At 46.5% G+C, this 56,450-nt stretch overlaps 1 protein-coding gene across 2 annotated transcripts; it reads left to right on the top strand.

Annotated features, from left to right (window-relative positions):
- Positions 1-12,212: 12,212 nt before the first annotated feature.
- IREB2 (iron responsive element binding protein 2) lies at positions 12,213-54,718 on the top strand. Of its 2 annotated transcripts, XM_027570045.2 has the most exons (22): positions 12,213-12,344; positions 13,789-13,878; positions 26,685-26,850; positions 28,045-28,182; positions 29,049-29,267; positions 31,963-32,032; positions 32,705-32,888; positions 33,662-33,801; positions 35,799-35,970; positions 37,735-37,835; positions 39,720-39,836; positions 41,125-41,284; positions 41,964-42,099; positions 43,157-43,241; positions 43,563-43,719; positions 44,196-44,320; positions 46,260-46,364; positions 46,460-46,602; positions 48,672-48,819; positions 48,905-49,027; positions 50,816-51,001; positions 51,810-54,718. In XM_027570045.2, exons 1-22 carry the CDS (start codon positions 12,326-12,328, stop codon positions 51,918-51,920), a joined length of 2,895 nt encoding a protein of 964 aa, XP_027425846.1. In that variant the 5' UTR covers positions 12,213-12,325; the 3' UTR covers positions 51,921-54,718. The 2 variants fall into 2 exon arrangements, with proteins under 2 accessions (XP_027425846.1, XP_027425847.1); XM_027570046.2 differs by lacking the exons at positions 12,213-12,344; positions 13,789-13,878 and adding an exon at positions 16,515-16,674 and having other exon boundaries at positions 51,810-52,242.
- Positions 54,719-56,450: the final 1,732 nt, after the last annotated feature.

A 56,450-nucleotide genomic window follows, 5' to 3' on the forward strand; every position in this document is an offset into this window, starting at 1 on the left:
TGTCTCTTCTCTCTGTTTTCCTCTGTCTCTTCTCTCTGTTTTCCTCTGTCTCTTCTTTCTGTTTTCCCCTGTCACTTCTCTCTGTTTTCCTTTGTCTCTTCTCTCTGTTTTCCTGTCTCTTCTCTCTGTTTTCCTGTCTCTTCTCTCTGTTTTCCTGTCTCTTCTCTCTGTTTTCCTCTGTCTCTTCTCTCTGTTTTCTTCTGTCTCTTCTCCTTGTTTTCCTCTGTCTCTTCTCTCTGTGTTCCACTGTCTCTTCTCTCTGTTTTCCTCTGTCTCTTCTCTCTGTTTTCCTGTCTCTTCTCTGTTTTCCTCTGTCTCTTCTCTCTGTTTTCCACTGTCTCTTCTCTCTGTTTTCCTGTCTCTTCTCTCTGTTTTCCACTGTCTCTTCTCTCTGTTTTCCTCTGTCTCCTCTCTCTGTTTTCCTCTGTCTCTTCTCTCTGTTTTCCTGTCTCTTCTCTCTGTTTTCCTGTCTCTTCTCTCTGTGTTCCACTGTCTCTTCTCTCTGTTTTCCTCTGTCTCTTCTCTCTGTTTTCCACTGTCTCTTCTCTCTGTTTTCCTCTGTCTCTTCTCTCTGTTTTCCTCTGTCTCTTCTCTCTGTTTTCCTCTGTCTCTTCTCTCTGTTTTCCTGTCTCTTCTCTCTGTTTTCCTCTGTCTCTTCTCTCTGTTTTCCTGTCTCTTCTTTCTGTTTTCCTGTCTCTTCTCTCTGTTTTCCTCTGTCTCTTCTCTCTGTTTTCCTCTGTCTCTTCTCTCTGTTTTCCTGTCTCTTCTCTCTGTTTTCCTCTGTCTCTTCTCTCTGTTTTCCACTGTCTCTTCTCTCTGTTTTCCTGTCTCTTCTCTCTGTTTTCCTGTCTCTTCTCTCTGTTTTCCTGTCTCTTCTCTCTGTTTTCCTGTCTCTTCTCTCTGTTTTCCTCTGTCTCTTCTCTCTGTTTTCCTCTGTCTTTTCTCCTTGTTTTCCTCTGTCTCTTCTCTCTGTTTTCCTGTCTCTTCTCTCTGTTTTCCTCTGTCTCTTCTCTCTGTTTTCCACTGTCTCTTCTCTCTGTTTTCCTCTGTCTCTTCTCTCTGTTTTCCTGTCTCTTCTCTCTGTTTTCCTCTGTCTCTTCTCTCTGTTTTCCTCTGTCTCTTCTCTCTGTTTTCCACTGTCTCTTCTCTCTGTTTTCCTCTGTCTCTTCTCTCTGTTTTCCTGTCTCTTCTCTCTGTTTTCCTGTCTCTTCTCTCTGTTTTCCTCTGTCTCTTCTCTCTATTTTCCTGTCTCTTCTCTCTGTTTTCCTGTCTCTTCTCTCTGCTTTCCTCTGTCTCTTCTCTCTGTTTTCCTGTCTCTTCTCTCTGTTTTCCTGTCTCTTCTCTCTGTTTTCCTCTGTCTCTTCTCTCTGTTTTCCACTGTCTCTTCTCTCTGTTTTCCTCTGTCTCTTCTCTCTGTTTTCCTCTGTCTCTTCTCTATGTTTTCCTGTCTCTTCTCTCTGCTTTCCTCTGTCTCTTCTCTCTGTTTTCCACTGTCTCTTCTCTCTGTTTTCCCGTCTCTTCTCTCTGTTTTCCTGTCTCTTCCCTCTGTTTTCCTCTGTCTCTTCCCTCTGTTTTCCACTGTCTCTTCTCTCTGTTTTCCTCTGTCTCTTCTCTCTGTTTTCCTCTGTCTCTTCTCTCTGTTTTCCACTGTCTCTTCTCTCTGTTTTCCTCTGTCTCTTCTCTCTGTTTTCCTGTCTCTTCTCTCTGTTTTCCTCTGTCTCTTCTCTCTGTTTTCCACTGTCTCTTCTCTCTGTTTTCCTGTCTCTTCTCTCTGTTTTCCTCTGTCTCTTCTCTCTGTTTTCCTCTGTCTCTTCTCTCTGTTTTCCACTGTCTCTTCTCTCTGTTTTCCTCTGTCTCTTCTCTCTGTTTTCCTCTGTCTCTTCTCTCTGTTTTCCTCTGTCTCTTCTCTCTGTTTTCCTGTCTCTTCTCTCTGTTTTCCTCTGTCTCTTCTCTCTATTTTCCTGTCTCTTCTCTCTGTTTTCCTGTCTCTTCTCTCTGTTTTCCTCTGTCTCTTCTCTCTGTTTTCCTGTCTCTTCTCTCTGTTTTCCTGTCTCTTCTCTCTGTTTTCCTCTGTCTCTTCTCTCTGTTTTCCACTGTCTCTTCTCTCTGTTTTCCTCTGTCTCTTCTCTCTGTTTTCCTCTGTCTCTTCTCTCTGTTTTCCACTGTCTCTTCTCTCTGTTTTCCTCTGTCTCTTCTCTCTGTTTTCCTCTGTCTCTTCTCTCTGTTTTCCTCTGTCTCTTCTCTCTGTTTTCCTGTCTCTTCTCTCTGCTTTCCTCTGTCTCTTCTCTCTGTTTTCCACTGTCTCTTCTCTCTGTTTTCCACTGTCTCTTCCCTCTGTTTTCCTCTGTCTCTTCTCGCTGTTTTCCTCTGTCTCTTCTCTCTGTTTTCCTGTCTCTTCTCTCTGTTTTCCTCTGTCTCTTCTCTCTGTTTTCCTGTCTCTTCTCTCTGTTTTCCTGTCGCTTCTCTCTGTTTTCCTGTCTCTTCTCTCTGTTTTCCTCTGTCTCTTCTCTCTGTTTTCCACTGTCTCTTCTCTCTGTTTTCCACTGTCTCTTCTCTCTGTTTTCCTCTGTCTCTTCTCTCTGTTTTCCCTTGTCTCTTCCCTCTGTTTTCTTCTCTCTCTTCCCTCTGTTTTCCTGTCTCTTCTCTCTGTTTTCCTCTGTCTCTTCTCTCTGTTTTCCTGTCTCTTCTCTCTGTTTTCCACTGTCTCTTCTCTCTGTTTTCCTCTGTCTCTTCTCTCTGTTTTCCTCTGTCTCTTCTCTCTGTTTTCCTGTCTCTTCTCTCTGTTTTCCTGTCTCTTCTCTCTGTTTTCCTGTCTCTTCTCTCTGTTTTCCTCTGTCTCTTCATTCTGTTTTCCTCTGTCTCTTCTTTCTGTTTTCCCCTGTCACTTCTCTCTGTTTTCCTTTGTCTCTTCTCTCTGTTTTCCTGTCTCTTCTCTCTGTTTTCCTGTCTCTTCTCTCTGTTTTCCTGTCTCTTCTCTCTGTTTTCCTCTGTCTCTTCTCTCTGTTTTCCTCTGTCTCTTCTCCTTGTTTTCCTCTGTCTCTTCTCTCTGTTTTCCTGTCTCTTCTCTCTGTTTTCCTCTGTCTCTTCTCTCTGTTTTCCACTGTCTCTTCTCTCTGTTTTCCTCTGTCTCTTCTCTCTGTTTTCCTGTCTCTTCTCTCTGTTTTCCTCTGTCTCTTCTCTCTGTTTTCCTCTGTCTCTTCTCTCTGTTTTCCACTGTCTCTTCTCTCTGTTTTCCTCTGTCTCTTCTCTCTGTTTTCCTGTCTCTTCTCTCTGTTTTCCTGTCTCTTCTCTCTGTTTTCCTCTGTCTCTTCTCTCTATTTTCCTGTCTCTTCTCTCTGTTTTCCTGTCTCTTCTCTCTGCTTTCCTCTGTCTCTTCTCTCTGTTTTCCTGTCTCTTCTCTCTGTTTTCCTGTCTCTTCTCTCTGTTTTCCTCTGTCTCTTCTCTCTGTTTTCCACTGTCTCTTCTCTCTGTTTTCCTCTGTCTCTTCTCTCTGTTTTCCTCTGTCTCTTCTCTATGTTTTCCTGTCTCTTCTCTCTGCTTTCCTCTGTCTCTTCTCTCTGTTTTCCACTGTCTCTTCTCTCTGTTTTCCCGTCTCTTCTCTCTGTTTTCCTGTCTCTTCCCTCTGTTTTCCTCTGTCTCTTCTCTCTGTTTTCCACTGTCTCTTCTCTCTGTTTTCCTCTGTCTCTTCTCTCTGTTTTCCTCTGTCTCTTCTCTCTGTTTTCCACTGTCTCTTCTCTCTGTTTTCCTCTGTCTCTTCTCTCTGTTTTCCTGTCTCTTCTCTCTGTTTTCCTCTGTCTCTTCTCTCTGTTTTCCACTGTCTCTTCTCTCTGTTTTCCTGTCTCTTCTCTCTGTTTTCCTCTGTCTCTTCTCTCTGTTTTCCTCTGTCTCTTCTCTCTGTTTTCCACTGTCTCTTCTCTCTGTTTTCCTCTGTCTCTTCTCTCTGTTTTCCTCTGTCTCTTCTCTCTGTTTTCCTCTGTCTCTTCTCTCTGTTTTCCTGTCTCTTCTCTCTGTTTTCCTGTCTCTTCTCTCTGTTTTCCTCTGTCTCTTCTCTCTATTTTCCTGTCTCTTCTCTCTGTTTTCCTGTCTCTTCTCTCTGTTTTCCTCTGTCTCTTCTCTCTGTTTTCCTGTCTCTTCTCTCTGTTTTCCTGTCTCTTCTCTCTGTTTTCCTCTGTCTCTTCTCTCTGTTTTCCACTGTCTCTTCTCTCTGTTTTCCTCTGTCTCTTCTCTCTGTTTTCCTCTGTCTCTTCTCTCTGTTTTCCACTGTCTCTTCTCTCTGTTTTCCTCTGTCTCTTCTCTCTGTTTTCCTCTGTCTCTTCTCTCTGTTTTCCTCTGTCTCTTCTCTCTGTTTTCCTGTCTCTTCTCTCTGCTTTCCTCTGTCTCTTCTCTCTGTTTTCCACTGTCTCTTCTCTCTGTTTTCCTGTCTCTTCTCTCTGTTTTCCACTGTCTCTTCCCTCTGTTTTCCTCTGTCTCTTCTCGCTGTTTTCCTCTGTCTCTTCTCTCTGTTTTCCCCTGTCTCTTCTCTCTGTTTTCCTGTCTCTTCTCTCTGTTTTCCTCTGTCTCTTCTCTCTGTTTTCCTGTCTCTTCTCTCTGTTTTCCTGTCGCTTCTCTCTGTTTTCCTGTCTCTTCTCTCTGTTTTCCTCTGTCTCTTCTCTCTGTTTTCCACTGTCTCTTCTCTCTGTTTTCCACTGTCTCTTCTCTCTGTTTTCCTCTGTCTCTTCTCTCTGTTTTCCCTTGTCTCTTCCCTCTGTTTTCTTCTCTCTCTTCCCTCTGTTTTCCTGTCTCTTCTCTCTGCTTTCCTCTGTCTCTTCTCTCTGTTTTCCTGTCTCTTCTCTCTGTTTTCCACTGTCTCTTCTCTCTGTTTTCCTCTGTCTCTTCTCTCTGTTTTCCTCTGTCTCTTCTCTCTGTTTTCCTGTCTCTTCTCTCTGTTTTCCTGTCTCTTCTCTCTGTTTTCCTGTCTCTTCTCTCTGTTTTCCTCTGTCTCTTCATTCTGTTTTCCTCTGTCTCTTCTTTCTGTTTTCCCCTGTCACTTCTCTCTGTTTTCCTTTGTCTCTTCTCTCTGTTTTCCTGTCTCTTCTCTCTGTTTTCCTGTCTCTTCTCTCTGTTTTCCTGTCTCTTCTCTCTGTTTTCCTCTTTCTCTTCTCTCTGTTTTCTTCTGTCTCTTCTCCTTGTTTTCCTCTGTCTCTTCTCTCTGTTTTCCACTGTCTTTTCTCTCTGTTTTCCTCTGTCTCTTCTCTCTGTTTTCCTGTCTCTTCTCTGTTTTCCTCTGTCTCTTCTCTCTGTTTTCCTGTCTCTTCTCTCTGTTTTCCTGTCTCTTCTCTCTGTTTTCCACTGTCTCTTCTCTCTGTTTTCCTCTGTCTCTTCTCTCTGTTTTCCTCTGTCTCTTCTCTCTGTTTTCCTGTCTCTTCTCTCTGTTTTCCTGTCTCTTCTCTCTGTTTTCCTGTCTCTTCTCTCTGTTTTCCTCTGTCTCTTCTCTCTGTTTTCCTCTGTCTCTTCTCTCTGTTTTCCCCTGTCTCTTCTCTCTGTTTTCCTTTGTCTCTTCTCTCTGTTTTTCTGTCTCTTCTCTCTGTTTTCCTGTCTCTTCTCTCTGTTTTCCTGTCTCTTCTCTCTGTTTTCCTCTGTCTCTTCTCTCTGTTTTCTTCTGTCTCTTCTCCTTGTTTTCCTCTGTCTCTTCTCTCTGTTTTCCTGTCTCTTCTCTCTGTTTTCCACTGTCTCTTCTCTCTGTTTTCCTCTGTCTCTTCTCTCTGTTTTCCACTGTCTCTTCTCTCTGTTTTCCTGTCTCTTCTCTCTGTGTTCCACTGTCTCTTCTCTCTGTTTTCCTCTGTCTCTTCTCTCTGTTTTCCACTGTCTCTTCTCTCTGTTTTCCTCTGTCTCTTCTCTCTTTTTTCCTCTGTCTCTTCTCTCTGTTTTCCTCTGTCTCTTCTCTCTGTTTTCCTGTCTCTTCTCTCTGTTTTCCTCTGTCTCTTCTCTCTGTTTTCCTGTCTCTTCTTTCTGTTTTCCTGTCTCTTCTCTCTGTTTTCCTCTGTCTCTTCTCTCTGTTTTCCTCTGTCTCTTCTCTCTGTTTTCCTGTCTCTTCTCTCTGTTTTCCTCTGTCTCTTCTCTCTGTTTTCCACTGTCTCTTCTCTCTGTTTTCCTGTCTCTTCTCTCTGTTTTCCACTGTCTCTTCTCTCTGTTTTCCTCTGTCTCTTCTCTCTGTTTTCCTCTGTCTCTTCTCTCTGTTTTCCCTTGTCTCTTCCCTTTGTTTTCTTCTCTCTCTTCCCTCTGTTTTCCTGTCTCTTCTCTCTGTTTTCCTCTGTCTCTTCTCTCTGTTTTCCTGTCTCTTCTCTCTGTTTTCCACTGTCTCTTCTCTCTGTTTTCCTCTGTCTCTTCTCTCTGTTTTCCTCTGTCTCTTCTCTCTGTTTTCCTCTGTCTCTTCTCTCTGTTTTCCTCTGTCTCTTCTCTCTGTTTTCCTGTCTCTTCTCTCTGTTTTCCTGTCTCTTCTCTCTGTTTTCCTCTGTCTCTTCTCTCTGTTTTCCTCTGTCTCTTCTCTCTGTTTTCCTGTCTCTTCTCTCTGTTTTCCTCTGTCTCTTCTCTCTGTTTTCCTCTGTCTCTTCTCTCTGTTTTCCTCTGTCTCTTCTCTCTGTTTTCCTGTCTCTTCTCTCTGTTTTCCTGTCTCTTCTCTCTGTTTTCCTCTGTCTCTTCTCTCTGTTTTCCTCTGTCTCTTCTCTCTGTTTTCCACTGTCTCCTCTCTCTGTTTTCCACTCTCTCTTCTGTTTTCCACTCTCTCTTCCCTCTGTTTTCCACTCTCTCTTCTGTTTTCCACACTCCTGGTTCTCTTCTCTGTCCCCTCAGCGGACCCCACAGCTCCAAGCCCTCCATGCTGGTGTTGGAATCGCTATGGTAGCCCGGACCTCACCACCTCACTGCCCACAACTCCTGGAGGAGAAAGGGAAGCTTCCTTTTCTCAGCAAGAGTGTTGTGCCTTGTTGCTTCTAATGATGTTAATTTCCAATTCCTGAGCCAAATTCTGAGTCCAGTGGTGGACCCCTGTGTGGGGGGAGTGGGGAAGGGTCAAACTACCCAAAGGAAAATCTTAGTCGTTTGGGCAGAAGAAACAGAAAACGGATATCAAATGTCCACAGCGCTGGCTGAGAAAGATCCTGAGCACAGAGTTTCTGAGCTCAAACGCTACTGCCTCCCAGGAACATTGTTTTCTGGCTCTTTGGACACAGGGTCAGAGAGCCTGTGTCCTGCCTGGACGGAGAGATAAGCCTGGAGCAGTCAGGCAAGCCCAAACTAAAGCGCATGCTGCAAACAATAGGCCGGTATTCTTCAAGAATGTCAGTGCCGTAAAGGAAAACGAAAAGCAGAGGAATGGTTCGAGATTATGGGAGACAAAAGAGGGGTGATATCTAAATGCAATGCTTGATCCTGGATTGGGTTCTGGATTATTGAAAGAAGTTTCTAGGAAGGACAATATTGGGACAGTTGGCAAAATTTGAATATACATTATAAGTTAGATGATAGTATTGTAGCAAAATGTTAGCTTCCCTGAACTTGATCACATCACTGTGGTTGTGTATGAGACTTTCCTTGTTCTCGGGATACGTGATGTAGTATTTGGGCCTGAGGTGTTGTGATCTCTGTAATTTACTCTCAAATGGTTCAGGAAGAACTAGACTAAGAAATAATGAAGATGGGTGACTATACTTAGCAATACTGTGTTGCTACTTGAAAATTGCTAAGCCAGTAGATTTTAAAAGTTTTCACACAAAAAACATAACTATGTGAAGTGACAGACGTATTAACGAACTTTATTGTAATTCCCAAATATTTATGTTTCTCAAATCATCACGTTGTACACCTTAAACCTCTACAGTCAATTACACCTCAAGCTGGAAAATAAACAAATAAGTAAATAAATGCCCCCAAATATTGAGGATCTTATGCAATATATAAATAGAGAGAGAGAGATAAAGCAAATGTGGCAAAATGTTAACACTAAATAACGTGTGTGACGCGTGTGAGAAAGTTTATCATAATCTTCTCACAATTTCTGTATCCTTGAACTTTTTTTCCAAAATCAAAAGTTTAATTAAAGGAAAAGAGATGGACCTGTGCAGGTGGTTGATCTAAGAGCCACTAAGATATCACCAGAGTGCTAAAAATCGTAGCAGAGAGGTAACTTGAAAAAAAATGTATTATTCAAACTTCTCTTTGGAGAATGCTGATGCGGCTGGGACTTCGGTGGAGAGATGAGTTTCCCAAGGGCAACCTGCAGGGCCCACAGGGGGTCACGGTCAGGGTGTGGCCTCTTCGGGAAGGTCCTCCTCTGCTCTTCACCTGGGAACTTCTTCATCTCTCTTCTAAATAAAAACTAAACACATATTTTCTCAATGTTGAAAGGAGAACCAAATGACTGGCCTTTCTTTTTAATCTGGTGTTACCAGCTGTACAGCCTTGAACAGGTCATTTCATTCATTAGGCAGACATTTATTTGGTACCTACTCTGTGCCAGGCACTGTTTTAGATTCCGGGGATAGCACGGGCCCTCCCAGAGGGTATAGTCTAGTGGTATGTGGCAGACACTGGGGGTTGCCAACCCCACCGGTAAGCCTCGTCTTCCTTGCTAATAAAAACTCCAATTTTGGAGGCACCTGGGTGGCTCAGCTGGTGAAGTGTCTGCCTTCGGCTCGGGTCATGATGCCGGGGTCCTGGGATCGGGCTCCCTGCTCAGCCAGAAGCCTGCTTCTCCCTCTGCCTGTCACTTCCCCGCTTGTGCTCTCTCTCTCTGACAAGTAAATAAGTAAATCTTTAAAAAACTAAATAAACAAGTTCATTGAGGTCTTGAAATTCACCCATTTTAAAACCTTTGTATTTTGTGATCATTGTAGATTTAAATGCAGCTGTAAGAAGTAACAGAAACGCTGCATACTCTTCACCCAGTCTTCCCCAATGTAACATAGCACAAGAGCAAGATCAGGATGTAGACACTGATACAATCCTTTGACCTCATTCAGATTTCCGCTCCTTTGCCAGGTGTGGGCGTGTGTGTGTGATTCTATGTGATTTTATCGCTCACGTGACCATGGCACAGTGAAGATACAAACCATTTCCAAGGATCCCTCTCGTTGCCCTTTTATAATCAGACCCACTTTCCTTCTCGGTTGCACTCTGTCATCCCTGAGCCCCCGGCCAACCACGAATCTGTTCTCCATTTCTATAATTTCCACATTTTCAAGAATGTTATGCTAGTAGAACTGTGCTGTATAGAACCTTTTCGGATTTTTTTAGGCTTTAGGCTTTTTTTCATTCAAACTCGTTCCCTAGAGGTCCACCAGGTTGTTGTATCATTACTTCCTTCCCTTTTATTGCTGAGTAGTACTCCAATGTACTACAATTTGCTTAACCATATGCTTGTGCCACCATTTGCCGCTTAACCAACAGCCACCCAGGAGCCTAAACTTTGTTTGTTTGTTTGTTTATTTGTTTTTAAAGGCAATAATGAGTCCAGCCATAGGACACACGGTGATTGATCTTAGTTAGTGCTTCTCATTGGAATCAAGACATTCAGAAAACGGGAGGGTGTTTTTGGTTGTTACCGTGGAGGGGGAGCACTTTTGGCAGTTAACGGACGTCAGGCTGCCTGAACTCCACAAGACACAGCTGCACAAAAAGAATCAGACAACCGCCCCCACCGAACATGCTGCCAAATGTTTCGGTGGGTAACACACCCACACAAACAGGAAAACAATAACAACAGATTTGTTTACAATTAGCTGAGCCTAAAACTTAACACCATTTACAAATAAAAGTAATTTGGCTATGGTTTTAATGTACACTGAATTTTCCAGGTATGCAAATGTTGTGTATTAAAGAGGAGAGGTTGTAATTTACTTTGTTTGGCACTTTGCCAAGAATTGTTCACTGTTTCAGAAAATCGACAGTGACAATGCTTCCAATATTTGAGTCATCGATATATTTTTATTAGTCTCCACCCACAGCACATATATCATATTATGTATGTGCATTTATCATTTATGCCTTCATGATATATATTTATGCACAATATATTTAGTCCTTATTTTGAAATGTCAAATGCAAATAGAAAACGTTTAATATTATATTCTGTAAAACCATTATAAGTAGATGCAAGCATCTGATGACATCATTATGTCATGTAGTAATGACATGCCTGCGTCCTATATATTGTAATAATGTTTTCTAATAAGTTCCTTCCCTTTTATTTTTCCTTTATATTACAGTTAGGGCATCATGCAGTTTATTTTATTGTTTTGTGTAAGTCATATTACGTGTGAATTTCATGCCAGGATAGCAAAGGAGACATTACAAAATCATATGCCTTGAAAGCGAGTGTTGGGCTTGATGGGGTGGAGAAGAACTCATCTAATTTCTGGTCAAAGAGAGGTCTGCAGAGGATCTTCAGGAAGATATGTTCTTTGGTAAAAAGAGAGAGATGCTCTGGGGTGCCTGGCTGGCTCAGTCAGGAGAGCATGTGACTCTTCATCTTGAGGTTGTGAGTTCAAGCCCCATGTTGGGTGTGGAGACATTAAAAAATAGTAATAAAAAGAGAGAGATGATCTGCACCAGTTCCCGTTCTGCTTTGGGACATTGTAGGACATCATGTTTCTGTATGATGTGGTCATCTTATAACCACGAGGTGATGGGGTCTCTGATGATGTGACTGATTTGCTGCAGCGGCCCCGGAACAGTCTACTATGGATTTTGCCATGGGAGATAATTACAGGTCTGTATTGTTTAAGCCACTGTCCGTTGGGTATTCTTGCATGCAGCTAAAAGCACCTAACTGGAATGTGGGGAATATCGTAAATCAGCAATTACAATCAAGTGTAATAAAAGTGCATTATCTACAATATAGGCTAGGGAAGCATTTCTTTTTTTTAAGATTTTATTTATTTATTTGAGAGAGAGCATGAGCAGGGTAGGAGACAGAGGAAGAAGCTGGGGACTTTGTGGGACTCAATCCCAGGATCCTGGGATCATGACCTGAGCAGAAGGTCAGACGCTTAAGCGACTGAGCCACCCAGGCGCCCTGAGAGGGAAGCATTTCATCAGGTTCCCAAACCAGACTCAGGGTTGGGGAAGGTCAGCGAATATTTCCTGTAGGAAATAATATCTGGACTAAGGACTGAGGACGAGTAGGGTTTAGCCAGAAAGGGCATGACGTTATCACAGTGAGAGAGGTGATTCTGCCTAAAGAGGTTCCCTGGAAAAGGGGAGGAACCGTAGGTGTGAGATAGCAGTCCATGGAGGACTAAGTTGAACCTGTGGGCTTGTTCATCCATTTGAACCGAGTTCAAGTCCTGAGTGAGTCACTTGGTGGCGGTGTACCGCTGGCTAAGTTCCTGAACTGTGTGTGTTCATCATCGCGAAGATGAAGATTACAAGAGGACTCACGTCCTGGGTCCTTTGTGAGAAGACTGTCGTTCAGACAGGGAGGGTTCAAATCTAGAACGGGGTGGGAACCGGCGGTACGGCTAGGGAGGTGAATAAGGGGGAAACAGATTGGGGTTTGCACGGACAGGTCCTGGGTCAAGGACGATGCGCGGGTTCCTGGCTTGGACAGCCGCCGAGGCACGCACGACGACAGGACTCGTGGGCCTGGTGGGGAGACGCGTGCCCTAAAGCACACACATATCCGGGCTCGGGAGCTGGAGCCCGGGAAGCAGCAGCTAACCCCGAACGAGGCCAGAGGACCAGGTGGGACGGGCCGGGGCTCGGGGAGCAGGGGCGCAGGGCACAGCCCTGGGGTCTACGGACACCCCGACGCCGAGCGGCGGGCACAGCCTGAGCAGCCTTCGGGACACGCAGGAAAAAACCAGGCCAACAGTCAGGTCGCGGAAGCCGATGGGAGGGGAAGGCCTGGGGACCCGGCTCGGCCCGCGCAGCCACGCGTCCCGGACCCGAGGCGGCTTGGCGCCGGGGGGCCCGCGGGGGCCGGGGGCTGAGGCGCAGCGACGCGGGGAACCCTCACTCCGCGGCTGGCCGAGCCGAGCGTGCGAGGGGGCCGGCGCGGGGGCCCCCGGGACTCGTCCCCGCAGCCAGCGCCGGGCGCCCGCGAGCACCGCCTCCCGGGAGCACCGCCCCGCGTCTTTCTTTGTTTCCACGTCCGAAGATCTCGCGACAGTCGGGCGGCAAATCTCGCGAGCGCAGGCCGGCCTGGCGCTGCGGCTCTCGCGGTGTTTGCGCGAGACTGCCCCTAGCCTGCTCCCCCGCCGCCCGCCTGCCTTCCTGCCCTCTCCCCGCCCGGCCTCCCCCGCCTTCCCCCGCGGGCCCCCTCCGCGCAGGGATACTATGGTCTCCGGCGATGGACGCCCCAGGTGCAGGTCAGTGCCCGCCCCGCGCCGCGCCGCTCGCGCCGCTCGCTCCCCTCGCCGGGGGTAGCTGGGCCGAGGCCCTCGGGCTCGGGCCGCGCTCCCTGGGGCCCCCCGCCGCCCTCGCCCCGGCCCGGGCCTGCGCGGGGCCCGCCGCTGCCCGCGGCCGCTGCTCGGCAGCCCTGGCCGGCCGGGGTCGGGAGGGGCCGCCCGCCGCCCCGCCGCCCCGCCGCCCCCGTCCGCGGGGTCGGGCAGCGTCTCCTTGCTGGGGTCCCGCGGGCCGCTGCTGGGCCCCGCCGCCCGGCCCCAGCCCCTCTCTCTGCTGCGGTCCCCGGGCCGGGGTCGGGGGCGGTCAAGGCCGGGCTCGAGTCAGCCGGCTCCGGACTGTGCGCTGCGGCGCTGGCTCTCCCCGCCCCCCCCTGCCCCCTGCCTCTCCTGCTCCCCTGCCCCCCTGCCCCCCGTCCCCTGCCCTTCCTCTCCCCCCTCTGCTCCCCTGCCCCCTGCCTCTCCTGCCCCTGCTGCCCTCCCCCGTGCCCTTCCGCCCCCTGCTCCTCTGTCCGCCTATCCCCCCTTTCCCCCACCCGCAACAAGAGAGGGAACACTCATGCTCTCTGAGGCGGCCGTGCTGCCTTCTCCCCTGGGCTCAGGGGGCTGCCCTCACGGAGGGTCCTGCCCACGCACAGCGATGAGTCTGCACAAAAGACCTGACCTGAAGACTCTTCTCCCCCCCCCCCCCCCCCCGCCCCGGACGTTGGGAGCTGGGGAGCGCTCCAGTGAGACCCCCAGGTTCATGTGCAAAACCAGAAAGACTTGTTCCCTTGGCAAGAATCTGCTAATTTACCCAGATAATTTTGTTCATTTCTACCTTCAGTCTAAGACCTAGTAGTCTTCCTGCTAAGTTTTGTGTTTTGGTGTGATTTTGCTTTTGTCCATGTTGTTGAATGCTCTGTAAAAATTTGTCTTTCGATTATTTTTTAAAAAATCAATCCTTCTGACAGTTGTCAGGTTCTCAGATTGTTCTGTCTGTACTTAGCATTTTTCAGTACTTCAGTACTTCCTAAAAGGCCTGTACATCATTTAAATCGTTCTTGTTTCTCCTTCCCGGGTATTCTTTGTTACCACATTTCAGGAGTTAATTATCTTACCTGTTTTTATTTGACAAGAGTCATGATTTGAGCTGTGTTGGTCCAATACAGTGGACCCTGGCCATGTGTGATTATTTAATTTTAAATTAATAAAAGTTAAATTTTAAAATTCAGTTCCTCCCTGGCTATAGCCACATTTCAAGTGCTCAGTAGCCACATGTGGCCAATGGCGGTCTTACTAGACCTCACAAATAGAGAACATTTGCACCATGGCAGAAAATTCTCTTGGACAAAGTGGATTTCCAGTTATTTTCATTTTAAATTAAGGTACTTTGTAGCTGTGTTTAATGAAAGTATAATTTTTTTTTCAGGATACGCCTTTGAGTACCTTATTGAAACATTGAATGACAGTTCGCATAAGAAGTTCTTCAATGTACCTAGACTTGGAGGCACCAAGTATGGTAATGTTGCTTAAATTTTGGGGGGTTTGTTTAGTTTGTAGTAATAAGAATGCATTTATTAATTTGAGCTGAAGAAATAATTGACTCCCACCGTGTTGTAACAGGCAAACCTACACATAACCTCTTAACATTTTAAAAACTCCTCTTGGGACAAGTTTTGTTTGAGGAGGATGCAAGTCCATACTTAAACTTCTCATTTACAAATGTAAGTTAATTTAAGAATGATTTTTTTTCCTGCGGAGAAACTAAGGCAATTTAAAAACAACAAAAAAGCCTGACTGGTGATATTCTACACCTATTATATGCATGCTTTAATTTTTCAAGTGAACAGTGCCCACGATTCTTTATCTGTCATACCTGTATAGGAATCGTCAGCAGACCCCCTGATTTGAGTGGTGCTCCAGTACTGGGCATGGTTTAGCCGGGCCTGTGCGCCAACGCTTTCAGCAGACCTTTGCAGGTACCTGATTGGGGCCAAACCTTTCCCTGAGATCTCAGAAGAGAGAACTTGGCTCAACCCTAGGGAACTGGATGGAAGTCTTGACTTTGACAGTGGAGCACCTGAACCAGCCAATGAAGGGAAGACCTGTTTGGAAGAGTGGTTTTTGTTTGTTTGTGTGGATTTCCTGGGAAAACTAGTGGGAAAGATAAATGCCAAGTCTATTGCAGTGAATTTTATTTTATTTTATTATTTTATTTTTTTTAAATTTTATTTATTTATTTTACAGAGAGAGACACAGTGAGAGAAGGAACACAAGCAGGGGGAGTGGGAGAGGGAGAAGCAGGCTCCCCACTGAGCAGGGAGCCCGATGCGGGGCTCGATCCCAGGACCCTGGGATCATGACCTGAGCCGAAGGCAGACACTTAATGATGGAGCCACCCAGGCACGCCTATTGCAGTAAATTTTAGAGAGAGCTTTTAATCTTGTACTCTTTTAAGAAGATTGCTTTTGTGATTTTTCTGTAGATTTTGATGTATTTAAATATTGTAGCCTGCCACTAGCAGTTTTTGTTATATATCATGAGAAAATTTCAATATTTTGGAGAAGAAACCTGTCTTAGAATTAGGCTGCCCTTAAAAATAAGAGGTTCACCAAAGTGAGAGCAGTTTTCTTTACCTTCCGTGTTTAGGTGCCATTATTTGTATTGAGAGAGGTTGGTGGTTTTCCTAAGTGCCACGTATCTTTAATTCACATTTATTTTATTCTTTCACCAATGATAAGTTCGCATTAGTTTTGAAAAGGGAACATCTAAATTGCTTATACATAAGAAAGATTTTTTCACTTCTAATATTTAGTGATTCTGGCCTAGAAGATTTTTAATCCATATTTTATAGCTTAATAAATAATGAAAGAACATATGTGAGGATATTTTAAAAATTGGGCCTAAGTTCTTTCTGTGGATGATTTGTGGAAATATGCCCACTTGAGATGGCCTATATTTCCGAAATGGGGAAAATTAGTAGAAAACTTTCAAAAATAATTAAAGTGCATTGAAAGAGAATGGTTCATGATGTAAAAGCTAAATTTTCTCTGGAAAATAAGTTTTCATGGGCATCTAGAGATAACTGAGTTTCAGAGTATCCAGGTTTTTATAACCATGATAAATACAGTAATAACACACCTGTAAATATAAATGCTTTCAAAACAGAAATTTGGTTTTTATTTCCATGGGATTAAAGCCCTGTTTTATTCATGGAGTGGTTATTATGAAAGGCTTATTAATAATTACTAGAGCAATTTCTTAGTAATTACTTGAGGGAATAAAATTTGAAAGAAGAATTGACTTGGAGAGAGAGGAGTAACTTGAATAGCAGGTTGTTTTGCTTGTTTATCATCAGAACAGAACGTGTGTGTGCCCTTTTGGGGAACCCAGATTGAGTGGCCCTGCGGACCTGTGCTCAGGGGGGCATTGCTTAGGCGGTCACTGGGGTTCGGGCCAGTGCCGGCTGGCTGGAGAGCCAGCTGTGGTGAGCTCCCTGCTAGTGGAGGGGAGTGTGCTCCGTCCTCTCCTGTCCTGGGGAGGAAAGACGGGGTGAACTCCTGTCAGCCCCCTGCTCACCTGTCAGGAATGCCTGCAGCATGGGGAACTGAAAACCTTCTGTACAATGACTTTAACGAATGGAGGTTTATCTTTCTCACGAGCAGGAATCCAGACTTGGCAGACTGGGGCTGACCAGCGTCAGCAAGGACCCCGGAGCCAGGCTTCTTGTTTTCAGTTTTGCTTTCATTCTTTTGGTGGCAAGGGCTGCTTCACTTCACCTCCAGGCACTGCCCGTGTTCTAGGCCGCTGGAAGGGCAACAGGGGGAGAAGAGCCGCTGCATGGGCCTGCATGTCCCTGGCCGCTCTCCCCTTCCAGGAGGCCGGAGGACAGAGGGAGTAGCCTTCTGGCGTTTATGGGGGACAGCGCAGGGAGAACCAGCCTGGATTCCTCCTTCCCTGCATACCTCCCCTTCCTCAGTCTGTCTTTCCATGGGGCACAATACAAATCATTTGATTTCTGCTCTTTTACTGCCATTTTATCTTTTTGCTTCCCAGGCTTACACTCACAGGATCTTTACGGAAGTGGACACATTGTGCACATCGATTCCATTTTGGTCTTATATAATTTCACTTACAGCAAATCGCCTTTTTAGGGATCTGGAGCTGCCCATGTGGCCCTCAAGTGCACTGACGGTGATGACGGAGATGTCGAGTAACTGTTACCGTGAAAATAGACCTGTTTCCGAGGGGGAGAAATCACTGCTCCCAGAGAGTCAGAGGCTGCTTTCTGAAGGAGCAAGGACTTAAGCTGCTGGTGAGCAGAGGGCTCACAGAGGACAGTCCATGCTCAGGGAGTTAGGGGCAGGGCAGACCTTGTACAGGCAGAAGGGAAGGTGTGGAGGGCAGGACGTGGGAGGGCTGGCTGTCACGAAGCCTGTTGTGGAGACTAGCTGTCCCTGAGCAGCGGGGCTGCTGCTGTCCTTCAGCTCAGCCCAGCCACTCGTCTGCCTCCCTGACCTGCAGTGAAGCCAAGACTGGGTTTTCCAAATCCTAATTTGCAGCCTCTGAAAAAGTCTGTTTTTAGGAGTGTTTTTATCATTTATAAGAAATTAGATTGGGGTTGAGAATCACAGAAAGACCACAGTACAGGCAGAAACAGTCTCATTGTTGATGTGTAGGTACAACTCGAAGTAGATGTGCTGCTTTGAACAGAAACGCAGTGTGTGTTGGTTTGTAACCTTTTGTTTACTTGCTATCTCGTGAACATCTTTCCATGTCCTGGAATACTAGTCCCCGTGCTGCTTCTGCTCGGTGTCTGAGTCAGGGAGCGGGAGTTCAGGTAGCAGGGGATGCGCGACTTCTCAGCAGCCTCGTGAACATCTTTCCATGTCCTGGAATACTAGTCCCCGTGCTGCTTCTGCTCGGTGTCTGAGTCAGGGAGCGGGAGTTCAGGTAGCAGGGGATGCGCGACTTCGCGGCAGCCTCTGACGGCCGCACAGGACGGCCCGTGTGGGTGCACCACGGCTTAGCAGCTCTGAGTGTGGAGGTCGTCACCGGCTCGTCCCTGTTGACGCGCAGCTCTTCTGTATGTGTCACATTTCCGTTTTGATGTGAGCTTGTCATTCTATAGCATTCCCTCCACCCTTGTCAACGTTTTTCTTTTCTACTTTTACTGTATACTGTGTGCTCAGTCTTCACCCTTGACATAAGGAACAGAAACTCAAGGAAAGATGTGGCAGTTTGCAGACGTCCGAAGACGCAGGCGGAAAGCACAGTGCTCACGGGGACCAGGATTTCTGAGCCAGGGACTGTTTCTTTTGTCACTTGAAGGCTGCCTTGTCTCTTCATCCCTGTTTCCATTTGCCGTCTACCCTCTAGTCATCTGTCTCTCCAGGCCCACTTACTCGTTTTGTGGAATGCCCAGGGTAGCCACTGTTGGCCATGAGGTTGTGATTGTCTTACCAGCCAGTTAAGACTGGTTGTCCCCATAGCTGACTTTTTTGCCTCTTGCTTTGGCCTAGTTTGGCTGGGCTTGTCACGTGTCTGTTGCTGGGGCAGTTACCTTGCTAGAAGGAACCCAAGTCCCTCTTTTCTAATCGTGCCCTGCGTTGGACTCTGGAATGGGCTGTGTGTCAGGTTAGCAATGAAATAGATCGTTTGTAGAGTCGACACAGTGCACACCTTTCCAAGGATTACTTTTACCTAATATGATTGTACTGTTCCAGGTACAACCATGGAGTCACCAACCCTCCACATTTGTCCAAGGTTCTGTTGATTTTATCTCTGCTATTGTTGACGTTTTCTGTTCTAGATTTAGCCCTTTGGGTGGCCAAGAAGAGACACCTGCTACCTCAAGTGAAGAAAGGTTTATTGTCATGATACCGAGCTCCCAGGCCAATGAAATGTGGCTGTATCTCCAAAAAAATGGGCCAGAATTGAGGAAGCTCTGTATTTTCTCTCTCAAGGCTTCAGATTTTCTGTGCCCTCTACTGCACTGCAGCCCAGCCTCCTGCCTGCTGACTTTACGTGGGGCCCCAAATGGCAGCCTCGGCCCCTCACTTATCTCTGAACACCTTTCTGGTTCAGTCTGTGTCCTGATTGCAAGTTCCTGGGAGAGGAATGTAATTGTCCTTGTGTATTTTCCCTCCTGAGGCTGTTGGCCACTGACCCCTGCCCAGGATTGGCTGTGGCTTCCACGCGGTAGCCAGGGAGGTAAATGGGACACAGAGGACTGCCTGTTCCATGGGTGGCTGTTTGCACAGGCCCCACAGGGTGCATCTGCTGGGTTAGCAGCTGCTGCTAGATTACATGCTCACCAGGAGTGAATGGGAAGAGTGGGTGTTTCTCCACTTTCATCAGTAATAGGTACGATTTTTATTTTCTCCGTGTTTGTCAGTGAGTGGGGGAAAACATCTGAAAGAAGTTTTCTCTTTTTTGCTTTCTTAGATTATTCGTGGCAGTATATATATATATTTTTAAATTAAAAAAAACAGGTCAGTTCTTTATTTTGAAGAGGGCCAGATAACGCGTGTAGCACGCACAGTGGTTGTGTTACAGGAAAGGAGCTCAGACTTAGGGGACCCAGATTTTTCATAATGGACAGTAGGCATACCTGCCTTTTGCTCCAGAAGGAGACGCTATCAGTATCTTCAAGGCCATTCACTGTATTAACTTTGTTTAAAGAATGTCCTGGAACAAAGGCAGTTACCGCCCATGCTTGCAAGTCATGCTGAACTGTGAGGTGGGAGATGGGGACACGGCCTTCCTGCAGCCCGTTAGAAGTGGGGGTGGTGTGGGAGCTGGGAGGAAAGAGTACAGGGAACACGGTCTCCTGCAGCCCGTTAGAAGTGGAGGGGGGAGCTGGGAGGAAAGAGTTTGACGAGGGACGGAATGATTAGCTGTCTTGAATATTGCTGAGGGACATTGTTTCTTTGGTGTTTAAGGATAGAAATCAGATTAGTGTGGAAACAGTGAATGGAAGTATAGAAAAATGGACATCGGGAATATAGTGATTCTCAAAAAACCTTGTTGAGAGTTTGAAGAAAAAAGCCCGTGGCAGCTGCGTGCGCTACATTGAGAGACAGGCGCAGCTCTGTGCGCTACACTGAGAAGCCCGTGGCAGCACTACAGTGAGAGACAGGCCCGTGGCAGCTGCGTGCGCTACACTGAGAGGCCAGCCCGTGGCAGCTGCGTGCGCTACACCGAGAGGCCCGTGGCAGCTGCGTGTGCTACAGAGGCCGGCCCGTGGCAGCTGCGTGTGCTACACTGAGAGGCCGGCCTGTGGCAGCTGCGTGCGCTACACTGAGAGGCCGGCCCGTGGCAGCTGCGTGCGCTACACTGAGAGGCTGGCCCGTGGCAGCTGCGTGCGCTACACTGAGAGGCCCGTGGCAGCTGCGTGCGCTACACCGAGAGACCTGTGGCAGCGTACACTACAGTGAGAGACAGGCCCGTGGCAGCTGTGTGCACTACACTGAGAGGCCGGCCCGTGGCAGCTGCGTGCACTACACTGAGAGGCCCGTGGCAGCTGCGTGTGCTACACTGAGAGGCCGGCCCGTGGCAGCTGTGTGCGCTACAGTGAGAGGCCGGCCCGTGGCAGCTGCGTGCACTACACTGAGAGGCCCGTGGCAGCTGCGTGCGCTACACTGAGAGGCCGGCCCGTGGCAGCTGTGTGCGCTACAGTGAGAGGCCGGCCTGTGGCAGCTGCGTGCACTACACTGAGAGGCCGGCCCGTGGCAGCTGCGTGCACTACAGAGAGGCTGGCCCGTGGCAGCTGCGTGTGCTACACTGAGAGGCCCGTGGCAGCTGCGTGCGCTACACTGAGAGGCCCGTGGCAGCTGCGTGCGCTACACTGAGAGGCCCGTGGCAGCTGCGTGCACTACAGAGAGGCCGGCCCGTGGCAGCTGCGTGCTCTACACTGAGAGGCCCGTGGCAGCTGCGTGCGCTACACTGAGAGGCCCGTGGCAGCTGCGTGCGCTACAGAGAGGCCGGCCCGTGGCAGCTGCGTGCATTACCCTGGGGCTAGAGGCCGTTGAATGGGAAGAGTCCGGTTGCGGGCTGCATTGCAGATGCGGGAGAGAGGATGATGGATGACTCGGGCCTGCCGTGTGCCAGCAGGAGTGGGATGCAGAGCCCCTCCCGAGAGGCGAGCACTTAGTGGGTTCACGGCTGCCTCCTCAGATGGGGAGGGAGTAGCCCCAGGGCGGCTGGGTGCATGGTTGCAGCCGGAGGAGGGGGAGGTGGGAGGTGGGAGGTAGGGCTGGGTCCCGCAGGAGGAAGGTGGACGTGGGGCGTGAAGGGGAGCAGGTGCAGCTGACGCCGTGGTCATGGGTTCATGCTGGTCCCGGGGTCTCTGGTTGTTGAGGGTTTCTTTTATTCCTCCTCCACATGTCACCACCATTAAAACCCCCGTGAACTCTTTCACACCCACGAGAATGGGTAGTACATAGGAAATAGACTAAGAACCTTCATACTCTGCTGGGGGGGATATAGAATTGTGCAGCCACTTTGGAAAACTGGCAGTTCTTAAAACTTTAAATACAAATTTACCATATGACCCAGCAATTCCATTCTGAGGAATCTACCCAAGAGAAATAAAAACACTTATCCACACAAAGATCTGCAGATGAGTGATCTGAACAGCATTACTCCTTCAGTGGGTGAGTGGATGGGCAGAATGTGGTAGGTCTACACCATGGAATACTCTTCAGCACGAATAGGGCTTGAGTCTGGCTACAGACCACAGCATGGACACACTCGGGAGGGTGCTCAGTGAAAGCAGCCAGACGCGGTGAGGGACCTTGTGCGATTGCGTTTGCACAAAGTAAGCCAGAGACGACAGAGCTGTCGAGACCCAGTCGCCAAGTGGTTTCCTGTGGTGGGAGAGGGCAGGGAGGGGCTGATTGCAGGTGAGCGGGAGAGACCTGGCGGATTGTGGTGCTGACAGCACAGCTTGGGGAGGGAGACTTTCATGAGGGGCAGAATACGCCATGATAGCATTATTTTTAAAACAAAGTTTTTAAGCAGGAAAAGTGACGTGGGGTTCACCGCCTGACACAGGTGGGCGTACTGATGGACTGAGAATGAAAGAACGGGGGGGAGTGCAGGTCTGGGGAGCGAGAGGTCTAACCACCCGGAACCTAAACGGTGGAACCGAGGGAGCAGGCCAACGGGCGGTGCTCTGGGGGTCAGTCAGGTGTGCGGACTCGCAGCATGGTTTGGTTGGAGCAGGAGAGTGTGCGTGGGGGTGGGACAGTCGGACAGGGAAGAAGGAGCAATGAGGGCCCGTTCTGTGCTGGGGGAGGGACACTGGAGTGTCTGCCGGCCTCCCTGGTTATGGCTCTGGGGTATCGCCTCTGGAGTCACCTCGGGTTAAGTACCGTTGTGGGGGGAGCACCTCGACATCTACTCCCCAGCAGGTCCGAAATAAGTAACTGCAGGTGTTACCGTTAGAATAGTTGAGAAAGATGGGCGCCTTGGTGGCTCCGAGGTCGTGATCCCAGGGTTCTGGGATCGAGCTCCGCAGGGGGAGAGAGCGCATGCACACACATAAGCATCGGGGAGAGGCAGCCCCCCCCCCCCCCCTGAGCAGGGAGCCCCACGCTCCGTTGGCACACAGGCCCTGGTGTTACCCCCATGAGCGTCCCTGCGACGTGCTGTTGGCTTGCCCCAGAGTGAATGGTCCACGAGAGGGAGGCTGGTGCTGGGAGACTTCACGCCATGGCCTTTGGAGCCCCGTGCTATTGCCTCCGCCATGCTCTGTTGGTCACACGACAGCCCTGTGGAAGGTGGTGTGACGACGAATGCCAGCAGGGGAAGGTGATCGTATTGTCTGGAGGCCACCGGGCACAGAACGTTTGAGGGACGGCTGGTGTGCCTCTGCGTCGCTCCTTGTAGGCCGATGGGAGTTACGACAGGCTTAGGCACATTTGCAAGTTAGTGCTTCTTAACGACAACTGTCCAGTTAACAGTGACGTTTTGTTCTTAGAGCATGCTTATTTGATAGTTGCTTTTAAATTTAATACTGAATGGGCGCCTGGGGGCTCAGTTGGTTGATTGACTGCCTTCGGCTCAGGTCATGATCCTGGAGTCCCGGGATCGAGTCCCGCATAGGGCTCCCTGCTCGGCGGGGAGTCTGCTTCTCCCTCTGACCCTTCCCCCTCTCATGTGCTCTCTCTCTCTCATTGTCTCTCAAATAAATAAATAAAATCTTAAAAAAATATATAAATTTAATACTGAATTTTCAAGTCTTAGAATTAAAAACCCAGTAAGACCACTGAGGTAATAACCAAAACAGTAGCCCCTTGCCCTACCCTGAATTTCTACTCTGCAGAGAATACCATTTCTGATACTCTTGGCTGTTTCTTACGGTACCTTCCTCTATGTTACTAAAAAGCCTAGCTTATACGCCTGTGTTTTGATTTTCAGTTATAGACTTCTAACTTTCTACTGTGGAAAATAAGAGGTTGGCAATTTTCTACATATATCCCAGGTGCCTTTTCTTAGTTATCAAGCCAGCATTCCATGTTTATATTTTGATGGCCCTAAATGTTCCCAGCCAGTCCGTGTAGTAAATGACGATTGCATCTTGTTTCTCTTACAACTTTGTGTTTTTTCCTTGAAGTAATGATTGTCTTTTTCTGTTTGCTAAGTTTGCTGTGTCTTTATCAGTAATTCCTCTCCAAATTCTCTAGAAGAACTAACTCCCGGTAGAATCAGGTAGTCTGGCAGTTCATTTTTCCCTCTTCTGTTGACAGTGTCTCACCTGGACTTCCTCGCCTGCCGCACGGGGGACCCCACTGTGTCCTAGCCTGTGTGCTGTTCTGCTCTCCACTTCTTTCCATAGCGTCCGTCCCAGGAAGCACAGTGTTGGAGGCCTTGCGTGATTGACGCGCGGCTGCCCACGGACAGAGCTCTCTGGGCTGGAAATGATTTTCCCTTGGTGTTTCGAAGGCCTTGTTCCGTGGCCTCTTAGCCCCTCACCCAGCCCTCGAGCAGCCCAGGCTGCCCTGCGTCCCCGTCTTCGCCTTCGGTTGCCCCTCTTCCGTGTGGGCAACGGTCATCCATGCACTGTTGGCCAAAATCTTTTGAGTTGTGCTTCTCTTTGTTCCTGTGGGTTTGTGACTTTATTTCTTTACTATTCTCTTAGTGGGTTTCAAAAGTGAATGGACATAATTGCTGGAGTTTGCCATATTTTATTAGAAATTGAGTAAATGCTTTCTGTGAAGATCTTTAAACAAAAAGTATTCCTGATATTGTTTTTCCAGGACAGTTAACCACATAGAAAACTGGTCTGTGTATTTGCTTCTGTGATGTTTTCCTCCTCATTATTTCCAAGTGTTCTATCAAAAAATCTCTCCCCTGCAGTTCCCCTTGCTTTGGAGGACTTTGTTGTGTTTCTCATTGAGGTAGGATGACAACTCATGTGTGTTTGTGGGTTTTATGAGTATTGGGTACTCACTCCGTTAGGTGGCTGGTGTGCCTGTTTTAGGCAAGAACACGAATCAGCTTGAGTCCGTCTGTCAAGGTCAGACCTGTAGTAAATGGCAGATACAGGCGTTCAGTCCAGTGTTTCTGGTTATGTAGTCCTTTGTCTCCACACTTAAAACCTCATTCATCTTTAACTTGTGTGAGTTAAAATTTCAGTCCTAAAAGTAGGGACAAAATCATAACCCACTTTGTATTTGTCCGCCAGTTAACGACATTTGCTAACCTTTTGTTTAAAATACTCCACCATCTCTGGGGGCGCAGTCCGTGGGCGTCTGCCTCCCGCTCAGGTCATGGTTCCAGGGTCCTGGGATTGAGTCCCGCATCGGGCTCCCTGCTCAGTGGGGAGCCTGCTTCTCCCTCTCCCTCTGCCTGCCTGCTTGTGATCTGTCAGATAAATAAATAAAACGTTTAAAATAAAATAAAACATTTCACCATCTCCGTAACCTATAAATACACTTTAGCATACAGCACTGATGTGTGAAAGGACTTTCCAAAGTAATACTCTCAGTGCCTTTATTATATCTAATAAAATTAACAGTAATTTCTTCCTGTGATCTAGAACCCGGTTCATATTCAGATTTCCCGTGTCTCAGGCAGGTTCGCATGGAGCACTTGGTTGCTGCACCTCGTAAGTCCCTGGCGGTCTGTCAGGCTCGCCCTCTCTCCGTGTTCCTTGCCATTTGGGTGTGGGGGCAGCCATGTGTGTTGGTCCGGTCGCTCCTTCACAGGGTCCCCTTTCTGCTGCGCTGCCCCTGTTTGCTGTCGGTGGGAGGTGGGGTTGGCTGTCTGGACGTGCGGACGTTTGCAAGAACCCTGGTGGTGGGGCTTGGATCTTTGCTTTCCTCAGAGCAGACAGTGTCTCTCCTGTCCCGCATTTGGAGGTGCTGGTGGTTGTCGTTGGTGCCCGCGGGCTCCATCCGTTCCAAGTTCTGTGACCATGTCTCACCGAATATTCCAGCGCTGTCCAGGGGCTGCACGTGGGAGATGCTGCGAATGACACCCTCCCCTTCTGTGTTATTAGCTCCCACTCCTCTGTGAGGAGCTTGCTCTTGGCTATTTGGTTCCTTGAATGAGGAAGGACGAGATCGATGATTGATCGTTTCCCCCGATGTGAGTTTTCAGGGTCATGAGTTGCTCTAGGAACTTGCATGGCATCGATGAAGGGTTTTTTAAAGAGTCCTTATGAACAAGGGCTGTTTTTGTGTTTGATGCATGTCAGTGAATTGGATGCTCACACTGACCCACCAGCGTTCCCTGCAGCTTCTGACACAGGATGTCCTGGGCCTATTTCCACCCTTTCCCAGACGTGGGAGGAACTCTGGGGGGAACGCGGGTGCTCTCCTAGTGGGAAAATAGTAGTTAGCGAAACAGCAGGCCGAGAGGCTGGGGGGCCCTGGTGGATTGTCACTGGGGCATTTTCACTCAACAGAGCTGGAAACACTTATTGTTTAGAAAGAGAGAAACAAACTGAGTTTGTACTTAGGATTCCAATTGAAATGGAAGTTTTTTTTTTAAGTTAGCCACTCTGATTTTATACTTCTGTGTCATTACTCTTAAAAATCCTGGTTTCCAGCCACAGGAACACAAGTGCTTTTTGCCTCCTCTCGTCACACGTGGGACTTCAAGCTGCACCTTCTGTACTACTAATACCTGAACATACTTTGTTTTCTTTGTGGATCTTTTTGTCCTTTTTACACATCCTGCCAGGGAGATGCAGCCAAAATGTTGTGGGAATAGATACTAACTCTTCAGTTTGTCCTTTCATTGTTCTTTCTTGGGGTTGGGGGGGGAGTATATGTTAATTTTATTTAATATATATATATATATATTTTTAAGATTTTATTTATTTATTTGACAGAGAGAGACAGTGAGAGCAGGAACACAAGCAGGGGGAGTGGGAGAGGGAGAAACAGGCTTCCTGCTGAGCAGGGAGCCCGATGCGGGGCTCGATCCCAGGACCCTGGGATCATGACCTGAGCCGAAGGCAGACGCTTGATGACTGAGCCACCCAGGCGCCCTTTATTTAATATATTTTTATACTTTAAAAATATTTAGTAATATTTTAAAGTACATATTTAATTTATCCTTTAAAATTTTGTATTTGTTATGCAGTAATTTGTATTCTTACACCTTTTTTAATGCCTTTTCTTACTGAAATGGTGGGGTGCTGTAAGCATGGTTTTGCACTGCGTTTTCTCGGAATGGTACGTTCTGGAGATCACTCCTTATCGACATGCAGACATCTTCATCCCTTTAGACAGCTGCATAGTGGGCCGCTGTGTGGGCTGCCGGGAGTCTGCAGCCAGCCCCATGCTGAGTCAGTCTTAAATCTGGTGTGAGACTTGAGTATGATTGAAAACTTAACGGTGTTGGGGTCTGTGTCTCTCTGATACACTTAAACGAGGACTCAAGGGTGAGTGACAATTAGCATGAACTGAATTTGACTCATGTAAGCACCCTGATTTAAACTTAACCACTTTTGATGGAAATCTTTAAAATTTATTACAGATTTCTGTACAGTCTAGGGATGTTTTCATTATTATATTTAATTCCCATTTTCTGTGTCTTCCTGAATGTTAAGTATTGGTCAGTCTCATGTGCCCATTTCAGAAATGTGCAGCTCTTTCAAGAATGTTTAATCTCTGCTTTTTCAGCACCTTGGCTGACATATGGGAAAGTCAGATTGATAGTAAGCTTGATATTAACATAAACGGTGTTTTCCTCCGTGTTTACTGAGACTGAGAAAACAGTGCAGCCCTGTCTTTATCTCCTTGCTCTTGTGACTTCTATGTAGTTAAGACTACGCTCTTAGTAACAGTAATACTGTCTCTGACTCAGATGTGCTGCCTTACTCAATACGGGTCCTGTTGGAAGCTGCTGTGCGGAACTGTGATGGCTTTTTAATGAAAAAGGAAGATGTCATGAACATTTTAGACTGGAAAACCAAACAAAGCAATGTCGAAGTGCCCTTTTTCCCTGCCCGTGTTCTTCTTCAAGATTTTACGTGAGTGATAGAGCATTTCCTTCTTAAAATTCAGACTCCCTGATTGTTGGCTCTGTTTTTAATTCTGAAGATTAGTTTATAAATTTAAAGAATTGTCCTTTCTAAACTAAAGCCATTCATTAAAAATGAGGCGCTTGTTTCTTGCACTGTTTGTTGAAAATCTGCTTTTGCGGGACTCTGCCTGCTTGTTGTCCCCAGTTGGTGAGTGGGCTTCTCAGACAGACCTTCAAAGCCTTATTGCCCAGCTGCCATACCTGCGCCTCTCCACGCCGCCCCCATCACAAGAGATGCCCGACTCTTCTCTTTCCCTCCTCATCCAGTCTGTCAGCAAGTTCTGTGGACTCTGCCTTTGAGACGTGTCCTGAGCCCACGTACCTCTTACTGTCTCCACCCTGTCCCGGTCCTGCGCCGGGCGCTCTCAGCGGGACTACAGCTGTCAGTGTCTCTAGCCAGTCCCCTCCTCGCACACTTACAGTCTGTGTCGTCTTTTCACGGTAGATCACGTGACTTAATTATAAATGGTAACCAGGGCCTGTCATTCCCCCGTACACCAGTGAATGTCCATCACACTTGGAATAAAATCCGGAGTCTGATCTGAGTCCCCAGGAATTGTCTATTGGAAGCGTTTGGAAGGAGCTGTAGGAGTTAGGTAGATAAATAACAGCGCCCCCCTCACTCACCCCCTCAAATCTGGTTTGCATGCCACTGTTCTTTATACCCTTTGTGCGCTGCTATTACAGTATTTACAATACTGTTCTGTGGTCACGACCCCATCTTCCCTGCAGCCTCCTGTTTCTGACTAGCCGTGCCTCCGGTGTCTGGAGGCACATAATCTAGTCGAGAGCCCGGAGTCCTGAGAAGGACTGAGAAGGAGTCCCCTCCTCCTCCTCTGGGAGGGAGGGGAGTCTCATGAAATTTAAGACAGGGAAAGAATTCCATAGACAGTTTTCTGGAAGGTTCCTTTTGCCTCTAAAAGTCCTCTCTTGTGTTATTTGTGACACTCAAGTTCTCAGTGACATTAATGCTAATTCTCATGAAACCAGGATATGTCCAACTTTGGATAACAAGTATGTAATCTAACGCGAGTGCAAACTAGAAAGGGATACGCTTAGATGTAAAACTGAATAAATGTATCTTATTTGAGCATATGAACGTACAATTCAGACCATAATTCCATCATTCTTTATTTTTTAGTGGAATACCAGCAATGGTGGACTTTGCTGCTATGAGGGAGGCAGTGAAAATTCTTGGAGGTGACCCGAAGAAGGTCCACCCTGCCTGCCCGACAGATCTCACAGTTGACCATTCTTTACAGATCGACTTCAGTAAATGGTACGTGAGTACAGGTATTTGTGAAGACAGCTGTGCGAGGTAGCCAGCCAGCATCCAGCCCCTGCCCTGGTTAGAGGAAAGGGAGCAGAGACTGTGGGTGCCTGAGTAAAGGCTGCCACGTTTAGTATACATTGATGTAGGAACAGCTGGTGAAGTTTATGTACTGATGAATTTTTTTAACGGAGTCTGAATTTAAAATGGTGTTCATGTTTGTAGATTTCTGCTGCCATTTTTGATTAAAATTATGAGCCAGAACCTGCTTTGTTTAGTGAATTTTTCTTCATTATCTTTTGTTTTTTAATCTACTTGCCTTCGAGAGAGAATCTAAACACGGGAGCCATGAATGTCTTTAATTAATTGGTGATTAAAATCACAGTGCGTATTAAAACTATGTTTTCCTCCCACTGAAATACACGTCTATTTAGAAAATCCCTGTGACCAAGGTCAGACTAGAGAAAACCTAATTTTCTTGTGATCTTTCACACGGACCAAGACGATTGTTGCAGCCCGTGAGCGCTTTTGCCCTCTAGATTAGCACTGTGGCTATGTGCTGCTTTTCAGTTGTTACATGGGGAAAAACCCACTTAGGTGCTTGGCTAAAAGTCATTTAAATTGTCATAGAAGTAGATGAAAATGATTTTCTTGGGCACATAGGATTGTGTTTTCATCTCCATAAATTTAAGTGACCTATTTCTGGGTTTTTTTGTAATCTTAAGATTCGCTTTTGAAACCTAAGTTAAATACTGTATTAACGTTTGAACAACATATACTTAGTTCCAGATGACTTTGCCAAGTGTGTGCTTTTTGAAAAGCTAAATTTCTGTCACTTAAATGGTCTTATTCTGTTTCCTCTTTTGGAATGCTAGTGCAATACAGAATGCTCCAAATCCTGGAGGTGGCGACCTGCAGAAAGCAGGAAAGCTCTCTCCACTCCGAGCACAGCCCAAGAAGCTCCCCTGCAGGGGCCAGACCACCTGCCGAGGATCGTGTGATTCTGGAGAGCTGGGCCGAAACTCAGGAAAATTGTCTTCGCAGATTGAGAACACACCCATTCTCTGTCCTTTTCATTTGCAACCAGTGCCTGAGTATGGGATTTTTTTTTTTTTAAATATTGATCAGTGCTGGGTTATATTTCAGTTACCAAAATGTCATTTGTCCCCTTCCCCTCCTGGTTCCTATGACCTCGCGGCCTCCCCCTGCCCCAGATGAAGCCAGTTAAGATGGTATTCCCGTTACTGATTTCTATTCCGGAGGAAGAAAGCCTTTCTTAAGATTTTTCTATAAATATATTTAATTTTTGTGACTAATATAAGCAGAAAAATGGGATCCATCTTAAACTCTGCGTTTTTTTATTTTAATGACTCTGTACCATTCACATGTTCTTTATTCGTTCACATTGCTTTTGTGAATTCCCTATTTATAGTTTTAGCTTTTCTCTCCTACTAGATTTCTTGTTTTTTCCAATTGCATGAAGAGCTTGATGTTATAAATATTACAATGATAAAAAGCTCTTTTAGTTAAGCAGTTGCCTCTCTGGTGCTATGGGAAGCAGTGAACCTGCCCAGAAAAGAATTCTCTTTTTAGGAGTTGGTAAAATTTTCTAATAGGTAGTTTAAAAAAAAAAAAATTCTAGACTTGAATTTTTGTGTGCTATAAAGATTCCAAAGTCTGTTATATTTAAGTTATGTTGTTTACCCCATTGTTAGTAGACTGTCAGAAATTTTTTTAATTTAGTAAGAAAATGACATCCTTTTTCAAATTAAAAAAATGTAACACAGTTAAGATTTAGAATAGCTAAGAATAATATCCACACATATCTTATCCTAAGAGCCACATGATACGTTAATTCATGTGTCCGTAAACTGGTTCTTTCAGATTCTCTGTGGTTGTACAGTTGGGGGCTCAGTATTTCCGGGAGGCCTCCGGTCACAGTGACCTCACGTGCTCTTCCTTTCTGGGAATTCAGTGTAATCTGTAGGTTCCTTGCTATCAGATTAGGACAGTTTTATGTAAACAGCCCTTGTTCCTGCTACCTAGTTGTCCTGGTTGTTAGGTGCATGTTGACATTTGAGATGAGCATCCCTTCTTTTTTTTTTTTTTTTTTTTTAAGATTTTTATTTATTTGAGAGAGAGAGAGAGAGCACAAGCAGGGGGCGCAGCAGGCCAAGGGAGAGGGAGAAGCAGGCTTCCCGTTGAGCAAGGAGCCCAGTGCAGGGCTCGATCCCATGACCTGAGCCGAAGGCAGCTGCTTCACCAACCAAGCCACCTGGGCGCCCCAAGCTTCCCTTCTTAACACAGAAATTAACTTCCTGAAAAGGGCGACTTACTGATTACAGTACAATCTGGTGTAACATTTCCCCCTAGCTTTGACTCCACATCACAAAGCATTTGGTTGGGTTGGACTGTAGTCTCTGGCTGTAGGAATGTAGGAAACCGGTGGCTCCCTTCGGTGCTGCGGGGCCTTGGTGCAGTGTCCGTTGCAGACCCAGACAGGGAATGGATGGGTAGGAAATGGGCCTGGAAATCACTGCCTAATCTGAAGTCAGGTTCTGAGCTCATGAACGAGGGGCACTTTGTAGCCGTATGCGCTATGGGACGTACAGTAATCGGACTGGCTCCCTGAGTCCTGAGGAAAATCTCATCGAGATGTGCTGTGGCTTCAAGGGGTCACTCAGCAGTGAATTAGTCAAGGAATCTTTGTGTTTTTTAAAAAAGTTGACAAGGGGCGCCTGGGTGGCTCAGTCGTTGGGCATCTGCCTTCGGCTAAGGTCATGATCCTGGGGTCCTGGGGTCGAGCCCCTCATCGGGCTGCCCGCTCAGGGGGAGCCTGCTTCTCCCTCTCCCACTCCCCCTGCTTGTGTTCCCTCTCTCGCTGTGTCTCTCTCTGTCAAATAAATAAAATCTTAAAAAAAAAAAAAAAGTTGACAAGTGAACATCTGTAATTGTCTGGACCCTGGAGGTCACATATAATTTAAGTTGTATTGATATCTTAGTCAACACTTGATCACCAGCTGGCAGGAAACAGCTTAAAACTGCTAGAAATCATTTTTTCTTTTCTTTTTATTTTTTTTAAAGATTTTATTTATTTATTAGCACAAGCAGGATGAGGGTCAGAGGGAGAAGCAGACTTCCCGTGGAGCAGGGAGCCTGATGCGGGACTCGATCCCAGGACCCTGGGACCATGACCTGAGCCGAAGGCAGACGCTTAGTGACTGAGCCACCCAGGCGCCCCTAGAAATCATCTTTTAAATGTCCATTAGATAAAAATAGCTTCCTGAAAGTGACAGTGTTTACTGCTTGGAGGTGGATTGTTTTTACCTCTTAGTTTACATAATGCACATAAAATATGTTTATACTCCACACAGAGTAAACTGCCATTTATGCAAAAAATAGAGCTTTCCGTTTTGGGTGAGATGAATGTAAGCATTTTTGCTCGAAGCTTTCTACACGTGCCGAGCAGAGGTGCAGCAGGCCCAGGTGGGAGGAAGTGCACGAGGCTGCTGCATTATTGATCGCTGCAGCCAACTCACATAGCGACCGACGTATGTCAGTACAGTTGGGGGCCCGGGGATGGGTGAGCCCTGGACGTGGCTGCCATGAGTGCTGTTTAAAGCAGAGCTTCTTTGTTGAAAGAAAACGGCTAATTCTGAGAAGTCTAGTAAATTGCTGTTCCAGGAATTTTTTAAAACGTGTTTGTGTGTGCGTAAGAACGAATACTTAGAAACAAGGTAAGTCTTTTCTGTGATACATACATTTAATGCAGGCTCTTCTTCCTTTTAGACCTGAAACAGTGTTAAAAAACCAAGAAGTAGAATTTGGCAGAAATCGAGAGAGGCTTCAATTTTTTAAGGTACACATGATTTGGGGGGATTTTTTTTATATTGAAATTCACAAAATATTGGTAAGTTTGAGTTTTGGGTTTTTTTGTTGTTTTTTAAAGACTTTATTTATTAGAGAGCATGAGCAGGGGGAGGGGCTGAGGGAGAAGCAGGCTCCCCACCGAGCAAGGAGCCCGATGCGGGGCTCGATCCCAGAACCCTGGGATCATGACCTGAGCTGAAGGCAGATGTTTAACCAACTGAGCCACCCAGGCGCCCCTAAATTAGTAGTTTTTAACCGCTTTGTGGCAGTAGAACCTTTTCTCCCTTCAGATAAAATCTTGTTGGAAACCCCAGTATATAAAATAGGATGAAACCAAGTGGCTATCATTTGAGGTTGTGGGAAGGCCTTGTGCTTCCCCCCCCCCCCCCGTCCAACAGTCCTTGGGGCGGGCATGGTTGAAAACTATTATTTATCTGGACTAGTAGAACATTTGTCTTTGACTTAATTTTGCTTTAATAATCTGCAAAATGAGTATGTTTAGGGTTGGTATCTTTGTATTTGTCTTCGTGTGTCTATTGTAAACTTTGACCATATTGAACATCGGTAAAATGTTTTTAGTGTCAGTATTGACTTATATTTTGATTGTGAGCACAAATTGATATACCAACATTTGGATTTTTTAAATTTAAACATGATATAGTGGAGTTCAAGAGTTTTTAAGAACGTGGCTGTAATCCCTCCTGGAACTGGAATGGCTCATCAAGTAAACTTAGAGTATTTGTCGAGAGTGGTTTTTGAAGAAGACGACTTCCTCTTCCCAGACAGTGTGGTTGGCACCGATTCTCACATAACCATGGTGAATGGCTTGGGCATTCTGGGGTGGGGTAAGTAAACCACTAACTATATTTGATTTGAGGGGAGAGGGTGTCAGGAACATTGTAAAGGAGCGTAGGTAGCTGGTCTTCATAGGCTCTTTGAGGCGGTTTCCTCCCCTGTGACAGCGGCGACAGGACGACTCTGGACCCGGATGTTTGTGGACAGTGTGCCCCACGCAGCACTGCCGTTGTGGGGTGATCCTGGGGACGACAACTCCCTGGTCCAAGTCCTGTGGGGCTTCTCTTGGCCTTCTTTAGGGCTCCACATTCCTTTGCATTTTATACAAGGCCTTTTACAACCTGCTGCCCCTGGCCGTCCACGCACGCGCCTTAAAGACGAGTCATGGATCCCCTGGAGGGTGGGATCGGCTTGGCCTGGGCTGTTCCATCTGGCAGAATGCTCTCAGTCTCTTACAGGGAGTTAGAATTGTTGACTCTTTTGTCTTTATCCTTAGACTGAGCTTCCTGAGGGTCACAGGTCCTGGCTTCTGTTCTTTCTGTATCTTGACAAGCACAGTACAGTATTCAGCGTAATAAATATAAAATGTTTACTGAATTTAATAGAAAGGTAAACACCAGTTTGTTTCAACCATGTGAGTGGAGTCATTCTTTTGAGGAGATTGGGTCCATGTCCACAGTAATAGAGGCAGTGTGGTGGCTGTGAGGTGCTTCGTGAGTAAGACGAGCTCATGGGGCACTCAGAGACTAGATGTTACACGGAGACTTTACGTAGACAGTACATAATCTTCAGATGTGCTCACCGTCTGTCTTTATCACTTCAGGGGTTGGAGGCATTGAAACCGAAGCAGTCATGCTGGGCCTGCCGGTCTCTCTTACTCTGCCGGAGGTGGTTGGGTGTGAGTTGACCGGCTCATCCAACCCTTTTGTCACATCCATAGATGTCGTGCTTGGCATTACAAAGGTAATTGTGTCAACCGTGAGATGTAGTGGACATTGCATACAGGGACCCTGTGAGGGCGGCGTTGGGTTCTGCGCCGCTTCCTCCGTGTGGCTTTCTTGGCCACGGCCTTGTAGTGACCATCATGGGAGCAGCCACAGATACAGAACCCTTCCTTGGCGCTAGGAAGTACAAAAGTGCGTGCCGTGCTGTTTCCTTGACCTGATGCCTCATTCATTCCTCGTTACAAGCCTGGAAGAGCGGTACTGTGACCAGCGCCCTATCAGTTCTGAGAAAACAGAGACGGTCAGGTTTAATGACTTGCGGCAGAGGGTCACCGGGCTGAGCAGTGAGTGCTCAACAGGACGCACTCGGGCTCCTAGCTGTTAACACTTGCTGATCGTGTGGATTAGAGAGTCCTGTTTAGGAAAAGTAATTGCATTTTTTTAATACCTAACTGAATTATTTGCCCTTTAGAAACTGTTTCTCTCCTGGAGAATATGGACTGTAGAAGTGTGCCAGTGTCAAGATTGTCTCTTGGCTGTTTTAATACTTCTAAAGGATTATGGAAAAACTTAACCTGTATTTTTAAAATATTGACTGCATGCTGTTTAATACGTGTACTCTGGAGTTTCCTAGTGAACTCTCCATCCTAAATTTCTGGTTTTCAGTAACTTTATTTTAATGATTAAGTCCATTTTGTTAAATACATGAGTGTGGGAACTCTCCCGCATACAATGCCAGTTTGGATCCTGGAGTCTTCACTTTTCTGGTTAGATTATTGGTCTGAAGGCTTCCGAGATTCTCTGGAGGGGAAGAAAGGATCCAGCCGCCTGTCGGCATTTAGCCTGGAGCCTTCTTCCCTAATTGAAAATATGTTGACACCTTGCAGAAGTCATTGATTTGGTGTATGGGACAGAAAGATAAGAAATTAAATTGAGAATTGCAGGATTACTCCTAAAGGAAAGGAGTATCTTAATATGGTTTTAGAGAAATCCGTATTTTCCCTTGGGTAACCTGAGAAGTAATGCCACTTTTTAGATTCCTCTGGCTATATTTTTTTGTAACAAGATTACATGTCTATTTTTAAATTTTGGCGTGTTGATACAAAACTTAAATTTATCACGTATGTTCACATTTATTAAATATTTTCTCCCCGGAGGTTCTGTTCTATTCATTATCTTTATAGGATTAATCCCATATTATTTTTCAAAATGTGTATTGTGGCACCTTATGAATTTGTTGAAACAGCCTTTAGCTTAGTGTATCCTATGTGTGCCACTTTGATCCTCAGAAGCACAACCATGAGTATAAAGAAACATATCAGCCTTTTATCCAGGAGTGGATTAAATGACCCCTCGCACCTCTGCAGTGTTCGAGCTGAATGTTGCTCTTGGGTTGAAGGTGGTTTCGTTCGCGGTACCTCCCTAGGCGTCTCCTCCCCCAGTCTAAGGCCGTGTTGTAGTTAGGCGAGCCGCTGTTGTGGTCACTCGGTAATAACTCAGAAACGTGACTTTACAAGGACACTTTACAAGTGTGAAATCCTGTCAAAATGAAATTTACCAGTAATGAACAATGCTGTAAATATGTGGACCAGGGTTGGAATTCGAAGAATTTTTGTAGCCAATAGGTATTTTTTTGTCTAAATACAGTTTCATCAGCATGTTCGTATTTCATTACATCTAAGACGGCATCAGTGGTTAGCACTGTTTCGTGTCCTCTAAGAAAGAAAGGCTGCCAGCTACCACATGCACTGTCGCGTCTGACGTTCACGTGTGGATCTAGCCATTTTCAGCCCTTAAGCCCTTTCTGTCCTGCCCGACGGTGACATTGGGCTGGTCTTCTGTGTTTGTCCTAAAATACCTGCAAACCCAGAGTGAGTTGACATTTGATAAGAACAGCAGAGAACCTCTTTCATCCAGTGTCGCTGGTAGGGGTTAAAAATTAGATTTTGTGCTTTTCAGAGAATCCATGTTAATCTTACTAATTTTGTGTGCGTTTCTGTGTATCCCTTTATATAGCACCTCCGGCAAGTAGGAGTGGTTGGAAAGTTTGTTGAGTTTTTTGGAAGTGGAGTTTCACAGTTATCTATAGTGGATCGGACCACAATAGCAAACATGTGTCCAGAATATGGTGCTATCCTCAGCTTTTTCCCTGTTGACAATGTGACATTAAAACATTTAGAACATACAGGTAAGAAGATGAAAGATCATTAGGATAAATGTGTTACACGTCCAGTGTGTTTGTCTGAAATATTTCCTAATAAACAACTACCGTGTGCATGGTATTTAATGTTCAGGAAATTATCTTATTTTGAAATAGTGGCTTTCAAATAAACTGCCTCAGATGTCTTTTAAAGAGTGTTGTGCCCTCCAAACCTAGTCCCTCCCGTGTGACTGATTTACAGTGACTTTGAGGGAGGAGTCCCGCTACTGGTCTCGGTCCACTGCTTCCAGGACGCATGGCCCTCGTAGCGGCCAGAGCTGCAATTTGATGGGGGCAGGCGTGTGTGGACTCACGGTGTCCCTGTAACGGGAGGAGAGGGGCCACCAGACAGAAGGGTCTGGGGACCCGTGCTCTGTCTAAAGAGTAACACCATTTTGTGAGCAGCATAGGGTTCCAGGTTCTAGATCTTTTTTGTAGCCTTATGATAAACAGGAGATTGGATCCTCTTGTATTGAGGACTTAGTGTAGAAAGATCTCTAAAACCAGAAGGTGCTCCTGTACTCCCCTCACAGCCCCCATGTCCCTTTTGTGAGAGACCTTGCCGAACTACTGGTCTCTGATCATAAGTACATTTGGGGGATAGAGTCTAGTATTCTTCACTTGGGGGGGCAGGTTTAGAAGTTAATAGGTCAGATGGCAAAATGGATAGTTGGTCATTTGGAACGTTGGAACGGTTCTCATCAAGTGCAGAACTTTCTCTAAAGGGGATTTGGTGGATAGAACATTTAGAGAGAAATGATGGAGGTGCCTCCTCTCTTGCATGTTAATATGATTTATGTATTAATGATCTGTTGGTATAACAAATTTTCCTAAAACTTAATGGCTTAAAACAGCAATAATCACCTAGGGCTGCACGGTGTCCATGGGCAGTAATGTAGGTGGCATGGCCGGCACAGCTCGTCTTTGCTCCATGATGTCTGCAGCCTCAACCGCGAGCCTCAGAAGCTTGGGCCCGGGGTCCTGAAGGTCACTCACCCGTCAACGGGTGCTTCGTAGTGGCCAGAGCTGCGATTTGAGAAAGGCCACATCTCCCACGTGGCCTTTCTCACGTGGTGGCTCTTCCAGGGCAGGGTGACCTGCGAGAGTGAGCGTGCGCCAGCCAGCCAGCCAAGGGTCCCATAGCTCAGGTCCACAGGGTCGATTCTGCCCCTTGATGGAGGGATGTCATTGTCACATTGTAGGAAGAACATACAACTCAGGGGGTATACTGTTAGGTCAGTTGCTGGAAAATACGATCCACCACTACTGTGTACTTCCCACGAGGCTTGCAGAGAACTGCCTGTAGTTAACATCCAGATTCTTTTACCTTCTGGAAGATCTTGTTAGACCTCTGTCTTTCTGCTCATGAGACGTCCTTAAGCTTCATTTATGTTTTCATTTTGATTTTTATATTCATACTGGAAAGTAATGAGTGTCCTTTGTGATGGTTGTTATATTCAATGTTACTGATTCATCTTCTACAAACAGTATAGATTTTGTGAGTTTTATAGAATGGGCTCAGTGTTTCTCATCTTGTTTCTGATTGAGTAACTTTTAAAGGGGGGCTACAAGTTTTCATGAAGGGTAGAATTTTTACTACTCTTGAGAGTAATATCAGTTAGCAATTTGTAAAGAACTGTATTTTGAGTACTTAGTAACATGCAGTGTCTCTTGCTCATTGGAATTCAGCACCTCACCCCCAAAGAGTTCAAAATTTCTTACTGTACTTTTGTCCTTGTTAATTCTTTCTAGGTTTTGACAAAGCCAAACTCGAGTCAATGGAAACATACCTGAAAGCTGTGAAATTGTTTCGACATGACCAGGATAATTCAGGAGAACCCATGTACTCCCAGGTGTGTGTGGAGGAGCCCCTCACCACCTGGCCACTTGGGTCGGGACACAGCTGTGCAGCCTCTCTGCCTCTGTGTGCTCAGCTCGGAAATAGGAAGCTGTTCTGAAGGGATCAGATACATCAGACGGAAGGCATCAGAGTGGTTTCAGGCGCCCAGGAAGTGCTCAGCAAATGCCGACTATCGTTACCATTTAACCTGTTAACATTACTTGTGACTCCGCTTAGATTTTATGCATTAAGTTTACGTAGATTTCTGTTAACGAATTTTACATTTTATTAAGTCTAAATTTTTAATATTTAAAACACAAAATTGACTCCTCATCTCTCACTCTGATCTTTTTCTACTTTATGGTAAACCAGAGCACCGTGATGTGCTCTAAACCTGTCTGTTCCAGGGATACCTGCATCTGGTTAGCATCTGCGTTCTGTAGAAATTGCCATGTAAGGAGTTTACAGTGATGTGGTCTTAAATGTTAAAGATATTCTGTAATCTAGGCTTGCATTTCTTACCTGTTGGAAATTTGTAAAGTTCACTTTTAGGGCAGTTTGAATTTTCGTGACCTACCTTTTCTAGGAGTGTGTCAACATCTCAAATTACTTGGTGTTGTTGAAGGTCTGGTTAACTGTTAAGCTGTTTTCTTGGGCGGAATCATTCTCTGATCCAGCTTTATTTTTCCTCATAACATGTATGCGTGCCTGAACTCATTTCTGTACTTGTTTGCCTCTCCCCCCGTCCAGAAGGCAAATAAGTTCCCAGGAGAGGAGCTTTGTCGGGTGTGTGTGGTCTGCAGCTCCAGCCCCTAGAGCAGTGCCCGGCGTGCAGCAGATGTGATGGGTGGACCCAGCGAGGCCACACAGGCATAGTGCAGGCCAGTGTAGCGCCTGTAGGACCTGAATCTGTGTGAACTTCGGGGAGATCTTTAACTTGACTCATCATTTTCTGGTCCCTTTCAGCTCTGTTTATTTAGTGCTTTTAAAGACAAAGGGAAAGAAGAAGAAAAATGAAAACTCTCGCATTGTATAGTAAAAAGGAATAAATTTGCTTATTAAAGACCTGACCAGATAAATAAAACTAAAGCCCATCAGGACTTTGATTTCAAGACAAACTCATTAAGGTGTAAAGACAGGGATCATCTGGATCCGTAAAGTGAAACTACAGTGCAGTGGGTGTTGTTGTTAGGGTCATTCAGAGTAGACAGGACTGTGAAATATTGGTGAAGCCCATAGTGAAGAGAATCTTCATTTGAACTGATTATAACCAAATAAAATGGACAGAGGAAAATGGTAGAAATGCCAGAAGAAATGCACAGAAACCTAGTTTGGGAGGTTGGGTTTTAAGAAAATACGGGGTTTTTTTTAACAAAGGAATAAAAGCGTGTCTTTGCTGGAGCCTGGCCAGCTAGACACCTTGGAACTAGGAAGAGAAGAGTCCTTTTGCTGTGTCCCTCCAGCACCTGTGCTGACCAGACTCGGCACCCTGCATGCTGAGGAAGGAGCAGTGTTTCCTGAACCCACCTCAGTTGTCACAGAGCAGGGAAGGGTGAATTTGGAGCTCAGGGGCAGTAGACCAATAGCTGTCACAGGCACCTGCTTTATCATCAGGCATCTGTGATGTTAGGGGGAAAGAAATCGGGGGAACAAGATACTCTAGACTACACGGCTGGTGTTGGGCAGTTTGCATATTGATCTGAGCTCGCTTTTAGCCAATGTTTGTATGTTCTGTTTCACAAATTAATTGGGATTGTTTTAAAATCTTTATTTCTGGGAGTGTAGATCACCATTACAACAAACGTGGATGTATTTATTCTGCCTTAGTAGTGCTAAATTGCAGTCTGTACCTAACAAATTCTCATTCCTTGTTTTTCTCTTCCTTCTCGTCTCTTAGGTGATTCGGATTCATCTGAATTCAATAGTTGCATCTGTCAGCGGTCCAAAGAGACCTCAGGATAGAGTTGCTGTGACGGACATGAAACGTGATTTCCAAGCTTGCTTGAATGAAAAGGCAGGTTCCTGCACCACCGCCTTTGTCAGTACTTGTGCTGAGTGATAGAGGGGCAAGTACTTCTTGTGCTGGGTGTTAGAGGACCAAGTACTTCTTGTGCTGAGTGATAGGACCAAGTACTTGTGCTGGGTGATAGAGGACCAAGTACTTCTTGTGCTGAGTGATAGAGGACCACGTACTTCTTGTGCTGAGTGATAGGACCAAGTACTTCTCGTGCTGGGTGATAGAGGACCGAGTACTTCTCGTGCTGGGTGATAGAGGACCGAGTACTTCTCGTGCTGGGTGATAGAGGACCGAGTACTTCTCATGCTGCGTGATAGAGAACCGAGTACTTCTCGTTCTGGGTGATAGAGGACCGAGTACTTCTCGTGCTGGGTGATAGAGGACCGAGTACTTCTCGTGCTGGGTGATAGAGGACCGAGTACTTCTCGTGCTGGGTGATAGAGGACCGACTACTTCTCGTGCTGGGTGATAGAGGACCGAGTACTTCTCGTGCTGGGTGATAGAGGACCAAGGACTTCTTGTGCCGGGTGGCAGAGGGCCAAGTACTTCTCGTGCTGGGTGGCGGAGGGCCAGCATGGGCCTCAGCCTCAGGCAGCTGCTGTGTTCTTGTGTGTGAGGCACATACAAGAGGCCCCGTCAGCCCCGTCCTGTCGGAAGCTAGTCATCTGGCACTGTCCCCAGGCTGCTGTGAGGGTCAGACATCAGTGGTGTCCGTAATCACAGCTGCCTAATTTCAGGCGCTCAGTTGCTGCCCATGGTCACGGCTCTCGCGTTGTGGCGGAGAGCACTGTTGTCGAACTCTGCACTGTGAGCTCACGCCCGTAACGTCTGGTGAATGTAACTGAATAGCCGTGACCTCTGACTTTCCGGGTCTGTACTTGGTGAGAATCACAGCTAAAACCTGAACTCTTTTATTGGGAGCAGCAGGATCTGGTGCTCTTTCCAGAGCTTGCTTTCTGCCATGTGTCGTCGTGTTGTGTGGGAGTAACGTAGCGTGATGAGCACAGAGCTGCCGGCTTGCAGCCAGCCCCGCCCCGTGCGTTCTGCACACACCCCCAGAACAGGGCCGTGACTATACTGTCTGTTGAGAACCGCGGTCGGTAAGATCCACATCCCGGGGAGTTAGGAACACCACCAGACTTGTGTCGGGACCATTCAGGCTCCTACTCCAGCCGACATCCAACAACTGAGTGTTGCAGCCTTCAGCACCTCTCACGCGTGGTCAGAACTGCAAGTTTGTCTGAGCGTACCCAGAATATTTGTATTTATGTGCATGTTTGTGTAGGTGGGATTTAAAGGCTTCCAGATTGCGGCCGAGAAGCAGAAGGAGAACGTCTCTATTCGTTACGAAGGAAGTGAGTACCAGCTGTCTCACGGGTCTGTGGTCATGGCTGCGGTCACCAGCTGCACCAACAACTGTAATCCGTCCGTCATGCTCGCCGCAGGTAGGCTGTCCCTTCCCTTTCCTGAGTGAGTTTGTAGTCTTGTGCCACACTCACCTTGTGTCTTAGGTTATGCGTGGATACCGGTGTCTGTTTAATATTGAGACACTTTCCGAGATTTTAACTGGGTCTTAAGGAATCTCAGTTTGATTTATGTTATTATTTTTGTTTTCGTTACACGGATGGTAAATTTTTTTTTACTACAACTTACATGTCTGTTAGTTTTCGGTTGTTACCTGCTTCTGTTAATCTAGAAGTGTAGTCAGTCAGCGAATCTCTTGACGGTTGACCACAGCAGTGCACTCGAGTCCACTGAGAAGAGAAGGAAGAGATTATTGGCGGGGGTTGTAAGTGGACACCGCTCACTGATAGTATACAGTCGTGTGGAATAAGTGTGCAGTTGCCATCACGATGGCATCTGAAAGGGTCGTGATGTGTATCGTGCGTGTACATAATATCGTTACATGTCCTTGTTTTCCAAGTGTGTGTGTGATGCCATGACATCAGGCTGTATCTGAATTTGCAAAGTAAAGGCTAGTATATATCAGTATAATCTTGTGTGTGTTTTAAATGAAACACATCAATAGAGTAAAATGGACAAAATAATGACTGTAAATTCATGCATTTGGACTTCGACCCTTGCACGAGATTGACCTGGCCTGCGTCACTGTTCACCGTGCAGGTCTTCTGGCTAAGAAGGCCGTGGACGCCGGTCTGCAGGTTAAGCCATACATAAGAACAAGTTTATCTCCAGGCAGTGGGATGGTGACCCATTATCTCAGTTCCAGTGGCGTGTTACCGTATCTCAGTCAGCTCGGGTAAGTGCGGGTCACTGCTGTTGACGTGGATGTTGGGATTCCGCAGGGAGGGAAGCCCCTGTCAGAGCCTTTTCACACGCAGAGACAAGATGGGAAACATAGGCTTTGTTGTACTTGTTACCTTTCCACTATGTCGCAGTGTGAGGCTCAGCCCTCCATGGTCATGGACTGAGCAGATTGGAGCAGCAGGGCCCAGCGCGGCCTCTAGCGTGCGGATGTAAAGACAGATGTGCCTCAGGAGCGGCTCCAGGGGGTGCGTGGTTTCTGATCGGGGAGGTCAGTTTGCAGAAAGAGCAAAATGTGACAGCATCAAGAGCAAAATGGCTGCATCATTAATGGACCAAATTGTCTTAATTGACTTTTTGTGAGGTTACTGGGTTTGTGAAGCATGGGTTAAGTTGTCCCCAAACTTTGTAGAAACTAACTTTACCATTTCTCATGGACTCAAAAGAAATAATTGGTGCCGGCTGTGTATTTTGGAGCCTGTTATCTTAGAAAAATCAATTCCTTTGCAAGACTGGTAAATTAAGAAAACTTTTTTTGCTTTTAGAAGAGGGGCTGCAAGTAATTTTGAGAGTTATACCTGCAATTTCTTAGTTGTACCGTCGTGGGATTTCTGTCAGGGGCTTTCTCTGGGTTTTTGGCGGGTTGAGAATTAAGAGATCTGCTGGCGTTGGCGTTCCCAGCTGCCGCCCCATCTGTCTGAGGCGTAGGCTTCACCGTTGCCGCCGGGTTACCCCTGGATGGAAGCTCTGTATCCGTTTCTTGAACGGTCATCTTCCAGCTGTATGTGGGGAGCTGTCCTGTGCGGCGTACAGGTTTTGTGTTGGATTTAGGCAGCCACATCGCACTTGGGGATGCTCTGTCAGAGTTCCTGCGCTCAGTACAGACAGCACGCCTGACGGTCAGACAGACAGACTGAGGGGGGTTAATCCGCGTGGTGGGTGTGTGCGCTCAGGCAGCTCATCACTGGGATGGCAGTGAGGGACCCGGCTGGCCCTTTCTTTACAGTCGTTAACGACCTTCCACTCAATCACGTGTATTTATCCAAATACAGATTCGAAATAGTTGGCTATGGCTGTTCAACCTGCGTGGGAAATACAGCACCCGTATCAGAAGCAGTTTTAAATGCAGTCAAACAGGTAAGGGGTTTTCTTAACCATATATTGTGTTGTTAAATGGTAGAAAATATGTATTGATGTATTTATATTTCTGTGGTTCTTACACCTCTTAGGAAGAGTGAATCTTAAAATGATTAAAAGAATCATTTTTAGATCCTTGAAATAATCCCTTAAAGATGTAGTGAATTAGTTCATTCATGGGATTTGATAGTTTTATGTCTAATAATTAGAAGTATGCTCTTTGGCTATCTTGCCCTCAGACATAGAATATTTGAGATTGCATACATGTGATTATCCGAATTTGTACCATCTCTTAAATTGAGTATATGTATTTTTTTTCAGGGTGATTTGGTTACTTGTGGAGTTTTATCTGGAAACAAAAATTTTGAAGGTCGTCTTTGTGACTGTGTTCGTGCCAATTACCTTGCCTCCCCACCGTTGGTGGTAGCCTACGCCATAGCAGGCACAGTGAATATAGACTTCCAGACGGAGCCGTTAGGTATCATTCGTTTATCACACAAACGTACCCACACACGCTTTTTGCTCTAGAAGTTGTTGTATTTCTGAAATGCTTCTTAGACTGTCCACTCTTTGAATTACTTCAGGAAATCTTGTCATGCAGTCATTCATTTCTGTATTCATATGAAGAATATAAAGTATACAAAGGCTTTGTTTTTTTAGCTGCTTATGCCTGAAGCAGTCTGGTATTGAGTGGTTTACTTGGTTTCTGGGATAGGTTTTTGAAAAGATGTGAACACCTTGAGGGAATTACTTTTTTTTTTAAAAGATTTTATTTATCTGGGGGTGGTGAGAGCGAGCACAAGCAGGGGGGAGAGGCAGAGGGAGAAGCGGGCTGAGCAGGAAGCCCAACGCAGGGCTCCATCCCAGGACCCCAGGATCACCACCTGAGCCCTCCAGGTGCCCCTGGAGGGAATTACTTTTATACTGACTTTGATGTTACAATGCTCTCTCCAGGCACCGACGCTACTGGCAAGAGCATTTACCTGCAGGACATCTGGCCCAGCCGAGAGGAGGTCCACCAGATGGAGGAAGAGCGTGTCGTACTGTCCATGTTTAAAGCACTGAAAGAGAAAATGGAGGTAAGAGGCTCACTTGTTTCTTAAGTAGTTCAATAAATGGCAGTGTTTCTTTATTTCATGGGTCTTTCTGGATTTAATAAAAATTGATCACATTATTTTGAACATGCAGGTTATAATAAGTGATAATCGTTTTGTATTTGGAATCTCTAATATCTGGGAGAATAGCTTAGAGTATTAAAACCGATCTTAGGTCACCTGGGTGGCTGAGTCGGTGAAGCGTCTGCCTTCGGCTCAGGTCATGATCCCAGGGTCCTGGGATCGAGTCCCACATCAGGCTCCCTGCTCAGCGGGGAGTCTGCTGCTCCCTCTTCCTCTGCCCCTCCTCCAGCTGTGCTCTCGCTCACTCTCTCCCTCAAATAAAATCTTTAGGAAAAAAAATGGTCTTATTTACTTATTAGAAATGGGTAGCAAGCATCCTGAATATGGGCAGAATTCATAGAAACGGACCTTGTTTGTTGTTCCCATTAGATGATGACTCAACGTTCAGAAGAAGTAAGAGCAAGCATGGAGTCTCCCTCCTGCCCCCTGGCTGCCTGTGTTGCCTCCTCAGGGGCCGTGAGGCACGTCACTTGCTCAGGCATCTTTCCAGAGAGGTTTTGTGCACCTACAAGCAAATACATATATTCACACTTTTTAAAAACAAAACTGAGAATATAGATAATGAGATTGCAAAGGTATTCACTGAACAAGTATTTATTGAGCCCCTACTACATGCCAGGCACTCTTAGATGTTTTGGAATAGATACATGAACAAAACACAAAATTCTCATGGGGAGAGGTGGGCAGGGAATTGTAAACAGAATTGTGAGGCAAATCACACAATACGTTAAAAAGTGGTAGGTGGTGTGGAGAGCCGCAGAGCAGGGTCAAGAGAGCCAGCTGACCACAATCTGAGGAGTAGAGTTACTTAGAGTGGTCGAAAACAGGATGTGTCTTGAGCACAGTTCTGCAGGAGGTGACCAAGTTTCCGTACATCTGGACCAAGAGCAGGGCTTTCCGGGCAGAGCGAATGTGTGAAGGCCTCACAGAGGGACCGTTGATGAGGGTGCCAGGGTGTCTGACCCACAGGAAGTGAGGGCCGTGGTGGGAACTGGTGTTAGGGAGACGCGGGGACTGAGATTACAGAGGAGGTTTTAGGCCGTGATTAACGTGGATGGAGTCTTGAAGGAAGTGACGGGAGCCTTTGCGAGGTTGTGCACAGAGGCTTGCTAACTCAGGAGGGCCGCTCTGTGTCCATGTGGAGAACATGGCGGGGGAGGGCTGTACGGGAGGGACAGAAGCAGGGGCGTCTGGCCCACGCAGTCGGCGTGGGGGAGTCTTCATCTCGTTCGTGAGTTCAAGCCCCACGTTGAGTGTGGAGTCTATTTAAAATAAAATTTGAAAAATTAAATTTAAATAAAAAGGATGCACAGAGTTGGGCTGGTGGGTTGGAGCAGTCCCGTTTGCGAGGTGGCCATGGCACAGGACCGCTGGTCGTGGTGGCCATGCAGAACCACGGCGAGACGTCGTGTGGGGTTTGAGGGGGGACCGTGTGGGGAAAACACGCACCGTCACAGCAGCAGAGGGTTTTCTCTCAGCCATGCTCTTGAAGGTGAGCAGCGCGTCCCCCAGCACAGTTTCTTTACTACATGAATCACTTTTTCTAAACCCTTAACCCTTTTATTGGATTTTTTAAAGTCTTTTATGTTCAGTTTATATTAAAACTTAATCTCAAAGTATTCATGAAAATCTAGTGTGCTGGAGTTTGATGAGCAAATGTCCAAAAATGCCATGTTCTAGAATGGCACTATCTTAGCTTCCTTTCCCAATGAAGAAGGCCTTTTTATAGGTCCTTCTAACGTAAGGACTTTTTAATTCCCTTGAACACATTCATAAGCCTCTTTTGTCTGACTCCATTTTATCTTTTCTTTTTGTTCATCAACTGAACTCACATTCACAGATGGGAAATAAGCGTTGGAATTCCCTAGAAGCACCGGATTCTGTGTTGTTTCCATGGGACTTAAAGTCCACGTACATCAGATGTCCTTCATTTTTTGATAAGCTTGTAAGTATGATTTCATTCTTTGATATTTTCAAGGTTGTTATTGAACAAAAAAACCTCATGAAGAGTAAATGCCTTTCACTGTTTCTGCCTTTTAGACCAAAGAGCCAGTTGCCCTGCAGCCCATTGAAAATGCACATGTCCTCCTGTATCTGGGGGACTCGGTCACCACAGACCACATATCGCCCGCAGGGAGCATCGCCAGGAGCAGCGCCGCTGCCAAGTACTTGACAAACAGAGGGTGGGTATGCAGCCCCGGGGTGCGCATGTCCCCTTCCTCCTGGATTCAGAGTCTCCTCCTGGTCACGCTCCCTGCCCAGTAAATGGATTTGACCCCTTGAACAGCATGAGTTTGAACCGCCTGGACCCACTTACACTGATTTATTTTGATACACTGATTTATTTTGATAAACCCAGTCCAGGACCATAAGTATAGTTTTTCTTCCTGTGATGTTCTCAGCACTTTGTCTTCTCTGGCTGACTTGTAGGAATAGAGGATGTAATACGTATGATACAGAATACGTGTTAAGTTGACTTTATGTTCTCGGTAAGGTTTCTGGTCATCAGAAGGGTATTCAGTTTTGGGAGTCAGAAGTTATACCCAGATTTTTGATGGTGTGCTGGGTTGGCGCCTGTACCCCGTGTCATTTGGGGTTCGGCTATGTAGGCCGCCGTCACAGGGACCTGATCACCACTGAATCTGACGTCAGCAGTAGCCAGGGTACCTGGTGTACCTGCTTTTGCCTGTAACTTTAGAAATGGAAATTGCTATTTTAAATCGAGCCCTTGGTAGTCTAAATAAACAACTGATTGGAAACAAGATTTTTTTTTTTTTCCCCAATATGATTTTATTGAGAAGTCAGCTTTGTTTGACCTTCCAAGTGAACCCTGATGGCTCCTCCTGTCTTTGGAGTGCAGAGTTTAAATGTGTGTTTTGTGGACAATAAAGCGAGTGTGTGTGAGGTAGGCTCGATCTGTGCCAATCAGAAGACAATGAATTTCTGCCCATTGAGCCTAAACTTTTACAAGAATAATAGAAGAGAATGTAAACATCATTGATGTGGGAGATAGAACTCTAAGCCTAGAAAGATTTTATCTCGTTTCTACGTGATTGATGTGGAGTTACTCTGTTGTCAAAAGCTGTGTGGACACCAGAGGCGGAGTTAGGACAGCATTCAGATGCCAGAGCTGTTCGGGCGACGACTTTGCATCACGGTCGCTTCGGTGCACGTGGCGTGGTTGCTCGCGTAATGATGCTCCTGGCTCCGCTCACAGTCTCATTGGTGCTGTTGTGGAATTTGTGTTGGAATTTTTTTTCTGGTTAACTAGTCTGGTATGAATTTAAAACACCTTTTGGTGGAAGTTGCTAATAGCAGTTCCATTTGCTAGAACTTGAAACCACGGCTTTTACTTGTGGTGGTGAGAAATAAAATCTTTTTGGTCGTGATTTTTATCTTGGTCATAATTGTGACCTAGTATCCACCAAAAAATGTCCCCACTTTTCTCAAATATGTAACTGCTGTATACTACATTCTAACATATAAATACAGATTTCTTAGTTTTCATCAGTCAGGATTTTTTTGGGGTCCTTTAAACTCCTCATCACGTCTGTCCTGAAGTAAGAAGCTTAAACATGCAAGTTTAGAAAACTTACTGCCTTTTTATGTAAAAGACCGACTTAGAAACTGATCCGCTTTGTTTGCTGATTCTTGCTTATGCTCCGTTGTTTCTTGTCCCTAAAAGGTCACACGTATTGTGACCAGGCAGCAACGAGCACCCTCCCCCGCTCAGGTTACGGTGCTGCCGCTGTAACTCCCACTGGCGAGGTCACCTCATGCTGCACCTTTATGTTCGCACTAACTGAAAGAAATCTAAGGATCCTCGTGTCGCATGGGGTTTTGGTGAAAGCCAGACAGCACAATGTGAATTTCTGGAAAGGGGTGGTTACTCTTCCCTTAATGCTGTTTCGACGTGGGAGAGGTTTCCTGGGGTGCTCTGTCCTCAGCGGAAACCTGTACAGACAACCAGTGCTTCTTGGAGAGATGACTGATTCCAGATTTGGCTGGTGTTTTAGAGAAACATAGATACATGCACTGAAAATATGTTACCTGCGTTTGCTTCAAAATCACCCACTGGGGGATGATTCTAGAAGAAACGGGCAGTTGGGCATTCACTGTTCCCCTGTTTTCTCCATGTTTGTACGTGCTCAAAATTTTCCATTTTAAAAAGTGTTTCTGAGTAAGTTTTATGATTCAGTAATGTGTGATGGTTTTCCGTCTGAAATGAAACCAGCTTCACGATTTCTCGCAGCCTTACTCCTCGTGAATTCAACTCCTACGGGGCCCGCAGAGGCAACGACGCTGTGATGACAAGAGGCACGTTCGCGAATATCAAACTGTTTAATAAGTTCCTTGGAAAACCAGCTCCCAAAACAATCCATTTCCCATCAGGACAGACGGTAAGGATGCGCACAGAGCCGTTGGGCAGTCGCTGCCTGGATCCGGGTTCATACTGAAGATGTTCTGTTTGTCTTTTCTCCACAGCTGGATGTGTTTGAGGCTGCAGAGCTGTACCAGAAGGAAGGGGTCCCGCTGATCATTTTAGCAGGGAAAAAATATGGTTCTGGAAATTCCAGAGACTGGGCTGCCAAAGGACCATATCTGCTGGTATTGATACTTCAATTTTATCTTCTTAAAATTGAGTTTTAAATGTTCCCTTTTGTCAGTAACATCCTGTCAGAGTTTAGTTTGCTCATTTGGATTTTTTTTGCTTATTTGGGACTCCTTTTGGTGAGATCACATACAATATTTTGTACTGATCTAGTTGCGTTTTAATACTCTGGATTAGATTAGATCTCCATCGGTCTTACTTGCAGAAATCAGTACAGTGGAGGGAAAGGAGGCCCCTGTCTTAAACGGACCCTCTGGAATGCTGATTCTCTGTGCCCACTGAGAGTTTTACTTGCCCCCCTGCCTTTAGCTTTCTCTTTTGGGGTTAACAGACTCAGAGGTGGGCCAAGGGGTAGGAGCTGATGGTGCCTGGCCGCCTGTCAGGAAGGCTCGTCTGGCCCCTGCATCCTTGCTAAAGTGTGGTAAGGGGTGGGGGCTGCTGGAGAGGGTCGTCAGGCACGTGCGCTCCTGCTCTCTGCCCCGGTGCTTGTTCACAGACGCTCAGAGCGGCCGGTCAGCCGCCCTCCCAGCTCTCAGGATCGTGCACACTCCATTGTCGAGTCCTTAGCCTCCCCAGAATGTAAATACTCAGAGGAGCTGTAGGAATAAGCCAGATTCTCCCGTCTTCCTGAGATGACAATTATCCTTGTTGTGAATATTAATTACAGGTACAGGTTCCCTTTTTTCTCACAGTTTTGTCTTTGTTTTTTATGTTGGAGGCTTCGCTCATACTTGTTCCTAAACTGTCTATTCAGTTAGACGTTGAAACACTGCTTCCAGGCTGGGGGTGTCGGCTGGGTTTTGTCCGTTGATGGGCCTTATGTAGATGAGTGGACGGTAACCCACCTGTTGGACTAGGAGAGCCCCATGTGCCGTGTCTGGGAGTACTTCCAGGGACGCAGAGCAGCACTTAATGCGCATTTCCGATGGCGTGCTCCCCCCCACCTCCCTGTGCCCAGTGCCCCTCAGTCCAGGGCATCCATTCCATTCTTGTCAGGCGATGGCACTCACAGGGCTGAGAATTGATTCCTGGGTGGTAACAACATGTCACTCTCTTTGTAAATGGAGTACAGATGAACACGTAGTACTTAAAAAGATGCACGGTCTGTGTGTGTGGCGTTAAAATTTTAGGGCAAGCAGCAGGGGGAAATTTTATGGCTGGAGGAGAAGGTCCGGGAAAGGTTCCATAGGAGGACATAGGGAAACTTGACAATCATGGGTCTGGAGCCTCTCTGGCTTGTTTTCTCCAGAGGACAGGGTTTTGTTGTTGCAAATGGACTCAAACCTTACTGGTGTCGCTTTCTACATTCACTTGATGGTTTCTGTTGTTGGATGTCTGCTCAGGGTCACTTAGCTTCTAAATATTTGTAGAATCCACGTCTCCTGTTTCCTCTGTCACTGTGGGATGCCCTTCTCTGTTTCTGTGTTCGTGTGGCAGGCCAAGGGAGAGTGCTGCTGAGCACATATGTGGGTCTGCCAGGATCACAGACCCTGCTGAGCCCCGTTGGAGCCAGGCCGCCGCCCCCCCAGGGTGCTCTTACCTGGCCGGTGCTGCTGACTCAGCACTGCAGGGCACAGGGGCGGGTAGAAGAAGTTAGGGAGCTGCCTGAAAATACAGAAAAATCATCTGTACATACTTCGACACAGCACGGACCTTTAGTGTGTGGTATTAGGTTAACAAGTTTTATAGAAGGAGCCAAAAGTAGAATTTTTTCCCTTGAAAATCATCCAATAAAGCAACTTTGAAGAGCTGAGTGGAAGAAATAAAATGCACATTTGTTACAGGGTGTGAAAGCTGTTTTGGCTGAAAGTTACGAAAAAATTCACAAAGATCACTTGATTGGAATTGGCATAGCTCCACTTCAGTTCCTTCCGGGAGAAAATGCAGATTCCCTGGGCCTCTCCGGCAGAGAAACGTTTTCTTTAGCGTTTCCTGAAGAACTGTCTCCTGGAGTTACGTTAACTATAAAGGTACCTCTCCGATTCTCAAGTGTGCGATTGCACACTCTTTACCCAGCTAGGTGGAAGCTGGAGAGAAATGATCGTCCGTTGCACACTAGCGTGACTTAGTGAACATACATTGTGGTTTAAGGTGGCTGTTTCCTGTGACGCCCGACTTAATGCAGCGGAGACTCTGAGGAAACACAGAGCGCTAGCTAGTCCAGAGAACGAGACGACACACGGCTGCCCGCTGGCATGCACCCACGGCCTTTGCCTGGCTGCCCGTTGTTGCCTTGCCCGTGGGATTGGAATCCAGCCAGGCACACAGCCGCGGGGGGGGGGGGGTGGTGGCGCAGAGTGGAGCGGGCGCTGGGTGGAGCGCAGGGACGGGGGAGCAGACATTATGCACGCTGAATGGTTAATACAGAGTGGACGTGAGCAGTGGGTGTAACATCCCTAACTAGTCAGTCAGAGTCTGCAGCACCTGGTTTAGCATCATAGGTGGTACGGGACTTGTCATTCAGAAATGGGGACGAAGGGGTGTTGGGAGGCTCGGTCAGTGAAGCATCCGACCCTTGATCTCAGTGCAGGTCATGAGCTCGAGCCCCGCATTGGGCTCTGCACTGGGTGTGGAGCCTATAAGAAGTAGGGATGAAAATACCCGTTTTTCTACTTGGCTGTGAAGCCTGTGTTTAGATATAGCAGGTCTTTTCCAGCAGGAGAAGGGTTTCGCAGAGTCTGGCAGGTGGTGTCATGGGGTATGAAGACAGATGGTCTGAACACTGGGGACACTTGGACGATTTTATCACTCACATGACATGTTTCTGTTTGTTTAAAGACAAACACTGGGAAAGTATTCAGCGTGATTGCTTCGTTTGAAAATGACGTGGAAGTAACGTTGTACAAACATGGAGGATTATTAAACTTTGTGGCACGAAAATTCTCATAGTATCTACTCCACACGGATACCTTTTGAGAACTGGTAACTGCGAGTAACGCCTTTTATGCTGGATCCAGGGAGCCTCGCCCTGGAGCTGCAGACGGTCCTGTGCACTCACCGATCTCACCATGGGTGTAAATGATTATGAATCAACATAGTGACTGAAATGAAATCTTTCTGATTTTAAATAATCTACGAATGGTGCTATTAACATTGCTCAAATCAACGTGTGAGGTGTGCTGTGGGAGAGGCCTGTAAGTACCGGGTATTTTAACGGACCATTTTGTAAATAAAGGCAGAATTTGAACTTGTGTTGAAGATTCTTACATGAATAATCTTCTTGAAGTTTGTTTGGTTTGGCACCCATAAAACTGTATACCACTGTTTGTTGGTTTAAGACTAGCAGGTTGGAATGTAAGAAGCCAGGTTAGACTCTAAAATTGTGGAAGTTGGAATCTGATTTACAAATGGACTTTCAGACCTGAGCTGGACTTGGTTGGCGTTCACAGCTTGTAGTGTAAGCCGGGGTCGTCCTAGTGCCCTGTCTGGCCCAGGCCCTTCACACGCGGCAGGGGGCTTGGGTCACATGATGTCTGAACAGTGAACACACACAGCCCACCGCGCTCACTCATTTGCTCCTGTGCCCACTGGCCGGCCTCACCTGGTATTCTAGCAATTGGATTCAAGCATTGTGCTCACTTGATGTGATACCGTTACTTCCTGTAACCTATTATTTTAGGGATTGTTAACCAAAATTCCACACTTTCGTAGTTGCTAAAGAGAACTTAATCTTAAATGCTAAAATGATTTCCGCTAGACTTTTAAATTATGCACCCTAGATTATATGGTTGCTGCTCAACTCTAAGCATTTTTTTAAATGTTAGTTATTTCTTCGTTATTTAAAAATTGGTTTTCCGTCATTTTGAGTCCTTATTTTACCTGGGATGCATGATTCTCTTAATTATGTTTTGTTTTAACCAAAGCTATCAGGATAAAACACTTAAATTGTTGCTGTCTGGATATCCTACTTTCTCCACACACGTCTGTTCTGTCAACAAGATGTTTGACGACTTTTAAGAAAAAGGTTGGATAATTAATTCCAGAAAGTTCTATGCCTTTTTTTAATTTAAGAAATTAAACATAGCTTAGCAAAAGGTTAATCGTAGAGATTTTCTTTCATGTGGAGGTCTTCCTCTGACCCAGTTGGTTTGCTGCGGCTTGGTCATCCCACGTCCTGCACAGAAGGAAGGACTGTGTTCTGCAGAATTTTAGCCGAAACTACCAGAGCAGGAGGTGCAGACCGCTGAGAACTTGGCACAGAAGCACTCACACAATCTCAGTCTTCTGAAAATAGTCTGCAAATCTGTGTTCAGACAATCACGTGGACTGGAGTCTGAGAAAATGATTTCCCTTCTTTATTTAAATTTTTCATAACTATTTTCTGTGGTACTTTCACACTGTGTTCTTGATACGTTGTTTCGCCTGTGTATCTGTCCGTGCATGTGTTTAATTTACATGAAAACATGAATTAGGGGGAGTGACGAGTCAAATGTTAATGTTGCTGTCGCATGCTTGGAGGAGGCGGTGGCTTCAGACCATCTGCGTGGGGACACGTCTGTGTCATCTGTGGCCATGGGCGGAGGCGTGGCCATGGGCAGGGGCTCCAGCGGCCGGGCCAGGAGGCCGGGCTGGTGCCGGTTGGTGCTCTGAGCAGAGCCAGTGTGTTTCCCTCTGCCTAGGCCAGCACCAGGACAGGCAGACCTCAGACCGGAAAACGGAGCAGGGAGCGTGGCCAGCGTCGGAGAGGAGAGTCTGGGTGTGCGCCCCGGTGTGCGCCGTATGCTCCTGCCCCTGGCCAAGTGCTCTGTGTGCAGAGAGGTGACATCTCGTGCTTTCACTGGTTTACCGCCTTTGTTGACTGTGTCTGGGTCATTTGGTGTTTGGAAAGATGCACGATATTGTGGAAGGAAGTACAGTAGGCACGTGAGAGCAGTTAACGAGTGCTGTGATTTGGAGTACGGCTCCAGAAGTATTCGCAAGAGCAGCATTTTTTTCATCTTGGAAAACGATGCCGCCTGCCGTCGCCACGTTTCCTGCCTTCTGGTGTTGCTGCTCCTGGACAACCAGACTAGAGGGGCTTCTGTCCAGGCGCCGCGCTGCGTTACCACAGCTGAACGTGTCCAAGGCGACGGTGGTCGTCAGTTTCTGAACGAGAGGGCATCATGGTCGCCGTGGCGGACTGCTGAGCGCGTGGCGGGGCGTCGGCCTTACCGGTTCTGTGGGAAGAGTGCGTCCAGCGCCGGCGTGGTTGGCATACGGGGACCGTGGCGAGCGTGTGCGCCTTCTCAAAGGTGGGTGACAGGAGGAGGAGACACAATTGCACTGACGTTTTTCTGTGATTGTTAGAAGACACCTGTCTTTGCCTTTAGGTTTAGGAGAAGGTGCTCAGATACTGGATGTTGACTTGGAGGAATGAAACGGGGAGCAGACGGACTTAGGCTTTTTCCCCTGAAGTGTGATAGTGCCGATGTTTCTATCAATTTTACATATAATATATGACTATGAACCCATGTATCTCAAGTAACTAGAAATCATTGTCCATTATTTAAAGCCAACAAAACAGTGTAACAGTTTTAAGTTCAATAATGTTAAGTATTGTATAAAAATATATTGGAGGCAAAGTTCAGTTGATGACAATTGTGTATATGTTATTGATGCTGTAAATTATTTTTAATAAAGAAAATTGTATTATCACGTATCTCTGTTATATTTTGTGGTGATTGAAAATAAAACCATAACTTAAATAGGACGGCATCCAGAAATTCCTGTTCAGGGATGTTTATGTAAATGTTGCGAGGTTAGTCATTCCCGATATGACTGCCAGAAAGAGCCGTGGTCATCCCTGTCCCTCTTGCTAGTCTGGGGCCAATGGGAGTGGAAACCAGAGTGATCGTGGGCCCCTTATCTCAGGAGGGTAGCCTCGTGGGAAGCATGAGGGAAGTCGAACTCCATGCAAGTCTTGTCCCAACGGGTTCTTGGGTCCGTGGAATCACATTTTACAGTTGAAAAGATTGTTCTCTCACCCAAAGCAGGATCCCTGGTACAGATAATAGCTAGCCGGGCAGCCTTTTCTTGAACATGCATGAGATGGGGACAGTCTACTGTGCTGGGCAACCCCGTCCCCCTTGGCTGCATTTGGATGGTTAAATAGACTTTATATCACGCTGAAAATGTTATTTCTACAATCACCCCCTGGTCCTGGTTCCCCCTAATTTGTGTGTCCTAAAGCACTCTGCTGCACCTACACATCACATACAGATGTAATGAAGGAGCTGGTCCTTCCACAGTTGAACTGCACGTAACCTCCGTTCCATGATCTCCGTATGCAGGTAGTTTATGTTAAAGTCAACGTCTGGGACTGAAATTGGTGGTCTTGTGCTATTAGCTGTGAATTACAGGAGGAAATGGCTTTTTCTTGAGGAGGCAGGATGGAGATGCTATGTTTTCATGAGCCTCTTAATGTTGGGATCAGCTGCCTCCTCCTCCCGATGGCCGCTCATTAGTCTGCCAGAGCAGGGAGCAGGGCCGTGCGCCTTCATCCTGGAACAATGGTGTGTAACCTAAAAATATCTGCCCTTTCTACCACTCTTACTAGCAACCTAAGTGAGCAATTAAAGTTTATTAAAATTTGGTATTCATAGGAGTGCCGGGCTGGCTCGGTCGGGAGAACATGCGACTCGATCGCAGGGTCGTGAGTTCATGTCCCACATTCGGGGTAGAGATTTTGGTATTTATAAACCAAGATTGGTACGTTACTAAGAATTTTCTGAAGATTGCAATTCCGTGTTCTGTGAAGTGTGCATTACAAAGGCTCGTGCCGACACGGGCTGATAGAATACCGGAGTCCAGGGAAGTGTCATCAGTGTTCACAGCTCTCCCTTGATGCCACTTCGGGGTTTTAGTTATAAATTAGATGAGCTGCAGCCTGTTTGTTTTGATTTGATGTGAGTTGTCTGATACATTTTCCAAAATACCATTCTGTAAAAAAGCTTGTGTTTAGTGTAACTTCAAAACTGCAACATCTCTTACACAAGTAAGTCCCCACAGAATGTGCTTGTATGGTGATGATGATGTCCCTTTTAAGCAACCTGCAACAGACAGTTAAAGGAGACCGGGCTGTTACATGTTATGGGACATTTTATAAAGTCACGTCTGCAAATGGTTCATTTTGTTTCCCTCCAGGTGTTGATCACTGATCTCTGAGAGCCACTACTTACCTGTCCCAGGTGGCCAGGTGGGGATTAACAATTGTTAATCCAACAGTGGCAGGATCTTTTTACCAGATTGGTGCTTTTTTCACTAGGATATCCAGTATTGTCATTTTGAGGAAAAACATGATTTGGCAGCATGTATTACAAGCCTTAGAAATGTTCATTCTCTTGGACTCAGGAATATGACCGAGCAGTGTATTTTTAGGACATCATTAGAAATGCACAAAAGATTTATGTATGAGGATATTATTAAAGACAAAGAGTTGTG

The sequence above is a fragment of the Zalophus californianus genome, chromosome 6 (assembly GCF_009762305.2).
Source record: "Zalophus californianus isolate mZalCal1 chromosome 6, mZalCal1.pri.v2, whole genome shotgun sequence".
Lineage (NCBI taxonomy): Eukaryota > Metazoa > Chordata > Mammalia > Carnivora > Otariidae > Zalophus > Zalophus californianus.

What these genes read in the sequence shown, in the direction of transcription:
- IREB2 (XM_027570045.2), top strand. An exon ending in AGAGGCTTCAATTTTTTAAG is followed by an intron (nt 32,033 to 32,704) that starts GTACACATGATT and finishes AACATGATATAG; the next exon opens with TGGAGTTCAAGAGTTTTTAA. An exon ending in TCGTGCTTGGCATTACAAAG is followed by an intron (nt 33,802 to 35,798) that starts GTAATTGTGTCA and finishes CCCTTTATATAG; the next exon opens with CACCTCCGGCAAGTAGGAGT.